The 70034-nt window shown below is 36.8% G+C and overlaps 1 protein-coding gene across 1 annotated transcript; it reads left to right on the top strand.

Annotated features, from left to right (window-relative positions):
* Positions 1–11393: 11393 nt before the first annotated feature.
* On the top strand, positions 11394–56713 carry znf618 (zinc finger protein 618). Its single transcript, XM_037692458.1, has 15 exons — positions 11394–11682; positions 28010–28337; positions 29622–29699; positions 33375–33419; positions 39429–39518; positions 40712–40792; positions 43294–43383; positions 43766–43855; positions 44007–44027; positions 47775–47852; positions 53475–53522; positions 53665–53742; positions 53967–54125; positions 54412–55511; positions 56055–56713. Exons 2-15 carry the CDS (start codon positions 28037–28039, stop codon positions 56589–56591), a joined length of 2796 nt encoding a protein of 931 aa, XP_037548386.1. The 5' UTR covers positions 11394–11682; positions 28010–28036; the 3' UTR covers positions 56592–56713.
* The last annotated feature ends 13321 nt before the right edge of the window (positions 56714–70034 follow it).

The raw sequence follows: 70034 nt of genomic DNA, 5'->3' as shown, positions 1-70034 counted from the left end.
TATATATATATTTACACACACACATATATATGGGGGAGTGGTGGCACAGAGGCCTGTGATCGGAAGATTGCAGGTTCAAGCCCCGGTACTGACAACATCAAAAATGTGGGTGGGATAGGTGAAGCACCCACACCTCCCTCCACCCTCATTCACCCCACTCTAGGCCCATGAGCAAGGCCCTTAACCCCCATCTGCTCCCTAAAAAAACAGGTCTCTCTCGAAAATGAGTTCTCGTAGCTCAACGAGACTACCTGTATGTATAAAGGGTAAATAAAATAGATAAAACAGCTTCCATGTCTTTGAATATTCATGATTGAAGCAGAATCAAATTAAATATTGGATAACGTTGAACAAAGATTTTACACTAGAGAAATGGTATAATTTCACTGAACTAAACTTGGTTCTTTGGCTTTTTTTTAGGTCAACAAAAAACTAAATGAAAGATAAAAAAAACCCACAACCGTTGGTTTTTAAGTAAACATTAGGGCACTCGTTTGGTTAAGCTTGAGGCTCAAGCCAATTTACGTCATTTTCAGGAATATTTACTCAATGAGCTGTAACACTGTGTTCCAACACATTTTCACTTTGTGGGCTCAGTTTATATTGTGACCTTAAAATCATTGATTTATTTTCATTTTTTGAAATGACTCTCTTAAAGTCACCCGTGAAACATCTAATAAGAGCTTCTTTATCACTCAAGTGCTGGTACTTTGATGTTTTACTTTTGATTCCAAAGAGCATCCTCCCTCATATCTTGCAGCCTTTGCAGATTCACAGCTTTACCTAGCAGTTGAGTTCCTTGTGGTTTTCTTTGTGAGGTGGCTGGGCTTCACAGAAGCCTCAGCAAAGCACCTTTAAGTGAGTCCAGGGACCAATAACATCGATTTGAAGGATCCAAAGACTTGTTCATGACTGCATGCATAAATGACGCTCTAAGCTACATTGAGAAGGCCAATGATAAGCAGTACAGAAGGTGTTATCATCAGTCACTGAGGTAAGGACAAAAGAAACGAAGAATGGAGAAACAGTGGCTGACTCACCACTGATCAAATGAGCTGTATGACGTTGTCCCCCGTCGCTGAGGGATTTGACCACCAGGCTTTGACTGAGCCAGAGGATGACCGAATTATTCAATGGCCACCACAATCATTTGAAGAACCTATACTTTTAGGAAATTTATATATATATGTATAGAAATGTCTACAGCCAGGATTTTATACGGCAAACCTTTTCACCGAGAGGCATCATCTCCATCAACTGAGCCACTGTGCCACTCATGATACAATAACATGATGTCAGAAAGATTTTTTTCAAATGTGTTTACCCTCCAATCTGTTTGTGTGTTCTCAGTCGGCCGTGGTTATTTTGGGGAGAAATCTGTGCCCTGCAGTGACATCACCGAAGGCAAACACATGTGGGTTAGACTGGGAACGATCTTAGACAGAACATGGGTGCAGTTTAGGTTTCCGTTTGCTTCTTAGAGGCTGTTTTGCCTTAAAAAAAAAAACAGAAAAAGAAAAGACTTTGAAAGATTTGTTTGGTTGGTGGTTAGATAATGGTGGAATTAAATCTGCAGAAGCAGCCACAGAAGACTTATAAAAGCTTTGGTGGGAAATTATTTCTTTCCCACTGCGTGCCTCTTTCCCTTTGATTTTGTTTCTGTCTCAGTCACAGGACTTACGTACAGTAGTGATTAAAATAACTGCAAGTACTTAACAATTTGCAGCACGTTCAAGAGCAGCAATTCTCCAAAATGTTTCTCTTTTAGCAGGAAAACCGCTGGATTGTTAAGTACAAGTAAAGACTGTTGCTTATGCACAGTGAAGCAGTTTACAGTACTTACTGTTCCTTATTAGCTGCTTCATACCGCCTGAAACATCTGAATACCGCCTCCTCTTCACATTATTTAATAATTATTTAATATTTAACTTTGAGCTTTGGTAGGGATCATCTATGTTTACCATAGTTAGCATTTCTCTGCTTTAAGCTTTTTAATAATTTTAGCTAGAGTTTTAGATTGTTAGTTTTTCATAGCATTATGTTACTTTTATGTGTCTGTCTTCTGACCACAATGGAAGTCGTCAGAGGAAGGGTGGGCCAAATATTACGAAGAGGCCCTAGTGCAACGACGGCTCCATGAGCAGCAACACCCTGACTGGTCCACCAAAGACAAATATGTACGTACATGCTAAAACATGATCACATGACAGAGCTCATGCTGGTGAAGCACAGTGACTGCAGAGAGTCTGTCAGCTGATATCAGAGGGAAAGACCACTGTGTTTGTTTGTAGGGCAAGAAAAGAAAGAGGGTGAGACAGAGGAGGGCACCACAAGCATGGACTGTAAGGCCAGATTTCTGTGGATTACAGCACATGATTTAAATACCATGATATAAACACACTTTGTGATGTTGAACCAGGTTAGCTTACAGGCTGTGAACAGTTTAGATGGACTTAATGAGTATTTTAGCCCCATCATCCTCCACCACCTCTTGTGGAGCCTCCTACCTTCACTGTTGGACCTCCAGGCTTGGCTCAGATGTTCCTGTAAATTATGAATCCCTGGTCATGGAGATCCATTTACTTTTTGCCTGTCAGTATCTTACATCCTTCAAATGAATGAATGTGTTTCTCTCCTCGTTTCACCTCTCACACACTCTACCTGTCTCTTTCTCATGATCTCCTTTTTTTTTTATCTCCGTCTTTCTGTTTTAACGACTGTCTCTTCTGTTTGTCCCTCTTCACTGTTATTTTTTCTCTCCTTTTTTTTTATAATTTTACGTTTAACTCGTTTTTTTCAGTTTCTATTTTTGTCTTTCTTTGGCTCTCATCAAAGATGGGCAGAGGTTCAGTCTGAAAAAAGCCACAAAGCTAACCTGTTAGCCCAGGTTATAAGTTGCGCAGTACATGCATGCTATAAAACAACACCTACCAATAGGACATTCAAAGAAATGACTAGAGAATGGTCACCGAGTCCAGGAGTGATGTCACCGCCACTGTGTGACTGTTTAAATGTCTTACTTGGTTATAGTCACTGCTGTGCTATAAGTCAAAACCTTCAGATGGGTCATCTGTTTATATGACTCCAAACCCATGATAATCCCAGGAAGATAACTGAATATATATGCAAGTGCATCTAAAACATGTATTTTACATACAAATGTCCAATACATCATCAAAACAAATTGCAAAAAAAAAATCACCTCTAATTTTAAAAACATCGTATCAGAGGATTGTGCTGCTACGTGTATCCTCATGTTGAAAGGAGGCCATCTGTACTGTTTGTGAAACTGTCACCATCTGTGATTTTCTGGCAAGTTTCTCCTCTCTCTGCAGATGGAAAATTCTCTGTTTTTGTTCATACTTCAGATGCTTTGTAATCACATGATGCTTTCACTTGGCTAGACTTCTGGCTTTGATTGTTATGAAGTCAAGACAGATGGTGCATTTAGGTCACTGTCACTTTTTCAGTGACATTATGTTTTTCTTTCAGAGCGCTTTGATAATAAAGCTGCAAACTATGGCATATGTCACACATATTTATATAAAGAATATTTGGACATGTTTAAATCTTAATGTATTTGCCTCATTTTGTTAAAATGGGACTACGCCACTGATCAGTAACAATGGTGATCTAAATATAGGTTTGAATAGGTGGATCATTTGAAGTGGGGGTTTATGGAACCATTATGAACAATTAATAACTTACCTGTTGTAGATTGCTCTTTCAGTGACCTCAGTTTGGAGAATTAAAGTATTGTTTTGATTGGATCATAAAGTCTGTATATTATTAGACCAAGTGTTGGGAGTAGGAGCGAGCAGGATCTGGTTAATGGGAGCTGCCATGTTGTACTTTTAGCGTCTGGATAGTAGGAATATGGGGCTTTAAGTGTCACCTACTCCCCCTGTTCTGTTCAGTTCTGGTTTAGGTTTCAAGTTCTGGTTGGAGGATTTAAACATTTTATAAGCTGAACTGACAAGCTAATGACTTGGCAAGGTGGAGCATCTTTAAACAACCCCAGTTGTAAAACGAGCATTTAGATTGCCAGTTCAGTGAGCTTTAAACGTTGCTCCTCCACATTGAGGTTGTTCAAAGCGCTATCTATAACAGGTAAGCTAATAATTGCCCACAACCTTTCTACAGTACCCCTCTTAAAAGAGCTGAACTACACCTTTAAGGGACAAAAAAAGGTGTTTGTCTTTGAAAACAGTTTTAGAAGACAGATGACAATGACACAAAAAATGAGAGGAAAGACTCAGATAAAGGACAGAACGGGGTGACCTGCTCTATATTTCTGAACTCCTGTTCAGATGTTGAGTCTCAGACATTCAGGTCAAGGTAACCGGACTTTCTTTCTTTGTTGTTGGAGAAAACAGGAGCAACATATTTAAGAATCAAGACGGGAACACCAGTTGGCTTTTATCGCTTAAAGACTTGTTTATGTATTTCAGTGATGAATTAAATAGTATTTAAAAAAACTAACAGTGATTAATTGTTATATTCTTGCAAGACTGTTTTTGCCATTTGAACATGGCACTTTTCTTCCATGAGTTCATCCACAGGGCTGATCTGGGGCTGCAGGACAATCTGGTCCCCAGCTATGTTTTCAAGCTCTCAAGCCACCAGCCATCATTTTTGTGAGTCCTAGTCTTCACCAGACATCTACCGTATTATTCAGACTATAAGGCGCACTTAAAAATCCTTTAATTGTCTCAAAAATCTTCAGTGAGCCTAACAATCCGGTGCGCCTTATGTATTAATTCTGGTTGTGCTTACTGACCTTGAACCAATTTTATGTGGTTATTGTGAATGAGTTGAATAAAGTCTGACTTATCTGACTGTTTTGTTTTGCTTAATGCGCCTTATAATCCGGTGCACCTTATAGTCCGAAAAATACGGGACTAGACATGCTCCAACTACTCGTAAAAATCCAGAAGGCCATCCTTATTTGATGTTTAGAATTAAAAAGCTAAATATAGATAGTTAATTTAACATCTTTAAAATGGTCACACGGTGTCCCTTTTTTGCAAAAGTCTATTTTGGTTCAAGGTATGGACACGTTCGGATCTCATTTCCTAGATGATTACTGCAGGTTGTGGCTTTGATTCTGTAGTGACCAAACATAAAAACAGCAATCAGGTACAGGACCTGGATCACTATAATCAGAGCTGGAAAGGGCGCTATACTGTAATCAGATACATTCTGCACCACACAGCATGACCAAAGCGTGTTTTATTCTTAGCATTGTCCTCAACCTCTCTTGATTTGTCATGCAGGAAAAAAAGTAGGAGGTTTAGTCATTTACTGCCCTACCATAACTAAAATTATGATCTATCTCATTATCTAATCAGGTGCTTCAAATAGTAGTGATTAAACAAGTTTTGAGCTTCTTTTTTTTGTATGTGTTGTTCCAAAGCCATAGTTTGAAACCAGTTATAGAGCAAAACAACCAGGAGCCTTTGATTAGCTGCATGATGTATTAAAAAACATGAGCAAAATATTATAAAAATAGATAAGAGCTAATCACAGTGTGCAATCAGAGCACAACAAGAATGCTACACTTAGAGGTTTGTTTTTCATCCATAACATGCATGAGTCATTAAATCAGATTTGGACATGTGATATGGAAAGTTGATTTAATGATTAGTCTAAACAAAGGGCCATTGTGATAGCAAATTCAAGTTGGAAGGAGCATCAAAGCGTATGATTAGATTGCACGAGTGTTTTAATGAAATCATCATGGCTGCTTCTATTCTGAACATGTAAATTCAATAACACTCACCATCAAGGGTTATCAAAATGTCCGTGTAATTACTTTGCCTGCCTAATAAATGACACTCGCGTAAATTAAAAAAAAAAAATCACAGTGGATCCTTTAATACGGCTTCATGCAGCAAGCTGTGCAAACATATTTTTAAACTGACAAAGCTCGACACAATAGGTTTTTACTTAAGTTATCATGTCAGTGTTGCGATCAGCTGATTTCTTGATTATGAACAACTGCACGTGGACACACAAAGACCTTTGGTTGTTCTTTAAATAAAAACCTGCTATTACCAACAAAGTTAGCAAACAGCAGCATGGATTACCTGCTTGTGGTCTCCCGTGGTCAACCAGCAACTACTGTTTTCTTGGACTAACAGGAGGAACTCTGGATTGTAATCAGTGGTTCCTCTCAAGTACTTCAAGTTGTACTCGTCAAAACACGGATTGGTCTGAGGCGTATTGTGTGCTGAATGATTACATAAGGCATGCATCTGTGCATATGACATATTGTCTGCGTGTGCTGTGTGAGCTAAACTGCACCGTCGTGCCTTTTTGTGAAATTTGCACGTTCTTACTTTTTTGCACAAAACAGTTTTATCCAAAAATGTCCTTCAGCATATCTGTTGCCTGCTAAAGGTACATGCATCATAAAGTGACCAACATAATGATGGTTTGTAGTCCTGTCGCGATAAACAATAAATCAATGAATCACATGACAAATGAAAATTATCGACCTCATTTTCATTTATCGGCTTTATAGTTTCTTTGTGTCTCTCTTTCTACTGAAGACACTCGATGACAAAAAACTCAACTCCGGTGCTCTTCACTGACCCCTCCCATTCTCTTTTCTCTTTAAAATCTGTTTTAACTGTCCAAAATCGCATTTTTGGATCGTTAAAAGCAGCTAAGCTGAGAAGCTAAGCTGTGAGCTAAGCTAACAGGCCGACCTCGGGAACAAAAAACCTCGGTCTTGTCAAAACTTTAAATTTCACGGTTGAAAAACGGTGGTAAAAAAATTTTCTCTGTTAAAAAAAGCTGAGAACTTGTTTACTGATTTTTTATTAAAACTTTGTGTGAAAAATGCTATGCTAAAGTGCTCAAACCAAACTGAGCGTCCGCCATTTTGAGAACCGGAGACAGCCCATGTCACGTCAAGGGGCCTCCCTCCAATTTTTCTTAAAGAGACACGCTGCTCGCTCCCTCACTTTCCATCCTTCAGTTCAACCAGTCTTATACTGCCATCCAGTGGTCAAAAAAGGTATTTCATGCAAAACAAATTAAACATTTCTTGGTAAATTTAACAATAATTACTAATTATTGTCAAATTTCAAACAATATTATGGTTTATCGCAATAATTTCTGAGACAATTAATCACCCAGCAAAATTTATCATCGTGACGGTCCTAAATGTTTGTATTTTAATTTTGTTCTTTTATTTTTTTTCTCTTTCAGCCCTGTTGGTTTCAGGTTCATCTACATGCTGGATGACTGTTTTGATTTTATGTAGTCTTGAACACAACATAGTTATTATTTTAGAATTACTAGTAAATTTCATTATTCTTATGCAGTTTATTTATTTTTTTTATTTTGCATTATGAAATAGAAAAATTGACCAGTTCTGTTATGAATATGTGAATAAACTGTGCAAATGAAAAGTTTTATATTAAAAAAAAGTTTTTTGCTTGGATTTAATTTGAAATTTAACTTCTAAATTTTGTCGAAAAATGCTCGAAAGAAATAAAATCACAGTCACCAAAACTAGAATAAAATCAAAATTGAACAAAATGGATACATACTGAGTTGTGTACATTTTTTTTTTTTTTAAATCATTTCAGGAGTTTTACTTCCTCCAGTACTTCTTTCAGGCACTTCAAGTAAGTACATTTTGTCAAGTGAAAAGAGAAATAACGTCAGAAATGACAATTTTGACCAGAATGGGAGCAAGTGATGACAAAGAACTCATAAGAGTACATATTATAACATTTTTATGCTGTGCTAGCTAACTTTGTGCTGGACATAAGCTGCAATGAGTGGATACAATGTAAAATGTCTGATACAATATAGCAGGATGTGTTGAGCTTAACAAAATGTGCAAAACTGATACAATTCATTTGATATGAACTGGTGTATTTTCTTTTTGTAGTCCAGCAGAAGCAGGCCTTACTGTATGTAAGGTGTTGTTTTCCTTCTTCATGCTATTTTAGTCACATTTTGAAAGACCTAGATTGTGTTGGGAATTGTTACCAGCTTGCTGCAAAGGTCTGGATGCTTTTAAAGCCAAGTAGGTTGCTCAGGAAAAAAATAAATAAATAAAATAGCACAGTTGTTGTCACCTGTTGGTTCTTCTGCCACCTGAAATAGTCTTTTCCAAAAAAGGGAAGAAGAGAAGGCCAGGCTAACCTTCAGTTGTGAAAACAACAGTGTGAGGATGAGGGATGCTGTTTTTACTGTTAGTAACAATGTTTTTGTTTCTTATTATTTTTAATTTGCAATCTGATTAATGTAAAGAAACACACTCCCACATAGATTTCATTTAGTTTCTGTTCATGCAAAAAACGGCTTCATTAATTTTCTTATTGTCATAAGAAAATACCAAAGTCTGAACGTACCTACATATTTAACCTCAATGATTTCCTTGAAATATTTTCTCATTTATGTGTTTTTGTTCTCAGGCAGGGGACTTGAAGCAAAGTTTACAAACTTTAACAATTTTATCAATTATGTCCATTATAATAATTTTTGTCTCTAATGAAAAAGAGATTTTTAATCTCAATGAGATCTACCTGGTTAAATAAAGGTTTAATAATAATATTAATAATAATAATAATTGTTATTATTATTAAATAGTTGTTTTTTAGACCCACAACATACATAATATTAATGTAATTTCAGACTTTTTATGAATAAAAAAATCCTCAGAACTCATGACGACCATGTGGAGGCTGATGGGATGAAATGAACAAGAGCTTTAAGACGACAAGCAGCAGAGGGAGACAGAGCAAAAACAAGGATTAAAGAATCAAGCTGCCATCTGCAAAAGTTCTCTGATGACTTTGTAGTCGGCCTCATCACAGGTGAGGACGGTTCAGAGTACAGACAGTGGACACAGCGCTTCGTGGACTGGTGCCAGCAGAACCACCTCCTGATCAATGCAGGGAAAACAAAGGGGCTGGTGGTGGATTGCCACAGACCCACCACACTGACACCGGTACATCCAGGAAACTGGACTTTGAGGCATCAGTCATCTACTGTGGTGTAGTCTGCTGGAGCAGCAGCTTCTCTACAGCTGAGAGAAAGCCGTTAGATAAGCTCATCAAGAAGACCAGTTCTGTCCTAGGATGTCTCCTCAACCCAGATGGTGGGAGGCAGAAGAACTGTGGCAAAAATAACAGCACTGTTGGACAATGTCTCACACTCCATGCATGAAGCTCTTGCAGAACTGGAGAGCTCCTTCGGTGACAGACTGCTGCATCCCAGGTGCACAAAGGAGTGTTGTCACAGGTTCTTCCTCTCAGCAGCTCTCAGACTTTATAACAATCACCCATCCCAACAAACTCGATAAGTGTTTACATCCCTGCTGTCACTTGCACAGTTTTTCCATTTCTTGTAAATAGTCTGTTGTGTTTTCTTTTTCTTTGCAAAAATACACATGCACATGTGCATTCTTCCAATTATCCTACTCAGTTGCACATTTCTTTGAATCTGAGTATGTGATTTTTCACAAGTGCACAATGTTTTTTCTTATGCTGTAAATTTGCCCTTATGTACAGTCTGTTATTCATACTTTCTGATTTTATACTTTTACCTTGGTGTGAATCTACAGTACATGTTTCGATTTGCCTGTTACTTTGTTGCTGGGACAAAAAAGGTTATATCTATTCTATTATCTATTCTATTATGGTACTGGTGGATTTTCACAAGTGAACTCACTGACCACTGGATGGAAGCACTGGCTTTAACTCGGTACGTGGCTGCCCTCTGCTGGACAGAAACTATAACTGCAGCAGACCTGAGTGAATAACGAGCTCTGCAAGGAATAATTGCGAAAACTAACTTTTAAAAAATATTATTCCAATCTTAGACATTGGTATCTACTTTTTGATGTATGATATTAGAAATTAGCTGAAAATATTTTGCCTAATGCGATTCTATCATTAAAAAAGTAAATGTTGCCCTCACATGAGTATTAACAGAGTAATGAGAGAAGTAAAACGCCCCAAAATAAACAAAATTGCCTGAATTTTGATTATTGCCACGTAACAAAACCATTTTTAGGATAAAACTAGTTTACTTAATGCATCTGAGATGCTACTGGAAATACTTGAGGCGGGTGAATACTATCATAATCACTGTTGTGCACTTAATGTTAATGTTAGTGCACATTTAAATTAACCCCATTTACATAATGAATTTAATATAAAATCCTGACTTCAACATTTGTAAAAGGAAAAAAAATAAAATAAAAAAGAATTTTCTGGTGTAAGATTTTCAATTCAAAATTTGTTGGCCAACAAAAAACTTGCTCCTAAAATCCAGTTTTTAAACGTTGAGCTTCAGCATGCATATGCCTTTTATGTCAGTGGATTTAATTAATTTATTGATGCAGATTGTTGTAATAATCTCTGATTATATGAGTACAGTGACGGAAAAATTATACAAATAATTTTGTTTAAGTGTGGTTCAGAAATAACCCTATTATTTTTAATGCAAAATTGCAAATATATCAGTACCACTTTACAATAAAACTACCCTGACAAAACAACATAACAAGTGCTTATATTTTGTCTTATGCACACATCACTGCTAATGTGTATTTAGAACATTTGACAACTATAGACTACTTTTAAAACAGGCTAGTTAAACTATTATTCTGTTGGCTCAGTTTACCAAAATATCACAGTTTTTCACTTCATACATGTTTAAAGATGTTGAAAATTAAGTTCATGAGGAAGAATAGTTCAGGTAAACATTATTTTCAATTCAATTCAATTCAACCTTTATTTCTACAGGTTAGTCTCAATGAGCCTTGAGGACTCGAGAGAGACCTTGTTTTAACAAAGAAGGACGACAACAGTAGACAATCATAAAAAAACAGCTACAAAAATTATGACCAAGAAGTACAGAAAATTACAGGCTAGCTATTTGACAAGAAAAAGTCAGGATTTTCTTTTTAATCTAATGCACTATAACTACTTAAGCCTTTAAAGTATTTGAAACTAACCAAATGTGGTATGATATGAATCATTAAAGTTTTTATTGAAAAGTAAAGTTGTACTAAAACAACTAATAGACACATTGTCCGTTTAAGATCTTATTCATTGCAAATAAAAGTATTTACTGATTGATCTTTAAATAATTACTTACGGTAGTTAATTAATTTAAAACAAATATGTTCTGCTTTTAATGTTTCCATCGTTTGTTTGTTTGTATCTCCGTGTAACTTTATTGTCGGCCAACATTTTTTTCTTACATACGCTTTTTTTTTCTTTCTTCTTCTTCGGTTTTTTTTTTTTTTTTTTTTTTTTTCCCTTTTTTTTTTTAATACCAGATAATATTCAGGCCAGAGCTGCAATTTCTGAATCTGCCCTTGTATATGGCGGACGAAATTTTTCACAGGAGGAAAGGCAACACTAACCTCCTCTGTTCAAGGCACGAAAAGCCTTAAAAAAACCTCGACAATTTTGTAACAACACGCCATTACGCTTTACTAAAAATGTAACGAAGCGAGTCGAGGCGGAGGAAAAAACCCGCTGTGCAGATTTTTTTTTTGTTTTACCATTGGAAAATTCTCATAACTAATTCACAATTTTTTTTTTTTTTTGGAGGAAGCAGTTTTGTGCAGTCACCTCTAGTCGGGGAGGAGGAAGAATTTCTGCAGCAGGAGCCTGTTTCGCATGAGCTACATCGCATTTGGAGGTATGTCAAATTGTTGTTTTTCCATTTTTAAAATCCAAAATTTTTAGAAATTTAAAGTAGCGGATGTGAAATTCCAACCTGCCATTTTCATGATGAGACCAGGCTGTGTCCTCGCACTATTTTACTCACCATTACATCAGGTTAATAATGGCTTTGAAGCAAATAATCTGCTATTATTTTATATATTTTTGAAGGGAGGTAAAATTCTTAGTAATAAAGTTTGTAGTGAAGCGTCTAGTTCGTCCACACACAGCAGAAAACGCTCTTTTATTACAATGAATGACGATGAGGGGGAAGAACAAGCTGAAACAGAAGAAAACCTCCTGCAGCCATGTTTTGTGATTATTTTTTTTCCTTCAAAAATTTGGAGCTGAAGCTGGAGAGTTGCTTCCTCTGGCAGTTTTCACGGCGCCGACATTTTTTTTTTTTTTTGCTCCTGCTCGTTTTTTAATTGCTCCTTCTTCACCGTAAATGCAGATGAATTAAAAAAATTAAAAAAAACGCCACGGCGCCGTTTTTTTATTTTAAATTTTTTTTAACCGAGACATGTTTCGACGTTTATTTTTATGACATCTTTTTTTTTTTTAAACGAGAGGATTTTTCGACGCCGTGTCCAATGGCGCCACCTGTAGGCAGACATTTGTTTTTTTAAATTAGAAAATGTAACGAGATGTGGTTGTTTTATTGTTTTTTCTCACATATTTAGAATTAGTTTTACTGTGTGCTGGGTGCTTTTTGTTGGTTTATTACAGTTAAAAATAATGCTTTAAATTCTTATTCATAATGCATGTTACATTTTTCAGAAACTCTTTCATTTTATGTGGCTTTAATAGATGTAATCTCTATAAATCTGCATTTTTGATTTATTTGTCTTCCTAGATTAAATGCTGCTGCCTGTGTTTTATTTTGTATTTAAACACTGAAATTCTGTAATACTGCAGAGAGGGAGGAAAAAGAATTATTCACAATGAACTTTACAGCACTGGGAGAAAGAAATAATATGTCAGCATAATTTGAGGGCAGGAAAAACAATCACAACTAGTGCCTCTACTGTTTATATTAATCCTGCAGACGCCAAACAGTTTCCCATCTTGCCTGGCTTGCTTTTATTTTAATGTGAAAGGAAACTGCAGAGGCCATTTTTTTTCTGTGGGTAATTTTAATGCTGACCTTCAAAATCTTTATTCATTCCGTTCAAAGAGCTTGTGGGGGGAAAAAGTGTGAGGTAGGTGTGCAAAATTCTGACCTTTGCTTGCAAACTCTATTCAAAACGCAGGAGTTTGAGTTCAAGTACTGAATTCACGAGAAGCCAACCAGTGCGCTGAGTTTATTAGGGGGCAGAATAATGTAAATACCAAGCAGTAAGTTATAAAAATGTTGAGAATAATGCTGATTTGGTTTATGGAGGTTTTCATTTAAATGGGCAACTTGCAAATTAACTTACAGCTAAAAGCATAAAGTAGTTTTTGTGGTTAAAAAAAAAAAGTTTAAATATGTGCTCCACAATAACATAAACTAGGGATGCATGATATTGGATTTTTGGCTGATATTCGATAACCGATACCAATATTTTTTTTCCTAGACCTACTCACATAGACTACATAGCTTTTTCTGCTGCGGAATTAAAACTCTACATTATTCTGCATGGTCTTTGTCAATTTGGCCTGCTACCAAATGCAGATGCCCAAAAAGGGCTGAAAATAATGTAACGCTTCAACTTGGATTAATGGCAAATTTATTCATGGCATTTACTCTCTCTTTCTAACACAATGACAACACTCAACCAGTGCAAATTTGTACATTTTCACAAATCTAAACTCAACCTGTTCACAAGTGAAAAGTGCATACGTAGTAGTGCATTAATAGATATACTTGACAGTTTCTTAAATTGAAAATTAACTTAAAACAGAAGCCTTTTATATCGGTGAGTTATTTTGATGGAATGGCCAATGTCAGATATTTAACTTTATCGCTAAAATTGGCCGATACCATGCCGATAATATCAAGCATCCCTAACGTAAACAACAGATGCTAAACCAATAAGCTATTAGACTTTTGTACAAGTGGTACAAAATTGTCTTTTGGCTTGAAGGAGAATAAAGTTTTGACTTGTTTAATTGTTAGAATAACATGTTTATGCAGTACTTTTCAATTATAGATAGATGAAAATGTGATGTATATGGTAGATTTGCAACCTTATATTTATGAGCAAGATTAGGAGAGAACAGCAAACTGTAGAAATAAGAGGAAAAAATAGTTTGTTTGTTGTGAGAATTGATAGAGAACTGACTGTGATATAAATAACTTTGTTTACCTTCATTATCAATGAATACTACGCCCTGAATCGAGGTCATATAACATGAAACTAACTCAATATTTCCAAGTAAAGCAGCTTGTTTGACAGATGCATTGAATTTCGGGAAGAGAAAAAAAAGCATAACACAGAAAGTCTACCTTTTTTCTTAATTTATGCATTTAAGTTAAAGAAAATGCATAAAAGTGACCACATTTTCAAACACAAATATTCCCAAAATATATTTTTACGAAGTTCACCTTTTAGTTGTTTTGTATGTAAAATAAAAGCAGTTAGAGGTTTTGAGTACTTCCATAAATAAAAGTTTTTCTGTGGTTGGGATTTTTAAAGCTAGTAGTTCAGATTAAATGAACGTTTGTCTCTCTGGACTCGTAAGAAACACAAGATGGTGGTGGATTATATCACTGCCCCCTTTAAAGGTTTTAAAATGTAGTTCCTGTTAGCTTGCTTGAGAGTTCACTTGCTATTTTAAGTGAAAGCAGCAAATTTGAGGTTGTCTTTATTTTAGCACACTGTTACAGTTTGATTCTTAAACATGTCTGAAAATCGTACATCTCTCCTAAGCAGAGTGAACATCCTATGTTCTTTTTTTTCCTCCATAGTGGCATCTAGAAAATGTCTGAAAATATCTTCAGTTAAATTAGTCTCAAGGGAATGGCTTTTCAGGGGTTGAAAGTACTGCATTAAAAAAATCTGTGCATTCTGCATTTTTTTTTACTTCCTTTGTAAAAATGAACCTTATTGCTTTCATGAATAATGCATAGTGATGTTCAGTTGCTGCAGCAATGAAAATTAGGCCTGTTTACGTGCAGTGGTTATATACACAGAAGCATTTTTTTATGACCATTTCTGTAGGTAGAGCGGAGCCTGAGTAGCTTTTCTGAAAATACAAATTTTCAGCAAAGCAAATCTCATTTCTTTGAGTGAAAAGGAGAGGGGATGAAACTCCCGCGGGTTTAATGAATCCATAAATCACAATAGTGCCAGGTTTGCTGCGCCTGCGTCAGTGTGCAGTGTAATTTTGATTTTCATCAAAAATTTAATCTGCCAGCCTACAAGGGTTTAGCAGCAATCCGGATGCAGCCCTGAATTTCTAATTTTAGGGGTCTGATCTTTTAGGATTTAGTTTTGTATAATTCAAGTCTGCTTTTCAATATCTCTTGTTATTAAATTTTAATTCATGGCATTAACATATAGATTGAAAAGGTTTTATGTTTTTTTTAGTGTATGCTGATGGAATTTTACTAGACGACACAGTTTTTTTTTCCCTTTTTTTTTAAGCGTCTCGCGTGTGTGTGTGTGTGAAGTATGAGTGTGTGTGTGAAAGAGAGAGGGGGGTGGTGAGGTTTATCCATTTTTCTGCATTATTGCTTTTTGAAATCGCTGGTCATACACCATCTTGGAAGACATTTATTACAGAGGACAGAAAAGTTTGCATTTGATTAAAGAAATGGGGAATGCAAAGCACCAGTGTGAAACAGGTTTTGGTCAAACTCAACACCCACTCTCTGGATAATATAAACATGAAGTCAAAGCAGAGCTTGAACTGACTACTGCCCCCCCCCCCCCTTTTCATTCATCCCCCCAGTTTTAGCAAATTCCTATTTTTAATCCCTACAGAGTGGAAATATTTTCATGAGCCTCAAACAAATTTGTATTTATATCTGGACTCTTTTTCCAGTCTGCTGAACATTCAGAGCTTTGGTCAAATGTGCACTTTTAAAACAAGAAACGTTCAGCAGGTTAGAAGCACAATGGTTTATTATCTACTGTACTGTGTTTTTCCCAAATACTATCTGATTACTTAAAGTAAAATTTCTAAAGAACCTATGTTTTTGGGGCCGTTATTCTTGTTAACCCAACCTTAGTACACTGAACCAAAATAAAAATGCAAAAAAAAATGTTTTTGCTCACATTTTTCATGAGCTGAACTCAAAGATTCTCTATGTACACACTAGGCCTTTTTCTCTCAAAATATTCACAAATTTGTGTAAATCCGTGTTAGTGAGCACTTCTCCTTTGCCGAGATAATCCACCCACCTCACAGGTGTGGCATATCAAGATGCTGGTTAGACCGCAAGGTCATAGGTGTGCCTTAGGCTGACCACAATAAAAGGCTACTCCAAAGTGTGCATTTATATCTCACAGCACAATGCTACAGATGTTGCAATTTTTGAGGGAGCGTGCAGTTGGCATGCTGACTGCAGGAATGCCCACCAGTGCTGTTGCCCGTGAACTGAATGTTCATTTCTTTACCATAAGCCGTCTCCAAAGAGGTTTGAGATAATTTGGCAGTGCATCCAACCAGCTTCACAACCACAGACCATGTGCAACCACACCAGCCCAGGACCGCCACATCCAGCATCTTCACCTTCGAGATTATCTGAGACCAGCCACCTGGACAGCTGCTGCAACGATCGATTTGTATAACCAAAGAATTTCTGCACATACTGTCAGAAACCATCTCAGAAGCTCATCTGCATGCTCGTCATCCTCATCGAGGTCTCCAGCTCACTGCGGTTTGTCATCATAACCAACTTGAGTGGGCAAATGCTCACAACTGATGACGTTGGAGAGATGATCTCCTCATTGATGAACCCTGGTTTTCACTGTACAGGGCAGATGGCAGACTGCGTGTATGGAGTCGTGTGGGTGAGCGGTTTGCTGATGTTATTGTGAATCTAATGACCCACGGTGGCAATAGGGTTATGGTATGGGCAGGTGTATGTTATGGACAACAAACATTACACATGGTCTGCAGTTGTGAGGCCAGTTGGATGTACTGCCAAATTCTCTGAACATGGACATTCCTGCAGTCAGCATGCTAATTCCATGCTCCCTCAAAGCTTGTGACATTGGTAGCATTGTGCTGTGTGATAAAACTGCACATTTTAGCGTGGCCTTTTATTGTGGTCAGCCTAAGGCACACCTGTGCAATAACCATGCTGTCTAATAATCAACATCTTGATATACCACACCTGTGAGGTGGATGGATTATCTCTGCAAAGGAGAAGTGCTCACTAACACAGAGTTACACAAATGTGTGAACAATATTTGACAGAAAAAGGCCTATTGTGTACATCTAAAAATTCTTGGATTTTTGAGTTCAGCTCGTGAAAAATAGGAGCAAAAACAAAAGTGTTGTGTTTATATTTTTGTTTATTTTCTATTTTATCCCATTTTATAAATCCCACACAATAATATAAGGATATTAACAAGTACGCACATAGTATGAAACACAGCTCGGATTAACCATAAAAAGAAAACTGGCTGAATATGTTGACATAAACTCTGCCATATATCTTTGCTTAAATCGCTTGTTTACACATTTCAGGTTATAAAAATGGTACTGGATGATTTCATGGAACTTTATGTGTGGTGTTAACTCCTTTTGTTTTGGACCTTTTAGCCTGTGCTGTATTTTAAGGCACATCGAGCAGCATGCCTAGATGTTCATCCTGTTATAAAGCCGTAGGCATCATTATACATGAATCCTCAGACTATGAGAGGAACACAAAGTCCGGTTGTGAGTTTTGCATTTTGGCTTTAATAAAAGAAAAATAAACCACAACCAGTATTTTATTAACTAAAACCTCTGGCAAAAATTATGAGATCACCAGTGTTCTTCTTTCAACAAGTTAAATATTGTTAAATAAAAACAATCATAGACTTGCCACAAAGCGTTTTTCTTAATTCCAACATTTTGGCATTAAGAAACAATAAAAAACTGAAGAAATATAATTTTTGTATTGAGTTACCGTTGCTTTTTTTTTTTTTTTTAGGTCAGTCAGAGGAAAGAAAATGGAATCACTTAAATTTTGAGGAGCATATTGAATTACTCTTTAAATTGCAGCTCTAAAACAAACACTTGTATCAGGGCTTACGTCAGGTGTCAAAATCTACATTCAAGATTTGGACATTTTTCTCATTCCATCAATTGAAAGGATGTTTGGTTATGATGACTACAATTTTCAAGATGATAATGCCATAATGCCTTATGGCAACAAATGTAAAAACTTTCCTTCAATAAAGACAATGGTGATGGCATTGACTGCAAATAGTCCTGCCTCAGAGAATTCAAGCTGTTATAAAAGACAGAGGGGGTGCACCAAACCTTTTTCATGGTGCATTTTTCTTATAGTTCCATAATTTCTCCTTTGATTTGAGTCATTCTGTAATTATTTTCTCCAATTGATCTAAAATAAAATAACGGATGTGACTGATTACAATAAATATGTTTCTTCTTTTTTTTTTATAAGGCCAGAAGGTTTAAATTGGAAAAACAATAGTTTTGTGGCATGCCTGTGCTTTATTTATTTTGTTTTCTACAGAATTAAGCAACTGAAAAAACATCCTTCAAGAACGGCAATTCCTTAGTTTTTGCCAGGGGTTGTAATTCAGCATCTACATTCAAAATGCCGCATGAATAATGTAATTTGCATGAACGATCTAATTTAGGCAGTCCTGCATGTTTCCTATAAATTAATCTAATTTCTTCCAAGAAGAAAAGGTCAGATAATTTGAACGTTGTCTCATTTTGTCATAGTCATATTTTTGGCCTAATTTCCCTCACCGATTAAACTCTAATGAAAACGGTGAAGCCAAAACCTGCCTGCAATTAATACACAACCTTCACAGAGAATGAGTCTTTTGTTAGCAAATAGCAATCTAAAGCAGCTTCTCCATTGTTAAGAACAATTCTGATTTCTTCATTACTATTTGGTTCGTCTCCGGTGTAGGTATATCTCCTTTGCGAGTATGTTCCCCACTCTATGGGCTGAATCGTCTGTAAGAGCTTTGGAAGGGGGAGGGGCTTACGGCAGCACTCGCTGCTTGTTGAAGACCGTGACTACAGAATGATTAGTGCCGTCATACGCATCCTCTAAAAGTCTCCGAACACACTGGAAGAAATAGCTAGATTTGTTGCTAGTCACTTAACGCAAAAAGAAAAAAGTTGCTAAAGTGGTCTGAATACTCGCTAAAATTGATAAGTTGGCAACATTGGGAGATTACAAGTACAGCCTGGGCTCATCCAGTGACGTCGATTCACGGACTAGTCAATGGCTACAGTTTGCTGATTATTTGCTCACCTCGCTTGGAGCCACGGCTGAGGCAGGTCCAACATCAAGAAGGAACTGGGACTGGAGACACAACTAGCCCAATGCTGAGTCAATGTGAACTGGTTAAAGTCACATCCGCACAGTCTTACTCTAGTAAGCTAGGAACTAGTCTCATCTAAGCCAGTAAGATATTTATAATAAAGTGATACATTTTGTTTGTGATTCTAAGTTTAGCTAAGCTTGAATGAAGATTATAAAAAATGGCCTTGTGCCTTACTCCAGTTGGATCTAAATAAATATGATTAAATACTTTTAAACTCAATAATTAGCTTTAAGCTATTGTGATCTAAACATTGGCCAAGTTAACTGTTACCCACAAAGACATAAAAATACTCATGCTCCTGATAATTTTACCAAGTACTTGTATAATATAATACTGCAGAATGTGCAGCATTTTTTTTTTAATTTTACTGGGTTCAACAGATCAGGCTCCTAAAAGACGGCGGGGGGAGAGACAGACACACATCTGAGCCGTGCGCTGTTTGTACCAACAGTTTTCAAGTGGCAGTGGTGCGTTCAGCGTGAGGGTTCAGCATGAGGGAAGAGGCTGCCTTTAGGTTTTTAGCTAGTACTCCTGCATTGCGAGCCGCTAGTTTAGTATTACGTCAGTGCCGACAGGTGGTTGTGGGTGGAGGGTGGGGTTTGGTAGATGGTGCGCTCGGTTCTGTTGACGGGACGGGGCGCCCCGCTTGTATAATGGTAGGGGAAACACTGGCATGGTTTATGGATTATTGCATGACACTGTAACACTAATATTGTAGTGTCTGTTGTGCTGTTGTTTTTAATGGTGCTATAGCTACTTTGTTATTCATTTTGGCAGTAGGTAGTTGCAGCCAGTAGTTGGAGTTCACGATTATTCACATAATCATATTTATTTAAGATGATCAGAATCATATTGGTATAATTAGGAGTGGTGGCGCAGAGGTTAGAGAAGGTGGGCCTTTGATTGGAAGATCGCCGGTTTAACTCCCGGTTAACTACCGACAACATCAAAATTGAGTGTGACAAGTGAAGCACGCACACCTGCCTCCACCCTCATTTGTCCCACTCTTGGCCCTTGAGTAAGGCCCTTAACCCCCATCATCTGCTCCCCGGATGCCGTAGATGTCAGCTGTCTGTTCCACACAGAGGGGTGCGGTAGCTCGGTGGTCTGTGGTTGCGTCAGGAAGGGCATACGACGTAAAAACAATTGCCAAGTCTTCCTGTTCACTGTGGTGACCCCTGAAGAAGGGACCAGCCAAAAAAAAAAAAAGAATCGTATTGGTATATTTTACCTTGTTTTTGTATACCAGATTTCAAAGTAATTAATCTTTTGATTGTTAAGCCACTTAAGGGGTGACCTGTGACATTCAAGCACCAAAAAGTACCTAACAGGGAATTACGTAATGTACCTACACAAAAGACTATTTTTGATCACATCTTTGGTTTTTGCATCCTGTTTCAGAGGCTTAATTTGTTCCCATTTGTTCAGTTTTGCATCTACAGTACAAGAAAAGTAGGTTAATAAGTGTATTAGACTGACTGGATTAGTTATTGTTAAACAGCAGTTGTGGAAAGAGAGTGGAGCAGCCGAAGTCTATTACAGTTTAGATGGCTTTATTAAGCTTTCTGAACAAAACAAGTTTCATCTCCTGTAGTGAATCTACTGAACCTATTCCTGAAAATATTGTATTTTCAAGTGAACAGAAATCATTAATTGTTAAACTGTTATGTTTATATCTGTCTAGTAAAATAACATTTTCTGATTTAGTTACTTACAATGAAAAAAAACCCCATACAATTTTAGACTATAAGGCTTTTTTTCCTTCAGAACACATAATTTGGTTGATTTAAACTTGGCTGTTTTTCTCTTCAAGTAGAACATGTTTTCCCAAGTACCATACATTTTTAAGATGAAGCTAGTTATTTCATTGAAGTGTTTTTATAACCTTGCCGACTATCGTGTCTGCAATTATTCATTTCATAAGTATACCATTAATCTCTTACAGTTTTATGACTTTCACTAAAATTTAACCTCAGCTCAGGGTTGCATACTTTAGCACAAAAAAAAAGTGTTACTTTATAATAATTAAGTATAATAACTTAATAGTTTTGATCTTTTTTGTATGTTTTCAGGATTATTTAACTGAAAAAATGTTCTGCATGTCAGTGGGGATGTTTTCCAAAGTAATTCCAAAAACATTCAAAAGTGTAAAACAGCAATTCAAAGTACGCATTACTGTGGACTCTAAACCATCATAGATATAGTATAAACAAGACTTACTCTTACAAGGATTTTCCACAAATGATCCTATGAATAAAATAAATCTTCTATTACCAACATTTAAGATTGTTTTGAAAGATAACTGAGGATAGTTCAAGTGGAATTTCAGCCATTTCAAGAATTCACTTTTCTGAGTTGGAAAATGTTGAACTAACTTTTTGACCTCACGCCACTTGGATGTAAAATTCAACACTGTTCTGTAAACAGTGAATGTACTTTTTTTTTGCTGACTCAAAAGACAGCAAAAACATTTTTCTAAAAGTACAACTGTACTTTAAATTCAGTTATAAATAGAGAAATTGCATTTCCTGTGAATGCGAATGGATGCTGATGGCTGCGGGTTCCCAATTTAGAGCAATTCGAAGAAAGGAGGGACCTTGACCTTTGACCCCATTACCTAAATAAGTAATAGGGATCTTTGTTTACCCACATGGTGTCCATCTCTGAAGTAACTTTTCTTTATTTAACATTTATCAGATTAAAGCAATTTAAAGTAAGGGACTTTTTTTTTTTACCTTGACCTTTTACCCGTGACCTTGAAATTAATAGAAAAAAAACTGTTGACCAATGAGGTGTCCAGCTGAGAAGTTTAACATTTCTTTGTTAATTAGTTCAAATTATAAATCAAATTCTAGCAGTATAAAGAAAGGGATGAAATTGACCCTGATCTTTGACCCTATGACTCTAAAATTGATCCAGTTTTGATCTTGAATGCTTAACAAGCATCCACACTGAATAATTTCATAACCTTGGAAATTAGTAAATGCACTTTTTTGTTTTGGTTGGACTTTCCAGATTACAGAAAATTTCACAAGTTTCACTTTTGTTTCATGTTTCACAAAGAACATTTCTCAATAATATCAACTGTAGATGACAATTTTTTTAGACCTCACCTGAAACCACGTTATTTGCTGTATTATCTAAACAATAACCAGATGGTTATTTTAGGACTTGTATTGTGAGGTAATCATTGTTTCTTTGTAAGATTGCATTATGAATCCATCCATCCATTATCTTTACCTGCTTCTTCCTTTTTGGATCACGGAGGTCACTGGTGCCCATATCCAGCAGTCACTCTGCGAGAGGTGGGGGACACTCTGGACAGGTCGCAAGTCCATCTCAGGGCCACATAGAGACAAACAAGACAAACAACCATTCACTCTCTCACTCACACCTAGGGACAATTTAGAGTTACCAATAACATGCATGTTTTTGGTTGGTGGGAGGACACCTGACTACCTAGAGAAAACCCACTCATGCACGGAGAGAACATGCAAACTCCACTCAGAATGGCCCCTTGGCCAGGATTCGATCTGATGACCTTCTTGCTGAGAGGCGGCATCTCTGCGAACTGCTCCACCATGCCGCCAGCATTATAATCCAAATGGGCTATTTAATAAAAATAATTTGTTAATATGTACCTGTTACCACTGGAATATATGGTCATAATTTGTATTTACTCAAAATATCAAAGAAACAAACAACATAATTATATTACAGGAAAAACTGATTAAAGTTTTTTTTGCTTTGGATTTTGAGTTTTTCTTCCCTGTTTTAGAAAAAAAAATTCTAGTATATTTTATGTGTGTATAAATTCGGAGGCAATGACTCAAACTTTCCCTCACCCAGTATTGTTTTATGTAAAGTAAAATAAAATAAAAACTTTTTTCTGGCATTTGTTTCTTTAAAAAACCTTCAGGACAGGACATGTCTGTAGTAATGTCTGTAGTCCTTGTCAAACAAATCAGTGAGACTGCTAATGTGCTGTTTATTTACTTCACTGCAGGAATGGGGAAAATAGTATTTTATTTTTGTGTACATAATAATAATAATAGAAAAAAAACTCAAAACAAACACATTTTGCCTCACAGTCACATAAAAGATAAAGTACAGCTTTTAAAAATTGATGGCTTTTGGTCCTATTTGAATTAGGCTTGCAGCTAAGTGGGGAATACTAAAACAATGAAATTATTGTTCTTCTAATATTTTGTTAACAAAAGAAACAACACATTTGTACAGTCTTGCACCACTACTCATTTCTCTATTTTTCTTCTAAGTAGTTCTTGTAATTTGTTTAAGTGTTCTTTCTCGTCTATTTTTAGGCACTTTGTTTCTAGCCTGTCACTAAAACACAAATTCTTCACAGTTCTTTAGGCACATCTAACAGATGAATCAGCTGACGCATCTCTCAAGTGCCATGTCAGGGCCTTTTTTGGATAGTTTATTTCTTGGTGACATTCTTTTCAGTTTTTTCTTTTATATTTGTGAAGTCCTGCTACTTCTTGTTTTGTCCTGCTGATGTCAGGTTTTTAGCTAATACCTCTTTGAGAATCACCTTGTTGGTTCAAAAGTACAATTTTTATGCCTTGAGATTGTATTTCTTAAAATACAGTATGTCTGTACAGTGGGTGGCACAGTGGCACACTTGGTAGAGCTGCTACCTCTCAGGGAGAAGGTCGCCAGTTCAAATCCCAGCCCGTTACTTTTCTGGGTTGAGTTTGCAAGTTTTCTCTGTGCATGTGTGTGTTTTCCCCGTCCACTCCGGTTTCCTCCCACAGATCAAAAACATGCATGTTAAGCTAAATGGTAACCCTAAATTGTCCCTAGGTGTGTGAGAGGGTGAATGGTTGTTTGTCTTGTTTGTCTCTATGTGTCCAAGTGATGGACTTGGACTTGTCCAGGGTGTACCCCACCTCTTGCACACTGATAGCTGGACATGGGCACCAGTGACCCCTGCGACCCATAAAGGAAGAAGTGGAAAAAGATAATGGATGGATGGATGGATGACTGTACAGCTAAGAAAACAGATACTTTTTTGGAACAAGTTGATTAACAAAGGTGGGAATTTTGCTTTTTCCAAGTCTTCTTATATAGAAAGACAGAAGACTAATTTTGTATTTTGAAAAATGTTATGTCTGAATGTTTCAAATGTCAGTGTCACTTTGTAAAAAGAAAAAGGTAGATGTCTGCTTGATTTGGAACCTCTGTATAAATAAACTAAATTGTACAGTAAGACTTGCACAGCACTGCATGCTTGTTATATTCTTCTGTGGCTCTAGACTCTACCATTGTGCCCTTATTTATCAGCAGCAATTTAATGTGAGCTAATTATCCACCAGACTGACATTGGCTTGCTAACATTGTAACTAGAGCCCAATCGATATGGAAATTGTGACTATCGCCGGTGCCGATATTGGGCAGGGAAGACTAATGCCGATAACCGATATAATGGCTGAAAATGTTTGAACTTTGTCCACCCCCAAGAATCTAAGTAAACAGCTACTTTTAAACTTGTTTTAACACTTGAAGTCTTGAAGCAGTCTTCCTAACATACGTTCACATTTTCTACCCTCCACTATTCACTATAAAGTTATCTAGTGTGTTACAAAAATATAAATTAAACAAAGTAACGCCCTTCCCTGTTCATTGTCAGTCACGTATGGTGAAGCCCTAATTAGTATTGACCGCAGCAGTGGTTTTTTTTGTTGTTGTTTTTTTTTAAGCAAAGTAAAGATTTGAGACAATGCATTTCATTGAGGAAGACAACAATAACGTTACTAACACTCATATATTTTACCTCTACTTTAGATTTATTGTTCTGGCTAAAGTTCTACACGGCAATAGCCTATGCTAGGTTATCTAAACGTTAACTTGCTAACTTGAGAGGAACGTTACTAATGACAATCAAGTTGTAGGATTGAAGATAATTTGTTATTTTTGATATATTTTAAAGATCACGTACAATAAACTCACCATGCTCTGTTCAGCAAAATGTGCTACACAGTATTGTTCCCTGCTTTGGCTGTGCTATGAGTAGTGTGCAGCATGGCCATGACGCGAGAGTAGTCCACATGCTCCCTCTGCTGGATACATTATACAATTACGCCATTTGCAAGTAAGGACACGGCTTGTTCCCAACATTTTACGGGTGAAAATTAGAAGTGTTTATGTCTGCGCATAATGGGCCAATTATCAATGATACAGAAATGTCCCCAAACTTTCATATCAGCCTAAAATATCGTCCCTACTGATATATTGGTTGGGCTCTAATAACAACCAATAATTTATGCAAAAACTGTTCAACTTAAAATATCACATTTATAACAAGTCCAGGCCTACACATCACAGTAAGTTGTCCATCATCAATAGTTTTTGCATTTATATTGGGAGTCTGATGTTAAAGTTTTTCTTTTGAATAGTGAATGCTTATTTTTATTTATTTTTTGTTGTTGTTGCCATTTCTGTTTATAACAAGTAAAAATCTACAAGAGTTATTACAAGTTTAAATGATGTAATTTTAGGAGATTTTTTTTTGCACATAATGCTCTTAGGTTAAATTATCAGTATTTTATTGCTGCTTTTTTAGTTAGTTTGTTTTGAGGACACCAGATTTAGAAACCTAAAGGAACCAAATGTTAAAATTACATGAATAGTTTGGTAAAAAAAAAAAACATGCACAGGAAATTACAGTTTAACAAAAACATTTAAATTGATTTTTGGAATTGCTTTCTAGCTTGTTTGATTATTGTATGTTAGATCTAAAATCAAAGTTTTACTGAAGCACAAACTTCTAGTCCATTAAGAACTACACAAATATTTTTTCCATTACAGGTTCAAGTCAGCTATTTGAGCTGCAAACCAGTAATGTTTTGTTTCTGTGTTACCCATTTTAGGATTGTTTGCTGAGGCTTGTTGGTCATATGTCAGGTCCAAAGAAAGGTGCGTTTGGGCTATGAAGAGGCTTGTTGCTGTAATGGTGCACTATTAATAGAAGACAGTTTTTACCGCCCTCTATAATATCAGTCATTCTGACATACATCTGTTTTGCTTGGTTGCATTTGAGCTCTTTCTCTCCACAAGGCCTTTTATAGCCATGTGTTATGGTGGGAAGTTGTGTAATTTAGGCCTTTCTTAAATTGCAGCATTTGGGTGCTGTGGGTTTGAGCCATTAAAAGTAAATTATTAAGAGTTTATCAACATGCTGTTTTTCTTTGAAAAAGTCAAACTATTGATGTTTTTGATATTGGGATTATTCTTCTACAGAAAATGTAACTTGACTTTTATCTGTTGTACATCTTGAATTATTCCTGTCATAACCAAGATTGTGTACTGTATTCTGACAGGTCAATAGATCATCTGTTTAAGGAAGTTTTTCACACTCGTGGTCCGTTATTTGTTATCCAGATTAGCATGTCACTCTCATCAGGCTGTGTTCCAGCTACTTTTAAACATGCTGTGCTGCATCCACTCGTAAAAAAAATTCCAGTCAAGTATTAAATCAGGCCACAGTAGAGACAGCCCTTTTAAGAGAGTTAATGATGTTCTTTTAACAGTTGATTCAGGAATCTCTGCTATTTTAGTGTTTTTAGACCTTTCTGTTGCTGTTGATACTGTGGACCAGAACATCTTGTTGTCACGGCTTGAGCAGGTGGTTAGTATCAAAGGCACAGTATTATCCTGGTTTAGACCCTACCTGACTGACAGGAGTTTTTCTGTTTATTTAGGGGCATGTTCTTCATCTCCTCTGACTTGTGGGGTACTGCAAGGGTCTGTTTTAGATCCACTGCTTTTTAATCGTTACATGTTGCCTTTGGGGTCCATTTTTAGAAAATATAACATTCCTTTTCATTGCTTTGCTGATGTTATTCAATTGTATCTACCCATTAAGCTAGACAGGGTCACTCTGCTGTAACCACTCTTGAACTGTCTAAACAACATTAAAGTCTGGTTGAAACTAAGTTTTCTGAATCTAAATGAAAATAAAACTGAAGTCATCAGCTTTGGTAAATTTAATGTCCTTAGCAGTCTTGGCACCTTGGCTTCATACAGCTACTCCACTGCAGTTGTGAAATTCGGTATCTTCCAGCTAAGACTAATTGCCAAGGTGAAGTCATATGTCCTTTTCAGAGACCTTGTAAAGGTGATTCATGCTTAGGCCTGTCGTGATAAACAGTAAATCAATTAATCGCATGATGAACAAAAATGATCAACCTCATTTTCATTTACCGGCTTTATCGTTTCTCCGTGTCTCTCACTTTGTACTGAAGACACGGCTCAATTCCGGTGCTTTTCACTGACTCCTCCCTTTCTCTTTTCTCTTTAAAATCTGTTTTAACGTCCAAAATTGCGTTTTTGGATTGTTAAAAGCAGCTAAGCTAAGCCAAGCTACGAGCTAAGCTAACAGGCCGACCTCAGGAATAAACCTCCGTCTTGTCGAAGCACCAAAATTCACGGTTGAAACACGTGCCTTCATGTAAAAAGTTGTTTTTCTCTTCAAAAAGAAGCTGAGAACTTGTTTACTGATTTTTTTTTTTATTAAAAGCTTTGTGTGAAAACTGCTATGCTAAAGAGCTCAAATCACTGAGCCTCTGCCATGTCACCATGTCAGGCAGTTTGAGAACAAGTTAGAGCTGTTTTTTCTTGTTGTTGTGTTTTGTATTTTATTGCTAACTTTCTTGTGTTTCCTTAGTGACTCAAGATGTATTTTCTTGTTCTTGTAGTTTTCATTTTAATTTGACTAAATTATAAAGCACTTCAGTCAACTTTTGTTGTTTTTAGGTTCTATATAAATAAATTGATATTGACATTGGCAATAAAGTTCTTGTCGCTCTGTTTTTATTCTTTAAACAATAACACAGGCTCAGAGGAGGTGGAGTCATGAGTGCACAGGAGGCACCCAATCCTGGGAAGGAGCAGGCAAACAGTGGGAATGGGAATACAGCCACAGATGCCTCAACAACCAACAGTACTACTCCACCACCAATTGCTGTAAAGAAAGAACCCGGGACATCGGAGAAGAGCAATGGGAAAGTTGGAGATGTCAATCCTGCTGAGATCTGTGTTGTCATTGGAGGGAAGAATGGAGGAACAAGTGGAGGTGGACCCCGTAGAGCTCCAGCCGAGGGTATGTTTGCCCTTGGTACTCCTCCTCCAACGAAGAGCACAGACTCATGCATAGGTGTGTGACTGTGTATTACCATACATGCATATACTTGGAGAAAAGTGTTTCAATTTTTTATATATACAGGTATATATTCTAGTGCTAATTTTCAAAGGCAATGATTTTAATAAAGCTCATATCTGGTGATCTTTAGTGAACAGTTTTTATTCTAACAGTTCTCTTTAAAACACGGTCCCAATGGCAATTTTCACATCTAAAACTTTTGACCATATATTCCTTCCAACTTAACATTCCTAATATTATTTGCAGCCTAATTACATCACTAATAAATGATTTGGCAAAGATTGGACAGTTTAGCTTACGAAAACTGTTTTATATATATTAAAAAAATGTTTAAGCATCAAGGATTTCAATAATTGTGTTAAAAAAGTTAAAAAATTGTATTTTAATGTTCAATTTTACTTTTTAATTTTTCTTCTGACTCACAGCTTTGAGATTTTTCTTTAAAACAAGTACAGGAAATAGATTTTAAAAACTGTTTATAAAATATTTCATTATTAGTAATGTTGTCAGGATAATATATATTTTTTAATGATAAAGTCAATTTAGGTACCAATAGTTCACCTTCAATCAGTTTTTGTTTGTGCTTCAATTATTCTCCGTTAGGACCATGACTGCTGCTAATGAAAAAGATTTGTTTGGAACAAACAATTATTTATGATTTTAAATAATTTGTTTTGTATTTATTTTTTCTTGCATCATCAAAAATAGTATGTTTTTTAGTGTTTGCGTTGAGTTTGAAATTCCAGTGTTGTGACAACTTGACTTAGAATACACACACACAAAATTTGAATACCGTGAAAAAGTTCAATTTTTCTTGTCAATCATTTCTGAAAGTGAAACTCATATTATTCTAATTTTTTTTAGATGCACGCATGTACACAATAAATAGTTAAAAGCTGGCTTCATACCATCTTTAATAATGCTAAAATATAGCCTTAGTATGTTGCTTCTGTACAATGTTTGTCTTTGTTTAGTGACTTTAGTACTATTGTTCCAAATAACTTCTGGTAAAACGAAAAGTCTCTGGAATCTGAAGCTTTCAACTCAAATCCAAACATTAAAATGATGTAGAAGACCATCTTTGCAGCTTTTTTTACAATAATAATGTTTATTAATTAAATACTTTTCAGAGAAATAAAGCCAAGTGGATCTGCAGATTATGATTTATTGGAGATGTCTTAAGTTGCAGTGAAGTAACAGAAGGATGCTATACCTAAATTATTTGTCTATATTCCTAATGAAACTTTTGCTTTTTTGTTTGATCATTGTTTTCTGCAGGTTCGTATGTATGTGCAGTTTGTGGGAAGAAGTACAAGTATTATAACTGCTTCCAGACGCACGTCAGAGCACACAGAGGTAAGATGCTGCAGTGTTTTGTACACAATTTACCAATTTGTTTCCAAAATAAAGACTAAAATATAATTTAAAAATCTCTACTATTCAGATTATATAAGCATTATGTATAAATGTATATACAGCATTAGCAGTGAAACAAATAATGAAATTAGATACTTAAAAAAATATTTTTACACTGTGTATTTCTCAAAACATAAGCATAGAGGCATATTTCTGTCTGTGTTGCGTCACCTCTTCAGACAGTACTGTCCAAGTGTTTGGGAACATTTGAGCACATTTATGGTGATCTTGAAATGTTACAGTTCTTTGATGGCACAATAAAAAAGGTTTTCAACGGTTTAACACGCTTCTTTTTCACTTTTTGTTTTATAATGCACCATATGGTTTCACTGGATGATAGATTTGGTCTAATATTTATAAAAACACAAATATTTAGTAACTTGTATGTGATCAATACTACTGTACTATGAGCAGCAGCAACTCCAAACAATACAAACAGCCAAAACCAAAAGTCATATAGTAGTCCATCGTTTATCGCGGGGGATCCGTACCCTGAAGTCCTGCGATAAGTGAAAAACTGCAAAGTAGGAATAATAGTACAAGTAGTAAGTAGTAGTTTTATTTTAGTATTTATATATATATTAAGGCATTTTAAACCCTTCCCACACTCTTGCAAAATTCTAAACAATGTTTCTAAACTCTAAATGCTCTAAAAGAGCACAGAATGTCATGATTTCAGCTCTCTGCCGCCCTGCTCTCTGGCACCTGCCACTCTTGGCCACGCCCACTTCTCTGCTGCAGCGCACAGAAAGCTTCTGCACGCAGGTGCTAAATAATTTTAAATAATTTATTTTAAATAAAAATTCCATGCCGATCTTGCGGTTCATCTATCAATCAGCCAGTTGTGCGTCATGTCCAATCTTATTTCGAAAAACCGCAATAGAGAGAGTTTGCGAAAAACGAACCGCTACGTAGCGAGGAGCTACTGTACTTAAAATACAGCCTTTCTGAAGCAGTGCATAAATCTGTTTAATTAAACAAGCCAGTGGGGATTCAAATTGCATTTCTCTTTGTCTTTTTAACCAAAGAGGATTTACTGTTTTCTGAAAAAAGAGCTAGAATATGTCTTACTCAGAAAAGAAAAAAGAAAAAGAAGAACATATCAGTGTTCGTGCATATGTTGGATATTATAACAAAATGTTTATGAGCAGAAAATCCAAGGCAAAGGAGAGAAGTGGTGGTTCTGGTAATGATATCAAGAAGATGTTTGTTTTCATATGTAATTTTTGAAACGCATTAGAATGTTAAATAAGTACATGGGGACTTTATAATTCTTTTTTTCTGATTTTATTTTGCCTTTAACAAAGTTTTTATTTAGATTTGTGAATGCAAAAATATTTTCAGAACATTGATTTTCAAAATTGTTCAGAGTGCATGCAATTATATTCACAGCAGAAATGAGTTTCTTTATTATCTTTTTATATGTGGTGCTGCCTGGGGTACCAAAGATTACATTTATTCATCATTCATCTTGCTTTGTCTTTTGTCGTAAGTAATGTTCCCAGAATTTAGGAACTTATTGATGTTGTACTCTGTAATTATCAAACAGTGATGAGATGAAAATTAAAAGTCCTTATTAATAAGACTTTTGCACTTTTTTTATACCTCACATTGTTGTCTGCAAACCCGATGAAATAATGAAATTTAAATGTTCCCTTCTGCTACAAAGGTAGCATCAAAGCTGAATTAATGTATGTGATGGAAAGTTAGCATGGCCGTGCACAGTAGAGCCTTTGTTATCAAGCCTCTGATTCCTTCATGCCAACATGCTATTAATAAAGCACATGCTTGTAAGTTGCTATTTTTTCTGTTTTAACAAGCTAAAATGTGGAACCGCAGCTTAACAGTACTCTTAGCAATATTTATAAACAGGTCCTTCTCAAAAAATTAGCATATTGTGATAAAGGTCATTATTTTCCATAATGTAATGATAAAAATTAAACTTTCATATATTTCAGATTCATTGCACACCAACTGAAATATTTCAGGTCTTTAATTGTTTTAATACTGATGATTATGGCATACAGCTCATGAAAACCCAAAATGCCTGTCTCAAAAAATTAGCATATCATGAAAAGGTTCTCTAAACAAGCTATTAACCTAACCATCTGAATCAACGATGTAACTCTAAACACCTGCAAAAGATTCCTGAGGCTTTTAAAAACTCCCAGCCTTGTTCATTACTCAAAACCGCAATCATGGGTAAGACTGCCGACCTGACTGCTGTCCAGAAGGCCATCATTGACACCCTCAAGCAAGAGGGTAAGACACAGAAAGAAATTGCTGAACGAATAGGCTGTTCCCAGAGAGCTGTATCAAGGCACCTCGGTGGGAAGTCTGTGGGAAGGGAAAAGTGTGGCAGAAAACGCTGCACAACGAGAAGAGGTGACCGGACCCTGAGGAGGATTGTGGAGAAGGGCCGATTCCAGACCTTGGGGGACCTGCAGAAGCAGTGGACTGAGTCTGGAGTAGAAACATCCAGAGCCACTGTGCACAGGCGTGTGCAGGAAATGTGCTACAGGTGCCGCATTCCCCAGGTCAAGCCACTTTTGAACCAGAAACAGCGGCAGAAGCGCCTGACCTGGGCTACAGAGAAGCAGCACTGGACTGTTGCTCAGTGGTCCAAAGTACTTTTTTCGGATGAAAGCAAATTTTGCATGTCATTCGGAAATCAAGGTGCCAGAGTCTGGAGGAAGACTGGGGAGAAGGAAATGCCAAAATGCCAGAAGTCCAGTGTGAAGCACCCACAGTCAGTGATGGTCTGGGGTGTCATGTCTGCTGGTGTTGGTCCGCTGTGTTTTATCAAGGGCAGGGTCAATGCAGCTAGCTATCAGGAGATTTTGGAGCACTTCATGCTTCCATCTGCTGAAAAGCTTTATGGAGATGAAGATTTCATTTTTCAGCACGACCTGGCACCTGCTCACAGTGCCAAAACCACTGGTAAATGGTTTACTGACCATGGTATTACTGTGCTCAATTGGCCTGCCAACTCTCCTGACCTGAAGCCCATAGAGAACCTGTGGGATATTGTGAAGAGAAAGTTGAGAGACGCAAGACCCAACACTCTGGATGAGCTTAAGGCCGCTATCGAAGCATCCTGGGCCTCCATAACACCTCAGCAGTGCCACAGGCTGATTGCCTCCATGCCACGCTGCATTGAAACAGTCATTCATGCAAAACGATTCCCGACCAAGTATTGAGTGCATAACTGAACATGATTATTTGAAGGTTGGTGTTTTTTTGTATTAAAAACACTTGTCTTTCATTGGTGGGATGAAATATGCTAATTTTTTGGGACAGGCATTTTGGGTTTTCATGAGCTGTATGCCATAATCATCAGTATTAAAACAATTAAAGACCTGAAATATTTCACTTGGTGTGCAATGAATCTGAAATATATGAAAGTTTCATTTTTATCATTACGTTATGGAAAATAATTACCTTTATCACAATATGCTAATTTTTTGAGAAGGACCTGTATATAGCCATTACATTAATACAGCTTATAAACCTTTTATTGTCATAAAAATCATTTTTATGTGAAAAAATTGAGTCTATTATAACATGTTGGCAAAAATCTATTCAAGCACGTTCAAATCTTTTTTGTCATTGTAGAATCAGAGAGCATGGTTGGAGATGGTCTGCCTCAGACACCCAATAGTAAGTACACTTTTGTCATTTTTCCACTAAACAAATTTAGCTTTTATTTGCATGATATAAAAGTTGGTTAACTTGTCTTTTTATAGATATACTTTAGAACGCGTAATCTTAGACTTAGCTTAAAACTGTGAATGCAGTAGGCAGATAATTACAGTAATACTTTAAAATATATAATTTACCAACATTTTGCTAGAAAATAAAAGTTAAATTTGGTGGTAAAAAGGCTGACTGTCTGTCCTCCGAGAGCAGGATTTATCAGGCTTCCTTAACATGAAAACCAAAGTTTGATTTGGACTAAAAATACTTGCGCCTCAGAGTAGTACTTGAGTTATTTATACTTCTACCTACACACATTCACTGCAGTCATTATGTGGATGTGCAAACTGCTTAAAGGTAGCAACGTTAACTTAGCAGCGAGAAAGAAAAGAACAGTTTATGCGGACTTAAAAGAGCAGTTGTAGACGTACGAGAATTACAAGCAAAATATAACCTTCAAGTCTGTGACAGTGTTAAAATGTAGGCCAGAGAGGCAGCATAGTGAAGAAATTAGATTAAATCCTTATGAGAATAGAACAAGCTGCAAAGCACCTTTCATTGTGCTGCATATTTATACTTGATCATGTCTGGCATAATAAGGTAATAATATTAATAATGTAAACTAACAAAAAGTGATTAAATAGAGTTTAGGATGAAACCTAAAATGTATTGCTCTGTTTAAAAAAGGGGTTAAACTTGGCCAGGATTCATTAAACCAGATCTATTATCCGCTGGTGTCATACCATGAATGCCACCAACTGGTGTCCAGGGTAGTGAGGGATGCCTTTAAACTGCACTGTTTGGCAAACCAAGTCTCAACCAGCTCATTGAAATAAAACCAAAAAATTCAACCCGGAAAAGAACAAATTAACACAGAGGCTTGATTTCAGCAGACCTATTAAAGTGAATGTTCAGATTTTTAAAAGTGTGGTTCTGTGGGAACTTTGTGAACAATTAATACTGTATCTTTCTTTTTGTAGATAGGTCTGTTAACGACCTCAGTTTCAAGAAATAGAGTTTAATTCTGAGCAGACTAATGGCTAACAACTAGTTTGACTGTTGCAAGACCAAAGTTGCCTTCTGTTGTCTTAATAAAACAACTTCTATTTCAAAATTTCTTAGTGGTTCATGCAAAAGCTGTTTTATTAATCTTTACACCACTGTCGGTTCTGTCTTATATGGTTATTTATGTATAATGTTGTGGTTCGGGATGGGGCCGATCTGGTATCAGTAGCGACGTCTGATACCAGCATAATTTACGTACTGGATTTTTCCGATTCAACCTGCAGAGATTTCCGATCCATGATGCATGTCTGTGTCTGCTGAAAAGTCTCCATGTGATTCCCTGCCAGCTGCTCTCAAGTTGGCTTCAAACTATGGAATGGATTTCCTGAACGGAGGTTTGTCTCATGAAACCCAGAGAAATAAGACCCGCCTCACATTCAGGAAATCCATTTCATAGTTTGCAGCCAGCTAAAATGTGAGGACTGAACAGCAGCACTGTGGCTAACGGCTAACCAACTTTTCATCGAAACATGTCAGAGATTCTTTATTGTCATTCGCACACCCCATGTGGTGGAACGAAATTATTCTTTATTTTTTATTTATTATTTATGTCTGCTGTGTGGAAGTATTTTACACTAAACACCGCAAGACAGCAAAGTGTAATGTCTGCAGAGCCGCTGTACCGAGAGGGGGAAGCTCGGTTGCGGCATACCGCAGTAAAGTTAGTTTTACGTTGGACGTTCGAGCTCCATGGCTTCAGCGGTGTGTTCTTCTTGTTCAACCCGAAGCAGGGACTCTGATTTTGATCAGCCACGCTTAATCTGCCCCGCTCAGTCTGCCCGTCTCGTACGAGGGGCAGACTGAGCGGGGCAGATCGAAATCAGACTGCCTGCTTTGGATTGAATGAGAAGAACACACCGCTGAAGCCACAGAGCTCGAATGTTTACAGAGAAGTTGGTAAACTTCATCGTAATTAATGACCAACCACTAAAGGATTTTGCAGCTTGATTGAATACTTGCAGCCAATATATAATTTACCATCCAGGAGATAGTTATCAGTACAACAGTAGACAATCATAAAAAAAACATATGAATTGAAAAATACCAGGGGATATATATATATATATATATATATATATATATATATATATATATATATATACATACACGAAACAAAAACAGCTACATTATAAAGCGATGTAAAATACTAATAACAGGAATATGTCTGTGTTGGTTTATGCCATGAACTTAGATGTTTAAAGCCATTAAATCACTTTAATATCCACTTTAAAGCTAGGAATAATTCTAACTTTAAAACTTATCCAACATTAATAAAACTTAGCTCAAGTTGCCTTTTTGGAAATGCATGCATATATTTGTACAAATTGTAAGGTGGAAAAAAATACTAAAAAAAACCCAAGTTTTTTTAAAAGACTGTTTTTTAATCCAAAGGAATAATATAATTTTGTTTGGTGTATTGTATAGTATTGAACTTTAAAGACATGAAAATGATTAATGAGATTGGTACAGAATGAAAGACTGACAGTGAGTGCTTAAATAGACTACAGGTTTTCTCTTGTGAGCAGTCTGAGATGAATTAGTGTGGTCTGTAATTGTACTTCTATTGAGTGACTGCATTTAAACTGAGTGGATAAGAAAAGTATGGGAGGGCCTTGCAAAATTCAAGAAAACGCAGTCTTATTACAGCATAAATTACAGCGTTTTATAACGGTCACGTGTATAAAGCTGCGTTCAATGCACAAAATAAACTGCGTAAATTTCTGCGTTTAGAAGGCAGGCGTAAAAAAATGGCATTTTGGGTGGATTTACGTTGTATTTTATGGCATAATCCAAATTTTTTTTGCGTGAGGAAGCATTGTAAATGTGTGTCTTGTTTAATCATCACCCCCGAACGTAAAAGATGCGTAAGACTGGGTGGTGTGAGGCAGCAATGACGTCACTGTCCTGCGCCGCTTGGAATTGCCAATTCAGATTGATTTTTGGAAGACTTTTTGCAGGAGTGGGGCATGAAAACGAAAAAGCAGTTTGTTCTTAGTTTACTCTGTAGCTGTTACACAATGAGCAGTCTTGAAGAAGAAAATGAAAATGATTTATTTTTAATTTTATTTATGAGTCAAAAAATGCAGCTTGACTTTGAAATGAAAAAGCAATTATTTTAATCCATTTTAATTGGATTTTTGAGCCATAATGGCTTCCATACAAAAAAGACCACTTTAAAAGTTTTTGCTTTTGCTGTGGCATCTTTTTTTGATAAGTCCATGCAATGCCAAATAAGTTTATAGCTTCTCTAATTTTGTAATACCAAGATCTTGTATGATGCTGGAAGAGTTTGACTTCTGGGTAATGTCCTCACCAGCATGTCTCAAAGATTCTCAGGGTTGTATACTTTTTTAATTTTTCCTTTAGATTTTGTAGTGCTGAATCCATGTGTGAAATGGAAGTGTCATCTTCCTAATCCAGACTTTCACAGTTTGAGTCTGGTGAGTGCTGGCACTGTCATGTTGTAATATATTTCTGTTTTCAGGGAAGGGAAAGAAAAATCTGTTCATGAAAAATCATAATGATTCAGTTGATTTTAGCCAATAGCTGATTATTCTGATTTCTGTTTTATTAATTTTTTTGTTGGGCCTATTTCTCTTGAGCATAATTTTAAACTCATCACACCACATTATATTTTATATTTTCTTTGAAGTCCAGTTTTATTGTTTGTAGCAAATACATTTTCTTCATATCAATTTTTTTAAATTGAATTAGCTTTAGTTGTTCTTAGTATCTTAAGGTTTCGTGTTGCTTTCACCATTGAACAGTGCTGTATCTTGAATTATTTTATATATATATTTTTTTTTTAGAAATTACTGATCATAATCATTTATATTCACAGTTTGTGTATCTTTTATTATTAATTAATAGGAAGCTAATCACTGTATTAGTATGGATTACATTACATTAAGGCCAAGTATTGACAATGTATGAGTAAACTCTTAGTTGTCATTTCTTATTACATATATTATATATATCGTTGATATGTGCTGCTGACTATCCATGCTGCTGATCTCATGCTGCTGATTTATTTCATGCTGCTGTTGTTCGGCGTGTTGTTTTGTACTATTAGTTCTTAGTTTAGCATGTTTCTTAGTTCATATCTTAGATCTTATTACAGTTTTTCTTTTACAATTTATACTTTTGTTGGATCCTGTGTACACAATTTCATTCCACCACATGTACCACATGAGATGTGAATGACAATAAAGAAGACCTTGACCTTGATCTTGATCTTGATACATATAGAGAGACTGTAAAATAACAGCAAATTATGTTATTAGGCTTGTGTAACAACAACAATTCTTGTTTTGAGAGTGTTTGTTTTTGTGGCTGTGTATATGGAAACTAAATTATAAAGAGGTCCCCACATAATGGAATTGTGCTTCTGTAAGCAATTATCTCTGCTGTTAACATATTTTATTGATTTACTCTGAAACATGTCCTCACCTGTGCCTGGAACTGCGTTGTTTTAGCTTTAATTATGCTGACAAACCTAAATAATTCTCCAATTTGTGAATTTTATTGCATTTTCAATCATGCAAATTGGGTGAAAAAAAACATATAATGTGTAAATTATTACAGCCGTCATGTAATATAGGTGCAATTACAGTTGGGGGCTCTAATAATCACTATATTTTATTTCCAGGTAATCTCAAAGTTTTGCCTTTGAGGGTTAAAAGGAATGGGAAAATAATTATTTCAAATTGGTTGCGATGACATTCTGTGCCTTCTTTTATTGTATTCCGTGAACAATCACTCGGTCTGGCAACAAATTAAAAAGGACATTGTAAAAAATGTTATTTTAAAAAAAATTAACATTGTTTAGCCACTTTTTTCACTGTTTTTATTTGTATCTTTTCCATCTTTGTTTATTGTTTACTTGTTTAAAAAAAACTTGAAAGTCTTCTCAAAATTGCACCTCATTGAATTACTTTTTTGTAAGAAGAATGAAAATATTTGGAATTAGTTTCACTGTTGCTAAATGATGAAATGTTGTAATGTGGGTTTTATAGTGTGCCCATTTGCAGGGTCAACAATAATTGACATTAAAGAAACAAGAGTTTGAAGTTCTTCTAAGTTAATCTTTATGCAAAACGTGTTCAGATACGATTTGACTGTGGTGTAACAAGAGGCAGTGCAGATGTTTATGTTTATATTGATTAGCCGACATTTTTATGCTGCTGCTTTTAACAGAAAGGTCAGTAAAAGCCTAATGAAACCTAAATGTGGGATATAATTTTCTATTTATTTATAAAGAAGATTCCACTTTTTAAAAACCATAACATACTTTAAATTATATTTTTAACAAGGCTACCATCCAGCTTGATTTACATATATGTGCAAATATATTTTTTATCTATAGAACTTCAGGAGAAAAAGCTCTGTCTCTCTAGAGGCTGTTTATATTTTGTGGAAAATAGATAAATTACTGATGCCATAACACTTTTTCGTTTTACAGCTAAAAATTATTTCTTGAATTCTCAAACTATAAACTGTTTTTATTAAAAAAAAGGTACTCTAGTAAACCCCATCTGGTTTTTATAATATTTTACAATCTGTGTCTCATGGACTTTATTGTCCACAGAGCAACCTTGCAGGATAAAGCTTGTACATGACTGTTTTTCATCCTAATTCTCTGTGTACATTTTTAATCATCTTTCTGTTGAAAAATGATTGAAAACAGAACTCAGTCCTTTTTATTCTTCTGTGTAACACAGTTTTGGAAGCTTTCAAAATGTAAGCACTGTACTAACATCTCTGTCAACAATTATTTGCTATTTGTGTCAAAAGTAAAGTAATAACTTTTTATCAACTGCCAGCAGCACTCCCATAAAACCCTTTGTCTGCAGGCCTTTTATGTGAATCAGATATGAACAATGTTGATTTCTCTCTGTTCATCTGCAGGCAGCTTCCGTTACTCCTGCGACATCTGTGGCAAGAAGTATAAATACTACAGTTGTTTCCAGGAGCATCGTGACCTGCATGCAGTTGATGGTAAAGTGGTGTTTTCACTGTTTGCATCAAAATTATTCATATTTTTTTTGTTAAATTTTCAGATCTCTGCTCATAAGGCTTAAAATGAGTTTTGTACTTAAGTCATTTTCTGTCCATAAAACCTGAAACCTTTTCCAGTTTTACTAGAATATTATTTTTGCAACAGCTTGACAATACTAAACTTTTTCTCTTTAGAGATTTTTGCTCTTTAAATTGACAAACTTTGACAAACAAGTTTAATAAAACTTCACCGTTGAACAAGCTTTTTTTTGCATTACAGTAGTCCCTTGCTACTTCGCAGTTCATTTTTTTGCAGACTTGCTCTATCGCGGTTTTTCAAATTAAGATTGGACATGACACAATTGGCTGATTGATAGATGAGCACGATCGACGTGGAATTTTTATTTAAAATCAATTATTTAAAATTATTTAGCACCTGCTGCACCTGTGTACAGCCCACAGCTGCAGGATAAACTTCCTCCTGCAGTTCCTCCCTAAAATTAACAACTACTTACTACTTGTACTACATCCAACTTCGTGTTTTTTCACTTATCGCGGGGATTCAGGGTACAGATCCCCGCGTAATGCAAATGATTTATGTTTAGGTTTTGTATGGTCAGTGCAATATGATTCATTAAAAATATATTTTTAAATTAATATAAATTATGTTCAATCTTGGGAGCAAACTTTAAGAAATTAAAAAAAGCATTTGTAAGTGATCTTTAGGATTATCTGCAGTTTTATGAACCTATAATAGGTTTTCAAATTAATTTTCCTAAGCAGACGTAAGGAGAGATTAAATAAAGTATTTTATACTTTTGCTAAAATCTGAATTTTCTTCAACATCAACAAAATCCAATTTAACTACCATAACTTTTTATTTAAAACCAATAAGTTAATAATAGTTATTGTATAATTATAGTTTTGATTAAGTAAAATACATTTAGGATAAGCTTGTACATAGTCTTTGCTGCTAAAAAGACAATATGGTTGTGGAATTATTGTTTTGTGAACACAACATGGGAAAAAATAAAGTGACTTGTGATTTAAAGTCTTTTGCATGAGCTTCAGGCTTAAACAAATGACCAAAGTGAAGTAAGAACATACTCCATGTTTAATGTATGTTTTTTGTGTTCTTGAAATTAATTTTAAAATAAAAGTTTTTATTACATGCTGTTTTCTCTGTGTCTCAGATCCATACGAACAGGTGGTGTTACCTGTTGACGGTCTCAAAGAAGAAGAGCCAGTTGAACCCTATCAGAAAATTGGACCAAGTAAGGCTGTTTGATTTACGTTTTAATTTTAATTATTTAAATTTGTGCTAAAACAGTACTCAAACATTTTGCTTCACTATGAACCTTTGTTTTAAAGTAATGGTTCAGTATATTTTTAAAACCAAAAATTTTACAAACTCCAGTGTTTGTTGCTCTCAAAATAAAACTCAAAATCATGCATTTATTGTTTAACTTTTCAATAATTTCCAGTTGTGTGCACATTTCTGGACTCATTTGTTATTGCTATGCTAGTTGTAAAACCCATAAACACAATTGATGTGTATCAGTGGGTTCATTTGCAGCTTGTTGCTGATATGCTAAGATTTGTGATGTTTATCATAAGAGCATTTTACGATATGTTGGCCACAGCCGGTACAGTCAGCTTAAAAAAAAAAGAAACCAAACTTCGATTGAATTACACATCAAACGTTGGTTTTGAAAACAAAATCAAGTCCTTGTATCATCTGAGGACAACTTAACACAATGCCAGTACATATAATTTTTAATAAAGCAATCTTTAGTCACAATATACTTTTATCAGTGATGTTTTAAATAAATTCAGGAATCTAGTTCAGTGTATGTGATGCTTTGGCTTTTCACATCAACTTTAAAGGGATAGTCTCATCATTTTTGAAGTAACTTTCTGTGAAGTAGTTAGCAGTTCTTAGTACCTTATCAGCTGTGACTTCAAATTATATAAATAAAACATTCTGGTAATCCACTGACAAGACGGAGTATTAGGGCCATGCTAAGAAAAAAAAAAAAAACATTACAAACAAGAATAAAGTCATAGTATTACGAGAATGAAGTCGTACGACAATAAAGTCGTAATTTCCTAGAATAAAGTTATAATATTATGAGAATAAAGTAGAAATAATATGAGAATAAAGTTGTAGTACTACAATAATAAAGAAGAAACAATATGAGAATAAAGTCATACGAGAATAAAGTCATAATATTATGCAAATAAGCTCGTAATATTACCAGAATAAACTCGTAATATTACCAGAATAAACTTGTAAGACTGCTTTTTCGTGTCGGACGTTTGATAATATTACAACTGCGGTAAAATGATGAATGTTGACATAGGCAGCAGGAGCAACCCAACCCCGGACTTATTACGAGTTTATTCTTGTAATATTATAACTTTATTTTCATAATACTACAACTTTAACTCGTAATACTACAAGCTCGGTGGTCTGTGATTGCGTCAGGAAGGGCATCTGGCGTAAAAATAACTGCCAAGTCTTCGTGCGACTTAGTTCGCTGTGGCGAACCTTGAAGAAGGGAGCAGCCGAAAGAAGAAGAAAAAAAAAAAAAAAAAACCTACAACTTTATTCTCGTAATGCTTCGACTTTATTCTCATAATATTATGACTTACTAATATTACTTATTATGTCTCAAAATTTTATGACTATTTTCTCTTTTTTTTTTTTCTCTTAGCATGGCCCTAAAACTCTGTCATACACTGATCACTATTGTATTGAGAGAATATTTCATTTGAGAACAGTCTCAAAACTCTGTTCATTTAAACTGTTCAGCATCCACACTGGTGGATATGGATAAGGGCATCCCAGACCACCTCTGAATGTGGCCTGAGTGATCAGATCTGAACTGGGTCTAAGCACCTGTCAGCACTGTGTGCATGGCCCTTCAACATTATACTATAGTTGCTAGACTAACCAATGTGTGAGAACTTTAGCTCTTTCTGAATGAGAATTTTTTCAACAAGTCATTTTTTTATTTATTTGTGTTTTGGCTTAAACAGGAAACTGAAATGACTGAATGAATAAATATAATCACATGGCAGTTGTTGCTAAAAACTATTTTACCCTATTCAGTGACTTATCACTATTAAGACATTGAACTTGTGATATACTGTAAGTTTTGTGGGCCCAAAAACTCCCAGTACGTTTGCAGTTGAAACCCACTTGTGTCTGGTTTAAAGTATTAAACGCACGTCCAGTTAAAGAACTTGTCATGTTGATGTCATGTCATGCAACTAATATTAAACATAAGAGCTAACTATGTCAGCAAAGATTTAAAGTACAAGTTTAAAAGTCCTCTTTCGCAGGGGAAAAACAATCGTCCATCTTCACAGAGGCCACGAGTTCAACAAATGGAGGTTATGTCTCTTTAAACACAATGGGCATTGTTTGCAGGTGGGAAGCCTGCACTTGTCACTGCACTAATGCTTCTTACTGATTTGGGGAGTGATGTTTTGACACATTATGTAAGGAAGCTCCTGTCTCAGGCACCGCTGAAAATAAATTAAACTGAGAAAATTTACAATCAGAGGCACTGGCTCCTTATCTCAAAGCAAACCTAATATTTTCCACTTCTTCCTGATGACAGAAGGTGTAATTAGGAAAATGATTGTGTTCCTTGTTGTAATTGACAACTAATCTAATGTGCTTGATTCAAACTGATATGCTTGTTTCAATACTAATGTAAATTATGTTGGGAAACAATAAATTGCTTGTGTCTATTGTTGTCTACAGAAACAGGAAGCTATGTTTGTGAGTTCTGTGGGAAACAGTACAAGTACTTCAACCCGTACCAGGAGCATGTTGCCCTTCACACACCACTGAGTGAGTGGGACTGCAACCACTATTATATTGTTCATTGAGCTGTTTTATTTTATATAAAGTCACAGATAAGACACAGAACTTTTGTTACATACATATTGGAACACTTAAAGTGTTAAAGAATCATAAAGGCAATCATTCATTTATGTCAAAAGTTGTATATAGAGAAAATTTTGGAGCTTTGGCGCGTAGACTTTACTAATATAAAACAACTTTTTTTAAAGCAGATACTAATTTTTCTAGTATTCACTCCAATAGTCCTAGCTAAAATGTTTGAATCTGCCTTTACCTTTACTGGTATAATATGCACCCTCACAGAAACATTGTGCATGGTTGTAGTTTTACTCTGGTGTGTATCTGACTCACAATATCTCTTTCATTAAAGGCTCATTTGATTTAAAGACCTCACGGGCACAGGAATGTGGCAGTATAGACATGAGTAAGTTTGGACACAGCCAAGCTGGTAAAATAAAAAGTAAGTATAATTTTTATTTGCACATTTTATTTGTTGTTATATAGATATATAGATTTGTATGACTGATATTTACTATTTGAAGAGGTCCAAATAGTTGTGCTATTTATAAAAATAAAAAAAAACTGACACCATAATTTTTTCTTTGTTGCAGGTCCGAATAAAGCATTGAACAGTGAGTTCATATTTTTTTATTTACATACAATTTTCAAATGACTCACAAATGATCCAAAGTGTTACTTCTCACAGATTCTGCAATAGTGTTGATTTCGTGTAGCAACAGCACATGCCAGTGCACGTTGGGCAACAGCACGTGTCTCCCAAATATTTCACTGTGATGTGAGTTCTTATAGTTGTGGTGTTGCATCTGGGAAGAAGGTATTACGATGAGAGGAATGTTTGACAAAGCGCACATTTTAAAAACATGAAAACTGAGCTGAAGTATCTGATCTGTTCAATTCAGTACTGCTCTATTTATTTACATACAGTCTGATTCAATAAAAACTTAATAACCTATTAACTATATTCCATACAAATTTAACAACCAAATTAAATTCAGATCAAATTACAAAGGTCAGATTCATTAGGATTAATTAATAAATTATTTAATCAATTAAAATTAATTAATTAGGATCTAAATCAATTTAGTAAAACTCCAAAAACAGTAAATATAAAACTTTTTTTTAAATTATGGCAACTTAACAAATTTCATCTAATCTTCCTTTTGTTTCATTTTGTTGTTTGGAGTGTGCAGACCTTGCTGCCAGTCAGCTGAGGTCTGTATGTACAGACAGGCAAAGGTCTGCAGAGTCCTTACTTTGACCGGTTGATGCTATTGTGTCAAAATCATAAATCACTCATAAATAGTCATGTTAAAGAGTGTCAAATCATTGTGGCAAATCAACAGATGTTATAATACAAGATTTATTGTGTTTTTTAACTGAGTGTTAGAAAACTTTACACATTTAGTACAACAGATAGCGCTATTCCTGTAATTGACATAATGCTCACGGTAAGATCTCTCCACCTACGCAGAAACGTAATGCAAGGTGAGCTAACCTCCGACATACAAACAAGATAGCTATAATGGCAAAATAGTGATGCTCACTGACCTGAGGCATTTGGTGAGGCATTTTTGCCTTACATTGAAATCCAGTATGTATTAAGAGTGAAAATTTTACTCCACAACCTATTAAACACTGTGCAAAAACGGTTTTATTTTGAACTGATAGTAACAAACAAAGACTAAACTTATACAATCGGAAGTTGCAACATATATCTACATACAAAACACTAAATAAAGCATAACTAGCTTCAAGCATTAACCTTTAATTTAACCATTAAGCATACAATGTAATAATGACAAAAAATGGAGGATTTACATGCAGTTACCTTCGCACAGAAGAACATGCGGTACTTCCTGTTTATCACTGTTGTATTCAGCTACTCATGCCGCAGGCTTTTATCCATCGTTTACATTTTCCAGACTTTGTTTGGGTTTAGGAACTGGAATAAACTGTATTTCACCCTCTAAAAGCTCAGGGTAATGTGTCTGAATTGCTTGTTCTCCACTGACAGCATTTAACCATTTTTTTAACGAGTCTCACAAAATCCTTATGACTGCAGTGATCGTAATGTAAAATCCCAACAATGTTGTCGGAGGAAAAAGAGGTGCAGCTGCAGATAAGGGGTGTTTCGCTCTGGGACAAATTGCGATTGCTTATTGGTCAGTTGCTGACAATCCTACTGGATTGATTGACAGATCTCGTCATGTCAATTTAATTGAGCCTAGTTTATAAAGACGACTACAGATTTGTTACATTTTTTTTGTTTGTTTGTTTTTTGCGGAAATGTTGGTGTCTGTGATTGCCCACATGGCCATTGAAATGTAGCTGAATAGATTTATAGAGTGTTGGTTTAACTAAATTTGGGGTTTAGATATGGTAACAGTAATGTTATAGTTGTATTCTAAAGGTGTAATAAAAAACTTTAAAACAAGTCAAAGTTTCTTTATTTGTTCGGAACGAAATTGCGTACACAGGTTAAAGAAAAACGGTGACAAACAAATGTCACTAGCTACACTTAACACTTAGCCTGGGTTAAAGAAAAGTCAGGATAAGGTTTTGGGTTTATGCCTGAAACTATTAATCCATCCATCCATATTTATTGTATCAAATACGCCTGTCACGATAACAAATTTTGCTGGGCGATTAATTGTCTCAGAAATTATTGTGATAAACAATAATATTGTTTGAAATTTGACAATAATTATTAAATATTGTGAAATTTAAGAAGAAATGATGGTTAATTTGTTTTGAGTGTAGTACCTTTTTTTGACCACTGTGCGGCAGTATAAGACTGTTTGAACTGAAGGATGGATAGTGAGGGAGTGAGCAGCGTGTCTCTTTAAGAAAAATGGGAGGGAGGCCCCTTGACGTGACATGGGCTGTCTCGCGTTCCTGTTTTTCGGTTCTCAAAATGGTGGGCGCTTGGTGTGATTTGAGCTCTTTAGCATAGCATTTGTCACACGAGGCTTTTAATAAAAAATCGGTAAACAACTTCTCAGCTTATTTTGCAGAGAAAAACAACTTTTTACACAAAGGCACGGGTTTCAACCATCAACTTTGGAGCTTTGACAAGACAGATTTTTTCCCGAGTTGGCCTGTTAGCTTAGCTTGTAGCTTAGCTTCTCAGTTTAGCTGCTTTTAACCATCCAAAAACACGATTTTGGATGGTTAAAACAGATTTTAAAGAGAAATGGAGGGATCAGTGAAGAGCACTGTAGTTGAGCTTTTTGTTATCCAGTGTCTTAGTAGAAAGAGAGAGACACGAAGAAAAAATAAAGCCGATAAATGAAAATGAGGTCGATAATTCTCATTTATCATGCGATTAATTAATTTGTTGTTTGTCGTGACAGGCCTAGTATCAAATACTTGCTGTAATTTTAACTTAACTTCACTGACTGTCAGTTTTGCAATTACCGGTATTCCAGCAGAAATATTATTATCTACCTTCGGGAAGTACCTCAGGCTGTAGTTGAAGTTTTACAGCTAGCTCTTCCTGCCTGTATTTGAACCTAAAAACAACCATAGCAGTCATGTAAATAACCATATAATGTAAAATTCATAGAGAAAAATAGCATAAAAAAGAAAATTGTGAAAAAGCAATTGCATAATCTGTTATGAATTTGTTGAAATCAGAGCAGTTTTTAAGATGGCTGCAGTCTGCTTTGGTCTTGATCCTGCTCAGACTAATTGTTATCTAGTCAATTTGGTCAGAATTAAAAGCTGTTTAAAGAACTGCCTAAATGTGCAAGATGTTATTTTTTCATAAGCTTTCCATGGAAGGCAACTTTAAAACTTTTAAACTCTTGCTTTAAACTCTTGTGAGATATTTGTTTTATTAAATTGGAGTTGTCTGTTGCCAGAAAATTTAACAAGACCGAAAGTAAGAAGAAAAGCGTTCACTTCCATGTACACTTAAAATTACATTAGTCATTTGCAATTTTTCAGCTGTCAAAAAACGGACTTTTCTCAAACAAATGTGGATTTTTGTGGCTCAGCCCCCACCCACCCTAATACCATCCCCCCACTCTCAACTCCAACCCATCTTTCTGCTAAGAAGCACTCAGCCTATTTAAAGCATGGCGCACACTCGCATCCTAGAAGTGGGTCAAAAAGATGGAATGAAGAGGAGGAATTAAACCCATATTTAAATATAATATGACCATTTGGATCCTTTTTCAAGGCTGTTTCCTATGATGGATTTGAATGCTGTGACTTAAGATTAAATTAAACGGCATGCCATTAATTTTGCATCATTTTAAGATTTGTATGTGCTTGTCGCTTGAATTTAAATTATCAAAGCCTTTTATTTTTTATGAGCTAGCCATTCATTGTTTGCCCTCTGTTTTCCATAACAGACAGCCCATTTAAGAGGAAATTGGAGAGTGCAATTCAGTCCAGTCTGGTTGACACAAACAGTTCTCAGAACTCAAGCGGTAAGCTCTTAGTCACTGGTTTTGTTAATTTGTGTCCATTTGCATGAAAATATATTGTAATTTTATTTCTGTTTAAAGACTGAAAAGTGTATTTTCATCTGACATTGTTTTGCTGCTCATGCATAGGCTGAAAATTGAGATGGAGGGGGGGTATAGAGGTTTGAGTGACCTACCTTGCATCAACTGTTTCTATATAAAACTTGATTCTGGGAACTGAATTATTATTATTTCTCTCCATACTCAGACCATGAAACTAGAGACCTTATTCAATCTCATCATGTTTAGCTTTGATAACAGCTACAATACCTCAGCCCAGTACTCAAAAATGCATTTGTGCAGCCATGTTATAAAAAACTAAAAGTTGGCATTCAGTGCAAAATATAAACAAAGCTGAATGCAGTGATTTACAAGTTGTTGTTGTTTTGTTTAAGATGGCACAAAAACAACTTAATGTTGAGACTAAGATTTTTTTAATCTTATTTCATTTGCTCATTTTAAATTAAATGCTGACCACTTGTTTCAAAATAAGCTAAAACGGACATGTTTACTACTGTGTTGCATCACCTTTTCTTTCAACAACACTTCAAGTGTTTAGAAGCCAAGGACAAACTGCTGTCGAGGTTTCAGTGATAAATCGTTGCTATTCTTGCTCAATGTTGGATTTCTGCTCCACAGTTTCAGGCTTTTTTTGTATTTTATTATGTTGTAATGCGGCAGCACTGTGACTCAGTTGGTAAAGCTGTTGCCTCTCAGCGAAGTCGTCGGATTGAATCCCGGTTGAGGACCTTTCTGGGTGGAGTTTGCATGTTCTCTTTGTGCATGAGTGGGTTTTCTCTGGGTACTTTGATTTCCTCCCACAGACCAAAAACATGCATGTTAGGCTGATTGGTAACTCTAAATTGTCCCTAGGTGTGAGTGCGAATGATTGTTTGTCTTGTTTGTCTCTATGTGTCCCTGTGCTGGACTTGCATCCTGTCCAGGTGTCCCCCGCCTCTCACACAGACTACTGGATATGGGCACCAGTGACCCCCGCAGAAGCAGGTAAAGATAATGAATGATGGATGGATGGATAGATGGATGGATGGATGAATGGGTGGGTGGATGGGTGGATGGATGTTGTAATGCTCAGTGTTTTTCTGCAGTGGAGAACCAGTTTACAACACCAAAACAATTTACTGTAGACTATCTTGTTGTAAAATGTGCTTAGATCAACAAGGCTCTTGAAAGATTTTGATAATAATAATAATAATGATATATTGATAAGCTGTAGCTGAGCATTATCCATCCATCCATTATCTTTACCCACTTCTTCCTTTTTGGGTCACAGGGGACACTGGTGCCAATGTCCAGCTATCGCTGTGCGAGAGGCGGGGTACAAACTGGACAGGTCTTCAGTCCATCACAGGGATACATAGAGACAAACGAGACAAACAACCATTCACTCTCTCACTCACACCTAGGAACAATTTAGAGTTACCAATCAGCCTAACATGCATGTTTTTGGTCTGTGGGAGGAAATCAAAGTACCTGGAGAAAACCCACGCATGCACGGCGAGAACATGCACACTACCCAGAAAGGACCCTGGCCAGGATTCGATATGGCGACCTTCTCGCTGAGAGGTGGCAGCTCTACCAACTGCGCCACCGTGCCGCACTAACCGAACATTAATGATACCTATCATAATTAGATTCATTTCATATGATACGTGCATGCTCTGCCTTTGAAACTGTCAAACTTGGAGAGTTTCTCTCCTCATCAACAGCCCTTGTAACCCTCTGGAGTCCCACTAAAAACCTGCCAGGACCAAGCTACACTTACAATTTGTCTTTATCCTTTGTGAGTCTTAAAACATAAAAATTACAAAGTGGTCATTTTGTTTCCTTAAATTACTTTTAATTTGACAAAGATGGAGTATTATGATGTCGTTTAGTGGTTACTAAAGTTGAGGTTGTAACCCCATGCGGGTCTTAAGACAACAATTAGGCGGTCTTAAGATGATCTTTCAAAACAAAATAAATTGTTAGTTACATATTTTGTAATAATTGTTGCAAGAAATTAAAACAGTAATCATAAATTGATGTTTAAATACTAATATAGCTCCTCTTGTTTGATTGGTTTATTATTAACATGTGTGTACTTAAACCAGAATTTTTTTTTTAAATCAGAAGCTGAACATTAAACCAGTTAACTATTATTCCTCAAGTGTGGAAGTTTAGTCAGTTTCCTTTGTCTCAAAACTAATCCTTACAGCTGTGATCATGACAATTATAGCAGATCTGTGTCCAGACAGACAAACGATTAGAAGCTTATAAACATACCAAACCATACTAGGAACTCTGGACCTTCACAAGTGACAAACTGGACTCAGTGAGTTGTCAAAAGAAAACTCAGGAAAGTTTCTGTTCCTGTTTTACATTTCACACTGAGCTAAACTGCAATTATGGGAATTGCATTTGAGAAATTCTTCTGATGAACATGAACAGCATAGCAAAATGTTTGATTTGTTCGAGGGTTTTCAGTGTAATTTTGTCTGGACGTTGTTCACTGATTAAAATGAGTTGGAAAAAACAATGCACAAAATGACATGATTTAACAGATTCATCACATTAACATGGTTTCTTCAGGGCATTAAAAAGCATTAACAGTCATTAAATGGATTTATCCAAATTTAAGGCCTTAAATGGCTTTAAAAAAAACATTAAATTTGAACCTCAATGGCATTAACAATTTTTTCATTTGATTTCAAGAAAAACGAGGGACGATTTTGGAAACCGCTCATCGGAGTGATATACAGTATAAGAGTAACATGCAGAACCAATATTAATTGTTTCTGGCCGGTCAGTGCTCAGCTGTCAGAAGATCGCACGTTTGAGAAAAAGCAGGAAAACTTTATGAGCAGAAACAAAATGGGAAAATGCAAACTCAAGCTAAAATGACTGGGAAACGGAGTTTTGAGCACGTCTGCAGCCCGTCAACGGTCAGGATGGTGAAGGATTTTGAAAGAAAAAGCAGCCAAAGCGGTCGACGTGGAAATTCAAGGCGGTGTCATGCTAAAAACTGTTTAGCAGCCATGGGAGCACACACATACTGTTTAAGAATAATTCATAGTTTCATTTATAATAATTAATTTATAATAATAATAATAATTCAGGTCTCTCTTGTAAATGAGTATCTGAGGCTCAATGGGATTAACCTGTATAAATAAAGGTCGAATAAGTGTCAGTTTCAGTTTAATTTTCTGTTTCTGCTGCTTTAGTTCTTGAATTAAACCTTAATAAAACTAAAAGATGAGTATTTGTATGCACAAGATTACTGTATACTAAAGATGTGGCTCTGTTTACTTTTTATTTTTTTTTCCACCAAAAACTGTTTTAAGTGAGTTTCAAGGATTAATAGTTTATTAGAAATATCTGCAACTCACAATTTTACACAGGATTTTAGCAAAATAAACGAGGTGCGGTGATGATAGATGATCTGTGCCACCACCCGGCCGGAGCATTAAACAACAGATTTATTACAGAGAGAATATCAATGATGACGCGCAGTGACTTTGTATAGAGTTTAAAACATTAGTTATACTTAACAAAAAGAATAGAAATACTACGAAACCCTGTGGGGGACATGTCAAAAAATTTTTGCATTGCACGGCACCTTTGATTTACTTGTGACTCTAAAGTCGGGGAGCAAACATCCCTCTGGCATGAAGAGCTACAGATCCAATGCACCGCCTTCATTCGATGTCATTTACAGTGTGGATTTTTGCACAACCGCTGTTGTCTGCACCAAACATATAAAAGTCTCATTCAGTTCCTGAAGTAGGGCTCATGTGGGGTAGCAATCCATGTTCCTGACACTTGCTGCTCCTATCCAGAATTTACAGTTTGATCATGTTTTATCTGCTACGGCGGAGAGGAAAATTCAAACTGCGGTGTGGAAGATTTTGTCGGTGAGGATGTCAGATTCCGAAGATTTTTGGACTGCGTTGAGCCTCGCTACATCGTCCCCAGTCTGAGATATTTTCCAATGTAGCCTTACCCGAGTTACAAGCCGCCATTTCTGACGTCATTGTGAAGCTAATAGCCGATGGCGCTTGGGTGGGTTTTACCACAGACGTTTGGACGTCGTGTTAGCCCCGTTAGCATGATTAGTCTTACAGAACAATGGATAGACAAAAACTTTGAAACTTTGGACTTAAAAATTCTGTCCTTCATGCACAAGAGTGCAGAAGATCCCACACTGCAGCTAGGAACTCGGAACAAGCCTCCACAAGTGAGACAGCTTTGCAGGTGATTAATGCTAATAAATATTATTCAACACTTTTCATTTAATATAAGTTAAAGTGCTATGCATATGGCTGTTACTGGATATATGTCACCAGCTGTTACACAATTTTGTAGCTAATAAGCCTAAATAAGAGGGCTATGTTCTGACAAAGGAAAATATATAAAATATCGGTATTGGATATCAAAGAGAAAAGTTTGCAAACTAAGACTTAATCTACTGTAAAACAACAAAAAAGTTGTGTAATAATTTGAATTCATTGTCAATGGCATCAAAAAGGGCATTCAAATGACACTTCAAACTACTTGTGAAGTTTATGTATTCATTGTTAATGGCATGAAAAATGTTTTTAAAAAATGCCATTAAAAAGCATTAAATTAGATTTGCTGATTTCTGCAGAAACCCTGTGTTGGAGCTATTTATTCTTTATCTTTGTTACTTTGAACTTTGTTAAAATTTGTTGTGGTTTATATTTTTGGGGTCATTTACAAGCTTTATTTGTAGGTTAATAATTGTTAAATTTTCTGTTTTGTTTTCGTTCTTTGCTTCTGTAAGTTAGACAGGACAAACTATAGTACCATTTTCTTCAAGTATAGGGACTGATATAGGACCAGCATGCACCGGGGTGGGGCTATGTTTTTTTTTTTTTTTTTTTTTTTTTTACCAGAGCAGGAGAAGCAGCAGGAAACAATGGGAAGATTGATCTTTGTCAATTACTTGCCAAACTAGAAAAAATGAACTGTAAAACGCAACCTTCAAGTTTTTGGACTTCTTTTGCCTGCATACGAAACATCAACACAGTGCAGCAGTGGCTCATTGCTTGATTTTTAAAACTTAAGATGTTTGGTTTAACACACAATTGCCACTACACCCTGATTAACCAATAGTATCCATACGAATAATCTGAAAGCTCTAGCAAGAACATAATCACACAGCCTAAATGATGTAAACCATTTCCTCAACCTTTTTTTTAATTATTGTCTTGACCATTTTATTGTAAATAATATGTGGTGTTTACAGCTGTGTTTTCAGGAGCTTTAGATTAAAGCTGGCTTTGCAAACTTCAAAGCTGTTTTACTGATGCTGAAACCAGACCTTGTGGCATTCAAGATGAAGGTCTTTTTGTGTTTTATTAGAGTGCACTTGTGGCTGGCTGTCAGTAAAACATTTACAGTGATATGTTATTTGATGCTCTGGTTTGTAAATAAATGCTCGTGACTATTATTTTTTACACAAGTAAGACCAATAAAAGCAAAGATGTTCTGGTTTAATAAAGAAGAGGAAGGAGTGATGTAGAACAGCTCAGTGTACTCTTAAATCCGTTCCTGTTATCATTTCAGCAGGAACTCCAAGCCCTCTGGTGGCCACCTCCTTCTCTACAGTGCAGAGTAAGTCCTTCCCACCTTCCTGTGTTAAAACAAAAAGCAGAAATAGATTAAACTGTTTCTTTCTTATATGCAGTTGGTAAATGCACTGTGATTACATTACTCTTCAGACAAAGAGTGAACGGCCTTCTTTTTATTTTTCTAGAACCCTATACTTGTGGTGCCTGTGGCATCCAGTTCCAGTTCTACAACAACCTGCTGGAGCATATGCAGTCGCACGCTGGTGAGTCCACGATGGCAGGTGAGCATTTAGGCTAACAAGAAAATGTCAGAAATAACTTGGAAAACAATTCACATGAAATTTATAGAGATAAACAGCTATTAATGAAACCAGTTAAAGCATTGTTATTGTTTATTTTGTTATCACCTACGTTGTTTCATTGTTTACTTTTTTTACATTTTGTTCCACTGGCGTTGCTGAACATAATCCTTCTGCGTTTTCCACAGCTGATAGTGAGAACCACACCAAAGGGGACTCTCCCAAAACCTCTTCAGCCTCGGGTCCTCAAGAGCCGCTATGGAGAGGGTCCCAGACTCAGGCCCACCCCTCCGTTAAAATACAAATCCAGCCTCAAAGTATCTCTCAGAGAAATCATACTCTCAGCCGTAAGTACTGCAGCCTCATTAAGTCTTGTGGTTTAGAGGCACAGCATGTAACTGCAGTATCCTCATTAAAGCCTCTCTTTTTGTTTATATATCTATTATATAGGTGCAACATAAGGTCTAAACTATGAAAAAAATAATTGTATTTGTGACAACTGAGTTGTTTTTAAGTTTTAATAGTGCCAAGAATAGCTAAAATTTGATATCTTGTGCTGTCTGCTCACTAATGATTCCTTTCATGTTTTTTTTCTTGCCTTTCTAATAATCTGTCTTTCATCTGTTCTGTCAGAGAATAATGGGCTACCTGAGAAGGAGCGACAGCAGGTGGCTGAGCGCCTATTACGGGTAATGTGCTCTGATCTGAGCATGCTAAATGTGCTTAACAGCAAGGACTTCCTGAAGTTGGCTCAGACCCTTGTGGATACAGGTGCTCGTCATGGTGCCTACTCCACCCGTGATGCTCTTGGCAACATGAGTGCCTTGGCACTGCGCCAGCTTCCTCGCATGTACAACCAGGTGAAAGTTAAGGTCACGTGTGCTTTGGGCTCCAACGCTTCACTTGGCATTGCTGTTACCTGCCACTCCCAGACATCTGGGCCAGATGCCTGCTACGTTCTAACAGCCTACCAGGTGGAGGGGTCCAGACTCAAACGCTACGTGCTCGGGTTAAGGGAAGCCGAGCTGAGGGAAGGGCCTGAGCAGGTCCACCACTGGGTGCAGAATGTACTGTCTGAGTTTGTCATGTCGGACATTCGAACTGTTTATGTCTCTGAGCCACAACTGTGGGCGGCAGGATTTGCAGGATCGCCCCTGGGAGGCGGCGGGCGTGGTCGGATATGTTTGAGATGTGCGGGATGTTCGCTCGGAGCAGTTGTTCAGGCTGTCCTTGGAAAGCGCAGCCTCCAGGCTCGAGGGCTTCACGAGTTAGCTGAGCTTCTCGCAACTTGCAGAGATATTGCCTCCTCGGCCACACTGGGTCTACGTGAAGAACAGTGCTTCAGCACATCCACAAGCACAACTGAGGAAGGTGCACAAATCCCCCCTGCACAATGCCCTACGCCTCCTTGCTGGGATCCTACGGCTGAAGCTCTCCTTCAGGTTCATGCTCACTTCGAACACATTTGTGAGGCCTATGGCCGCAGCAAGGCTACAGCCCCTCTTCTTCAAGGTCTCAACAAGCACCTGTTGGGCACTCTGGCTTGTCTGCTGGCACCTCTGCGCCTGGCTGCGCTGGAGCTGAGCAGCCAGAGACGACCAACCTTACAGCAGGTGCTGCCCGTTTACCTACGTTTGGAGAAGTTTTTCACATCTAAAGCGGGGGAAGCTGGAACTGGCACAGCTAGCAAGCTCTGCCACTATTTCCTCGAAGCACTTAAAGAAAACTTTAAGGTACTGAAGAAACATTGCTCTCTTTTAGTTTTTTTATTATAATTTCACATTAAAATATTTATTGTAATTATGTAAAGAATAAACAAATTCCTTTTTTTTTTTTCAACGAAATCTTAAATGTCTTTCCACATGATCATCTACTGTAATGTTGGCTATTAATGTAATAAATTTGTGTGGTAAATGGTCTCAGTAAGATATTAGCAAAGAGGTGGCAGAGTAGGCTAAAATCCTGCAATTCTGCATCCAGATCTTACCTTACCTGGATTGTTCTGCTTTAAGATGGTCAAATAATTGTTAAAGGAGGCAATGTAGTTACTAAACATCAGAACCACTAAGCAAGTGAAGACCGAGAGACTTATTAGCTTCTAGGAAGTTTTTAGAGTAGAAATTCAATGTTGAAATGTGTTCAAGTGTAAAATATAGGAGAGAATTAAATTAATATTTAGAGGTAACATAAGCTAACAGTTCACAGATAAAATAAACTGAAAACATATTTGATGAAATTATTTGATATAAAATATTTTGTGGCTTTTTTTTGTCTAGGTTGAAAGAGCCCACCAGGTTGCCATGGTTCTGAACCCACAGCTCAAACTGCGTTCGGTGCCGGCCTACCAGCATGAAGACATCATTTCCCGTGCATGCGAAATGGCTGCCGAAAGTAAGGATGGAGGTATGAGTAGCGGTGGAGGTTCAGGTGGAGAGGAGCGGGATGCAGATGGTCCCTCTGCCCCTAAAATAAGCCGTATGGATGGAAGTGGAAACAACAGTGGCCCTTCGAGGAGCACCTGCACGGCATCTGGTGATGAGGGTCAGAGCCAAGTTAGAAAAGAGATTTTTCAATATCTGGCTGAGCCTCTTGTCCAAGGTACCCCTGATCTCTTCCAGTATTGGAGCTCAACAGTTGCTGAGAAGTTCCCCAGGCTTGCCCGCTTGGCTCTGTGGCTGCTTGCTGTTCCTGCTGTGGGCATACGCAGCGAGTGTGTGACTGTGTGTGAGCAGAGCCTGGCTATGAAGAGGAGGCAGCAAGTCACTGCTGAAGAGATGAACAAACTAATTTTCCTTCGCTCTAATCTGGGTTAGAAGGGCAACCCAACATACTCTAATCAACCAAACTTTCACTCAAACAAAGACTCGAGACATTTATTTATATACTGTAGGTTTAGGCAAACTGTACACATCAATGTCCAGGAACATTTAGTAATCAAAGCAGATATTTACAGAAAAAAATCCTCACTTCAAAGGTTGCAAACACAAAATGGTTAATTGCATCTTTTGTGTAAAGACTGGACAGTTGTAAAATACAGTAGACAATAAACAGGAGGATAACGGTAACCCTCAAAAGACAAAGTCTTGTTTGGTACGCTGTCCATGTAGGCAGGAAGAGCTTCTTCTGGTCACAACCAGTGATCTGAATCCCTCCAGTCTAATGATGAAACTGCTACAAGGCTTCAACGCTGTTATCCTCACTGGTTGGCAACATTTTCAGGTAAAGTCAGCTTTCACTGCTTAAATCTGCTGTCACACACCTCTGAAAACTAATCTGCTTTATCGTAATTATTCATTTAGGACCTAGAGGCAAACTACTGTAGCATTTGCAGTAAATTATATTTTTATTGGTGTATGACAAACAAATTAAGGAGTGAAGCATCACTGCCAATTGCACCTCTGACAATAAAGGGAACTAGGTTTACACTTTACTTACACAAATCACTGAAGAGAAACTCACCATATCCAGCAGTGGGCAATGGGCAGATAATTTCATGGTTATATTAGTGGCCATAAAATGTAGCGTCTAATGAATTGCATGCACTGCATGCAATTTTTCAATTTAAAATGCTTAAAGATAACTCATTTTACATTTGAAATATTGTGATTCTTTCCTTTTTTATTAGCAATTGTGAAGAAAAAAAATCAATATTTTTCTTTGCTTAATATTCAAGTCAAAATAGACAGGAAAGCTGAGATTAAATAAAATCAATCAAATTTAGCTTTTGGTTTCAATGATGATGGTAGTTGTATAAATGAGACAGCATCAAATCGTGACTAACATTTTTTTTACTGAAATCGTTCAGTATCCGATTTAACCCCCTTAAAAACAAATACAAGTGCTTAATTCAGAGTAGAACAATTTGAACTAGTGTCTATGCTAGTTTAAAAATAGAAATACTAAAGGGAAGATAAATGTTCTGTGGTCCTTGCTTCATGATGGTTTCCTGTGCTGGTAATTCAGGAATGACTCATCATGTACTCTGAAAAGAGACACTTATTTTGAAACATCAATAGTGTCAGTGCACCAGGCCTGGGCTGGGGACAGGATTCAAAGTATACCACGGTGTTAAAATGTCCTCTGTCAAAACCACTGAATGTATCCATCATACTGTTCCTACGGTTTAAAATACCTAAAAAACTAACAAACAAACAAAAAATACAGAGACAAGGTGTACTTTTAAATAGAGCAGTAATAGTCTGCTCAATAGGCACAATTACTTTAGAATTATAAATAAATTCACAATGTCTGTTGCTATTTGTTTGTATCCTGTGACGCTGATAAAAGGACAAGTTTTTTCTTATCTTAAAGGAAAACACCAGTTTCTGCCCTTTCAGCTACTTCCTGCTGTTTTTCAGCTAATGAAATATTTCAAGCTTCAGCTTCTTCAGTATCCTTCAGTAAAATTATTCAACATTCAGCATTCACTTGGCATTTTTAAAAGGAAATGCATACTCGTTGGTTTGAAACTGCTTTCGGATTTTAACGGTACTAAATTAAAAAATCCATCTCAATCTTTAATAAGTTTTAAAAAATACCCCTGATCCTAAATACCATTGTCAGTGTATATAGTGGCCTGTCACGATAAAAAATTTTGCTGGGCGATTAATTGTCTCAGAAATTATTGTGATAAATGATAATACTGTTTGAAATTTGAAAATAATTAGTAATTATTGTCAAATTTAAGAATTTGATGTTTGTTTTGAGTGTAGTACATTTTTGACCACTGGATGACAGTATAAGACAGTTTGAACCGAAGGATGGATAGTGAGGGAGCGAGCATCGCGTCTCTTTAAGAAAAATGGGAATGAGGCCCCTTGACGTGACATGGGCTGTCTCTCATTCCTGTTTTTCGGTTCTCAAAATGGCAGACACTAGGTGTGGTTTGAGCTCTTTAGCATAGCATTTTTCACACAAAGTTTTTAATAGAAAAAAGTTTTTAAAAAGTTCTTAGCTTCTTTTTGCAGCGAAAAGCAACTTTTTACATGAAGGCACGGGTTTCAACCGTGAATTTTGGAGCTTCGACAAGACAAAGGTTTTTTTCTCAAGGTTGGCCTGTTAGCTTAGCTTCTCCGCTTAGCTGCTTTTAAAGATCGAAAAATGCGATTTTGGATAGTTTAAACGGATTTTGAAGAGAAAGGGAGGGGTCAGTGAAGAGCAGCGGAGTTGAGCCTTTTGTCATCCAGTGTCTTCAGTAGAAAGAGAGAGACACAAAAAAACAATAAGGCCGATAAATGAAAATGAGGTAGATAATTTTCATTTATCATGCGATTAATTGATTTGTTGTTTATTGCGACAGGCCTATATAAATTTAGTATTATTTTTATTATACCCCAAATATAATAACTTTAAGCAATGATTAATTATTAGACCTTTATTTATACAGGTTAGTTCCCATTGAGCCTCGAAGACTCATTTACAAAAGAGACTTGTTATTTCTGTTAATACTTAAGCAGCAGTAGTAATAGTATTTGCAACTTGACATGTTACTACCAGTTGCTGGTAAAAAACAAAACTTAAAAGGCAGCTGTGGCGGCCATGTAAATTTTTCTAATTTACCCATTTTTACTAGACCTCAATTACTTCAATACACCTAATACTGTGAAACTGTGGTAATTCTAAAAGTTATCAAACTTTCAGAATCAATCTCACACTGGCCCAGGCCTAGAGTGCTATACATTATGGTCAAACACTTTGCCCATCCATTGCTACCTTATTAAAACAATACTGTTATTGCTCATGATTTGGTAGACTTGTTTGCAAGACTAGTTCATAGTTTCGAGTGTGTGTGTGCATTTGTATTTATTTTTTCATGCTCAGTTAGAAAACATCCATTCATAGGAAATTGTATCATTTATTACTTTTTTGTTTTTCATTGGAATACAAACATTGTCTTCCTTATGTAAGCTATAGATCTCCATTTTCAAGGCAATAAGCTTTATCACAGCTACTGGTTCCCAACTTTATCTGACTGTTCTCACGGCACTCCTAGAGTTAATTATCAACTGCGTTGAACGTTTGTAAAATCAATAGGGTTTTCTCAGGAATGAGCACATCCAAGCAGGCACCGCCACTTTTCCTCACTGTACCGAAAAGAAACCAAACTGTGACCTCATCGCTGAGGTAAATATGTAACATGGCGTTTTGTTAAAACTTCCACCACCCCCAAATACAGTTGGTGCCATTTGGGATAAAAAAAGAAACACTGAGGATTTTGTTGTTTTTGTTGTTGTTTTTGACCAGATAATTTGCTAAAGTTGACACATGCATACTCATAAAGTCAATTAATGTTTTTCTATATATATATATATATATATATATATATATATATATATATATACTCATAGTTGGGTCAACATCTACCTGTACTAATACCTCCTGAAATGGCTTAGAAGAATGGAAGCTCTGCTGTTTGTCTGCTGTCTTGCTAGTTACGTGCTAGTTTGTTGTCTCAGTTTTGGGGCCTTAAGTCTCTTCCATGTGCTCATTTTAAACCCTTCAGTTATCATGCCTTTGTATTATAAGTAAATGGCCTTCTTTTAAACATTTATTTTTTTGTTATCGTTTTACTCCCCGACTTGTGTATGTTTGCAGGGAATCGATTTTTGAGAGTTGAAAACAGTGACCTCTAGTGGCCCCATGACTACTTTTTACATCCTGTACAACTGTGCTGTTTAAAGTGCATGCATTCTTTATTGTTTAGTTTTTAAAACAGGTCAGTAATTATTTAAAATACCAAAACACAAAAATCAACTGTAAAATATATGAAAATGACTCATTACATCTAAAAGTATTGGTTTTTATTTGTGTGAACCGAAGGATGTGTGCTCGTAAATTGTGTGCTTTTTTTTTCTACAAGGCTGCAGTGCAGTTATGTTTTATTTATTTCCTCTTTCATCAAAAGGCAACCTGACACTTTTAAATATATATATATACTTATTTTTAATACCCAAAACTCCCCTTACCTCATAATTAAAAGTTTATAAAAGTTGTGTTTTCTAATTTATAGGTCTGAATAACTCAGTGTCCCACTCGTCTTTTTTTTACTCAAAGATTTCTCCATTGTTCGTCTTTGCAGCGTCACAATAACCAAGTTCAAAACTGCCACCTGACCCCTCACAGTGATCAGAATCAGAGCAGGAAATTTGTATTTGTCTTTAAGGCTGACGGTGCAGCTGTTGTATTCAAAGTGAATGTAAACTGTACACTAAAGGAAAGGGCATCTGCATGAACTAATAGCATCAGTGTAAAGCAAAAATATATCAGACTGTGGTCTCTGTGAAGTAAAGAATCTGTTTAGCTCGCATAAGTTCAGATGTTTTCGCTTATTTTCAAAAACAAATATTTGTCAGTGTCTTTAGGAGTGGCAATAAAAGCATAAAACACTTAAAGTTACATAAAAAAATCAGAAGCTCTGCATTGCAAGTTGTTTCTCAGCTTCTTAGCATTTTTAATAGACTGTAGGCCTTCTTACCTCTAAGCTTACTGTTTAATAAATGCTTTCTCTTCTTTATGGCTTCTTAGAGTATCTTCATTTTTATATATATTTTGGTAAAAAAGAAAATGATTATAAAGTATATTTAAATTAAAACTTTCAACAATAAATCCAATGTTTTACCTCAGCGCTCAGTTACTCAGAAGGCAGTATTGTTCTTTACTGATTGGGAATCCGTTTGTTATCCGAAATGTAGTTTTAGTCAAAGAAATGGTCAAAATACTGTACATGGGTTTTGTTTTCAACAATTATCCTCAGTTATACTAATGAAGGGACTTATACTGTTTTATTTCGGTTATTAATAGGATATGCTCTGGGACAAATGCCATTGTTGACGTAAAAACGTCAACGTAATTTTCTTAGAAATAACATTTTTCTGTTTTATCAAATAAGTATATCTAAAATATGCATGCGTTTAATAAGATTAATGATATATAATGTTATAAACCAGTGTTTCTCATCAGATGGAAATGAATCATATTGACTCTGAGCTGATAAGTCCCTCAGAAAGTCACACGACTGAAATTTTACCTTTCGAGGTGGAAGTAGCTGTTCTGATTATTGGCTGGTGTTCATGCCTGGACATCCACCTTTGGAAGATGTAAATATGGGAGTACTGCTGTTTTTATGCCACAAGGGGGCGCCTTCATTCAAGAGATAAAAAAAGTAGGGAGCACCGATGACATTACCTCTTTTTTCTACAGTAGCATTTCAAAACGTTTTGATATAATAGAAGAAAACAACTTAGATACTAATACTAGGAAACTGAATTCAGCTGTACGTTTTTATTTTGTTTTAGGGTTTTAACTTATTCATATAGTAAAAGTTCAGTTGTAAAGTGTGGTTTATGAATGCTAACATGGAGATCTGTTTATCTAATCTATTAATTCAGGTTATGAACTCGGTGTTGCTTTCATCCTATTTTACAGGCATTTCTTCCTTTTTATACTCTGCTAAAATGCAAAAAATAATGTTGCGTTCTGTTTATTTAGTCTTTTTAATCGCACTTTGGCAGCAGTTTCCTGTGTAGATCCAGATCTCAGTTGTCTTATTAGTAAACCTAATTTATACTTTTGTAGCAACACTATTTTTATATAATGGAAAAAGTTCTGATTTTTGTTTTCTTTTTGTTTTTACGTTATTTTCCTGTGACATATATGACAGCGCTGTTCAATGTTTCTTGAATACATTACCCACTGTAGTATGTTATGTGTGAATAAACTTCAAATCTGTGTCAAACTGGTGTGTCCACTTTGAGTTTATTCAGTACATTAGAGCGGTTTTTAATTCAATGAAGTTGTCTTCATAGCTTCTTGCATTTCAGGTAAAAATATGCGTTTAGAAAAAGAATTGATTTTATTAAAGCTTGTCGCTTGTACTTGATATGAGTTGGGACTTTTACCCAGAGAGAAATGAAGCAGCTTCACAGTTTCTGAGGCTAGCCTCACACGTGCAGAGGAAAAACAAGTTTTATGTAAGAAAACAGCCACCGTATGGGGGTGAATATGCACAAGCTGCTTAGAAGTGCATTCAAAGATCACTATAGTGGGGGGAGGTAGTGGAATTGATTCGGGGGAGGGGACAAACGTGCATCAGTTTGCTGTCTTGCCCCCTCCTCCCATTTCAGTGGGTCCCCAAGGTGTTGGGGTCTGAAGCCCTGCAGAAACACCTGCACTCCCGTCCTTTCTGTAACTCCAAACAGGAGAACATAAGGAGCTGCTTACTAAAGACTCATTTGCAGCACATACACCCACATTTACCTCCCCCACCATTTCCCTTACTGCCCCACCACCTTCCTTTCCTGTCCTCCACTCTGCTGCCGAAGGTGATGTTTTTCCACAGGCTATTACTCCAGTGACATGCAAAGTTTGTTTTAACTTAAGCACTCAGAAGCTGACCATTATTTTCACTCATTTAGAAAAGAAATATGTGGGAAAACACCCACCTATTTGGACAATTACCTCCTTTTTGTTCTGGGTTACAGAGATGTTTCATCAACTTTTTAAAGGAAGCATAAAGGGTTATCTTGGGACTGCTTTGCAGTCCACACCCACACAATACACTCAACATTTCACTTTTCACTGATGCCAGATTCTAAGATTTTCAATTTGGACTAAGTGCATTTGAGCTGTGATAAATGTACTGCAGCAGCAACATCAAAAATGTATAAATGGGGTATTCCTCTGATGGCAGTAAATGACTTGTGGTCATTCAAGAGTGTTGTCATAATAAAGGCAATAACATTGAACACCAAAGCGGGCAAATTTGCTTAGCATAATGACCAAAGATTGTTTTTTTTTCTAAAGACAAAGGTTAGCTCCCTGGCTGGACATTTCAACTGATACAAAAGATTTTTCTCAAACAGGTATTGTCTTGGCTCTACAAAGTATGGCACTACAAACTGCTAAATAACAAAGTTCTGTAGATTTCTTTTTGCCCTTGGCTGTTCCAAAACTACATCCACGTTTCATTTTGGCTCCAATCACCTGGTGCCATGCAGCTCTGTTCACCTGTGGCATTGACAGGGTTGCCACCTTCACTCCTGCGCCAACCAATGACGGTTGCAGCTGTCGTCACTTGTCTGCTCAGTGAGCATCAGAGGGACACGTTGGGACAGGAGGAAGGAAGTGTTCTTATCTTCCACTCTTTGTCCTGTATCAAGAACCCAGTGGCACCGGGACTGAGGTTTCTCCCACTCAGCCGGTGCTGACTTTGATTAACTGTGACATGAATGTACAGAACTGCCAAGCCAAATCCACCTAGTTCCTGTCAGGTGTCGTTACAGCTAACACTCCATGTAGCCCCTGACCTCAAAGACACCAGGTACACCTCTACTTCCGCCTGTCGGCTTTGCTCACTCTGTGAGCTTGCACATACACATGTATACATGTGCACGCAAACATCACACACTAGGCTCAATAAATGTATTCACTCTGGAGATCAAAATATTGATTTGAGGGGGGCTTCTCATGGACCAAACCAAAGTTGTGCTTCAACTCAATTCCATAGAAGACAATTTGAATAAACAAAACATGCAAAAATATGTACCGGTAATCAGATTTCACTGAACATTGTTTAAATTATGAACTTGGGTATTACAATAAGTAAGTAATTAGACTTTTGTTTTCACTTCTAACATCCGTAGACTTAACATTATGTCCTGTTGCATTTGGTTATTATTTGACATTGATTTCAAAACATCACCGAAGAATAAATTGAATCTAGTTACAAAATATGATACTTTTTTAATCTATACATTTTTGGTTTAACCCATGTATGTTTTTCTTCACTAGCTCTCTAACGAGACGCACGCATTCCTTCCCGCTCCCTGTTTTCCTCCTGCTTTTTTGCTCTCTGTCTGTGTATCGGAGCAGTTCCTATTTTTTACACATCTCTCGAAATGGAAACTACTGTTTTGGATCTGACCAACTGGACTTTCGACGTATATTACAAATTATTTTCAACAAAGCGACATGTCCTGGAGAACCCTCATCTGCTCGGATGAGACACATGCAGCTGGATATCTCTGTGGGGGATGTGTCTACCTCTGCTATCGACTGAAGATGCCGAAATTGCCAGTAATTGGATTTATGATAACAGGTTTCCTGTTTTTGGAATAGTCTGGATCCTGGTTTATCAATATACAAAGAAGACGGCTGCAGCTAATTTGGACCTCGACAGGCTGCTGTCTATGTGATGGTCTGGTTTGTGATGGAGGACTCAAAATCAGCCTATTTACGAGCGAAACCGTAAGTTGGAAGTGATTTGAATCACATGCCACCTGTGGCTTTGGGACTCATCAGCATGAAAAACCTTTGAAGAGGCTCGTAAGCATGGACCAGTATAATGCACCCTAATCTGGCCATTTTGGACCTTGGAAAGTTATCAGTACAGACTCAAGGCTGATGGAAAATAGTCTGCCTGAATAAATCCACAATTGTGGTTATCTGAATCTGACTCCTCAGCTGGCCTCGGAACAGGCCAACTTATCAATTTCTCCTGGGAAATGTGTAAACTAAAATCTTTGTCTATCGCAAGCCGCCCCCGTGGAGTCTTATTAGAACTGTGCCAGCTGAACGATCATCTTATCAGGACATTGAACTATCTGTTAGTGCTTCATGGACCGCCTCGTTATAAATGCGTATGTAACGTGTTCATAAATGTGCTTTAGCTGGCAGAGGTTTTTTGATGTCTTAAATCTTGCCCTGTAAGGACAAGGTGTGACGAGACCTTTTTTGTAATGACACTATCCCTCTCCTCATGGCGTTGTCCCTTTTTCTATCTAAAAAATGTATTCTAAATAAGAATAATAAGGCTGCACTTTAGAGCAGCAGCTTCGTGCACTCAGTCCATCTTTCGGATGGCTGTACGTACATGTTCTCGTTGTATCTCAATGCAGTGATAATAAAGCTTATTCTGATTCTGTAGTAAACCTTACCAATAAATTACTATTCAAAGCTAAATCTAAAACTTTATCAGTCTGACTTTGTTGTTTATTAAAGACAATCTGTATAAGCTCAACATATAACTCACTAATAATTCTAAATAAATTTCACTGATTTGTTCTTGTATGCAATTAGATGAAAGATAAAAAATCCATCCATTATCTTGTGATTGTTCTGAAGTTGAGTCAATGGGGCAGCAGCTTGAGCAGGGAGTCCAAACATCTCTCTCTGCAAGCACCTCTTCCAGCTCTTCTGGAAGGAGTCCCAGGTTAACTGAGAGACATAATCTCTCCAGCATGTCCTGGGTCTTCCCCGGGGTCTCCTCCCAGTCGTACATGCCCGAAGCACTTCCTTAGCTAGTGCCCAGGGAGCATCCTTACCAGTCGGCCAAACCAACTTAAAGGGCTCCTTTTGATGTGAAGGAGCAGTGGTTCTACTTTGTGTCGCTGCCAGATAACTGAACTTGTCACCCTATCTCTAAGGGAGAGTTCAGCTACCCTGCAGAGGAAACTAATTTTTACCACCTTAATCCGTGATCTCATTATTTCTGTCACTACACAAAGTTTGTGGCCATAGGTGAGGGTAGAAATTTAGACTTACTGGTAAATGGAGAGTTTCACCTTACAGCTCAGCTTCCTCTTTACCACAATGGATGGGCACAGAGTCTGCAATACTGCAGATACCACCCTAATCCATCGGTCAATCTCACGTTTCATCCTTCCCTCACTCGTGAACAAACCCTGAGATACTTGAACTCCTCCACTTGAGGCAGAACCACACACTTGACCTGAAGAGAGCAGTCCACACTATTCCGACTGAGGACCATGGCCTCAGATTTGGAGTTGCTGATCCTCATACCAGCTGCTTCACACTTGGCTTAAAACTGCTCCATTGAGAGCTGAAGATCACTGCATGATGATGCCAAAAGGACTGTATCATCTACAAATAGCAGGGATGGAATCCTGAAGCCACCGAACTGGACTCCCTTCACCTGTTGACTGCACCAAAAAAGTATGTCCATAAACAGTATGAACAAAATTGGTGACAATGGGCAGCCCTAGTCCAACTCCCACCCCGAAGGAGTCTGACTTGAGAGCCAGCAATGTGAACTCTTGCACCGCTTGTATAGGGACCGAACAGTCCGTCGCAATGGGCCCCCAATCCCATACTCACTGAGCACCCCCCACAGTGTACCCTGAAGAACACAGTTGAACGCCTTCTCCAAGTCCAGAAAATACATTTAGACTGGATGTGCAAACTCCCATGACTCTTTGAGGACCCCAGTGAGGGTGAAGAGCTGGTCCAGTGTTCCAGGGCTAGAACGGAACTCGCATTGTTCCTCCTGGACCTGAGAATCAACAACCAATTGGACTCGCTTCTCCAATACCCCTGAATAGACCTTACCAGGGAGGCTAAGAAGAGGGTTTAATTTTTCTTTCAGCTGCTCCCTTCTAAAGGGGTCACCACAGCAAACTAAGGTGCATGAAGACTTGTCAATTATTTTTACCTTCCTGGTTCAACCACAGACCACTGAGCTACCACAGCCCTCTATGTGGAGCAGAGAGCTGCTATCTAGGGTGCCCGGGGGAGCAATTGGTGGGGGTTAAGGGCTTTGCTCAATGGCCCAGAGTGGGCCCAATGAGGGTGGTGGCAGGTGTGGGTGCTTCACTGATCTCACACACATTTTGATGCTGTTGGTACCAGCAGTTGAACCATTAATCTTCGAATCACAGGCCCACCTTCTCTAACCTCTGTGCCATCACTCCCCAGGGAGACTAAGGAGAGTGATGCCCCTAAAATTGGGGCACACCCTCCAGTCCCTGGTTGTGAAGAGAATAACAACCACCACACCAGTCTACCAATCCAGTGGTATTGCCTCCAATGTCTATGCGATGTTGCAAAAGCGTATCAACCAAGACAGCCCCACAACATCCAGAGCCTTAAGGAAATAAGATAAGATTGAACATTATTGATCCCGCAGGAAATTGTTGAAGTCAGGGCAAATCTAATCTAGACCCAGAGCCCTGCCACCGCAGAGCTTTTTAACTACCTCGGTGACCTCAGCCATGGTTGTGGACAGACCAACGCTGAAGTCCCCTGACTCAGCTTCCTCCATGGAAGACATGTCGGTAGGATTGAGAAGGTTTGAGAAGTATTCCTTCCAATTCCTGATGACATCGCTGGTTTAGGTCAACAGCACCCCACCTTCACTGAACACAGCATTAGTAAAGTGCTGCTTTCCCCTCCTCAGCCGCCTGATGGTTTGCCAGAATCTCCTCGGAGCCGATCAAGAGTCTCTATCCAAGGCTTCATCAAACTCCTCCCACATCTAAGCTTATGCCTGAGCAACAGCCACGGCTGGACTCACTTGGCCCTCCGGTACTCCTCAGCTGCCTCTTGAATCCCGCCAGCCCGAGAGGACTCCTTTTTTAGTTTGACAGCCTCCCTAACCCGGATGTCCACCACTGAATTCAAGGAGGGCCACTGCGAGAAGCACCAACAACCTTGTGAAATGAGGAAAAAATTATATATATTTTTTTACTTTATATGTGCTTGAAGTTGCACATAAATTATGTCAAATACATTTACAGGCATAACTCTTCTTCAAGAGCTTTTTTAAATAAACGCCTTTCCAATTTTCGTACACATTTACAACATGTTTAATTATTTGTTCCTTCATATATTCACATATTTTTGTCTCATTTAACATTCCTGCTCAGTCTAAAGTCTATAAAACGAAAAGGCTCACTGCTACTCAGCATCTGCACATCAAATAAAATGCCTCACTTGTGCTAATGAACAACAAATGCTGTGTATAACCCTCAGGCTGAAATACAGATGTTTGATAAATGGGAGAAATAGCTTATTTTTCTTTCTCTCACTCTTTCTCGGACACTAACCTCCTAACATGCTTGACAGATGTGACGCTTATTAGCAAGCAGAATAATTTTTTTATTTTTTATTTTTTACCTCAAAGGCCGGCCTGGAAAGCAGTCCAAAAAATTCTGTCCCCTGAGCAAATGTTAGTGACCTCTGACCTGATTTGTTTGTTCATTTGTGATTCGCATTACTTCATGACTGATGAATAGCCCGACACATTCTGATAATCCCGTAAAAAAAACAACAACATCAAGTTGAAAGGAATCAACATCTTTGCTTCTTTTCTTTTCTTGCTTGCTGTACAAACTGTTCCTGCTGTTGCTGGTTTCTTTATGTACCTGCTTTAAAATTCCTTTCTTGTGTCTTCAGTCATTCAATGAGCCCACCATCTGCTGCACCTTTCAAATTTCTCTGCAAACGAGTCGTTACACGGCGTCCCTGTGGACTGCACTGATGTCTCACTAAAATAAAACGTGTAGCAGTTGAAATTTTTTTTTTTTTTTTTTTAAATGAAATTATTGAATGTGTACCTTTAAAGAATGTGTTAACTCTCCGGCACACAGAATAAAACATGTACATTTAGTGTTCTAGCTGATGAACTATTAGACAGTTGGTTTACTCATATGTTCATGATTGTACTTAAAAATGTCTTCTGCAATTTCAGACTTACCAAACAAAAATGAAAGGAAGATCCTGTGCTGTGCATTTCTCTAGAACTTCACTGATTGGTCTAAAATCTTATGATCAAGATACCGGGTCCAATTCTCTTCTTATTGCATGAGTCAATAAAAAGTGATGATAAATTGTGATGGAAGGAGTTAATCTCTTAAATGAAGAGGAAAGAAGTGTTTGATGCTAAGAGGATGATCTAACAAGAAGATAAGCTTATTTTCCTCATTAATTGAAGACTATTAGTGTACAAAAGAACTATAACATATACACAATCATCTTCTGGTTAATGAAAAGCCCAAACTTAATCATATTTGATAGATTTGCTGGCTTTGATAATTTCCTTAAAACTATACTGTTGCTTTGAATTCAAACAACCTTATTTTGAGCCATCTCAGTCATAATTTTCTTAGATTTATGTCACCCTTGCCACTGGTTAGGAGCAAGTTTTACAGCTTCTGCAGTAATAGATAATTACTGCATTCCTTTTACCGTATTTTCCGGACTATAAGCCGCAATTTTTTTTTTTACACACTTTGAATACTGCGGCTTATACATTGTGCGGCTAATTTATGGATTTCATTTATTTTTTTATTTTTTTGATGGCCTAACGAGCTTCATGCCACCAAAACATTTAGCTTCGTCACACCCAGGCGCTCACATAGCTGCCTAATACACGACTCTCTTGGTGGGTAGCGATCAGTGACTTCCTGGTAGACTGCTGTATTTTTTTTATCAGCTGTGTTACATGCACTGTTCAAAAAAAA

Source organism: Nematolebias whitei, chromosome 18 (genome assembly GCF_014905685.2).
Source record: "Nematolebias whitei isolate Nwh7 chromosome 18, NemWhi1, whole genome shotgun sequence".
In the NCBI taxonomy this organism is placed as follows: domain Eukaryota; kingdom Metazoa; phylum Chordata; class Actinopteri; order Cyprinodontiformes; family Rivulidae; genus Nematolebias; species Nematolebias whitei.
This window is presented reverse-complemented; position numbering and strand designations above follow the sequence as displayed.

Bases quoted from the DNA above. Each gene is read 5' to 3' on its own strand.
- znf618 (XM_037692458.1), top strand. From the start codon at position 28,037: ATGAGTGCACAGGAGGCACCCAATCCTGGGAAGGAGCAGGCAAACAGT. The intron at 39,519-40,711 runs GTAAAGTGGTGT...TCTGTGTCTCAG, and splicing joins TGACCTGCATGCAGTTGATG to ATCCATACGAACAGGTGGTG. The intron at 53,743-53,966 runs GTGAGTCCACGA...CGTTTTCCACAG, and splicing joins GCATATGCAGTCGCACGCTG to CTGATAGTGAGAACCACACC.